A 69,788-nucleotide genomic window follows, 5' to 3' on the forward strand; every position below is an offset into this window, starting at 1 on the left:
TTTTTATGCAACAGCAGTGACCACCACCCCCTTTCAAATGCACAACACCCAGAATAGAAGACTTTACCCCCCCAAAAAAAGCTTTGGCATCATTTACTGTGTTACGAGCGCCCCCTAGTGTGCGGAAAGTATAGTCGTTTTTATTCTCATAATGAGAAATAACATTTGCTTTTCATCACGTCTTTTCTTGATTCATGCAAAAAAAAAAAAAAAAAGAAGAAGTTCTTGGAAGCATGAAACATGAAACACATCCAGACTTTCTGCACGCCAGACGTGGAAGGAGGATGCGGTCTGTGCAGAGACGAGCTGGGCTGCAGACGCGTCGAGTGTCTCAGCAAATCTTCTCAGCACAGACTTCTCAATCAGAAAACCGGCTGCCAGAATCGATAGGTCCATGGGACGCACACAACAGAGCATTGTAATTCCCAAATATTTAGCGTCTGCAACAGTCTGCTCACTCTGTGCTCCCCAAAAGTACCAACACTGTGCCGCATGCGCCATTGCCTCCACATGTCTGAAGGAAGACAGAGCAGCGTGTGAGACATGATGTAGGGATGGAGTTTGGAGATCGGAGTGTGTCCAACTCATGTCAAACGCAGGACTGATCCTTGTGCATCTCCACTGTGTTCATAAAGGCGTTCAACATCGTTTTAACAACTGATACCACGTCTTTCTCCTTCACACACCGCTCAGATGAGCAGTCTGCTGTCTCAAACTGAGCTCAGGTGTAGCTTTTTCATGATTTCCACACCGGAACTTTGAATCTGCTGCTGGATTTCAGGCGCAGGAGCATTCAGCTGTGCTGCTTTGTCGCCTCCTAGCGGCGACGGGAGGAAATCGCGCCCTGAAGGAAAAGCGGAGTCACGCTTCGCTCGGCCGACCACAGGTGGAGGTGTGAGAGGAGGCCGAGGGGGCAGTTTCAGTGCTGCCACCAACATGAATTCACACGCACGAACTGTTAAACACACCTGCTGTAGTTTCACGTGATCTACATTTTTAAACTCCTCTTCAAATGAAGCCCTTAGTGCCGCCTGTTTGAATCTCATTATGAAAAGAATAGTGTTTGTACAAATGTGTTCTGTGGCTTTTTACATAGAAATATCATTTTAAACTCGTTGAGGTGGTTGCACACATAATCATCTCACTGTGACCAATCTTTTCCCTCATACTCTTTCCTACCTGCGTTATGTAAAACAATTCAATGTTTTCATGATTCAAATGTACAGAACAGTTAAACACAAAATAGAGATAACAACAAGAGCCCCATTTACCCATCCCAACGAGGTGCATTTAAGGACTGGGTGAAAATTATTATGGGGAAGCAGGGTTCAGAAATCATGGAGGTTAGGTTTTTTTCCTGCATGCTGAGGGGAAAAAAGTCCCCTTTTTTGGGAGTGTGGGGGAGGGTCTTTAGTGATTGAATTTTCTCTCTCCAGAGAGCATGTCATTTGTCAGCAGCTCCCACCTTCACTTTCTTCTGCATGTTAACAGAGAGCAGAGCTACAGTGAAGTCAAATCTGTCAGTTTGTAGGCTCTGTGAAAATGGTTATTCCATGAACATACTAAGGCTTAAACTGGAATCACACCATCTTAAAGTCCTCTTCATTAATGGCTGAATGAATTGTACCAATTCCACATTATCAAAGTAGATATTGAGGGGATGGAGCCTCAGTTTTTCTCTGAGTTAAGGTGAGGGTCCAAAGAAAATATTCATAACACCACGGACGAGACTACTTTTCCACAAATGGACCAAAATATTCAGTCAATAATTTCAGAATTTATGACAGGAGCAAAGGAGGAGGATGGGCGATGTTGATATTATATAAGTCCATGTAGGGAGGAGCAGGGTGGATGGGTGCCTCCAAAAAAAAAAAAAAAAAAATCATCAGACTTGCCCACGAGAGATGGCTGTTTGCTTCCTGTTTCCTGCCGGCAGCCAACAATGCTCTTTTTTGCTTGCTAACCTAAACAGCAATTTTAACCAAAACCATTATGTTTCCCTAAACCTAACCAAGTTGTTCTTGTGCCTGGAGCTAACCAAACGTTAAACCATAGTGTTGCCACATCATTCAACTGATTCATTTTTCAAAAGTGATTTGTACAATTGAACAGTTGTGGAAGGTAGAAATGATGTGGTCCTGCTGATGTGTTGTCAGATCAGAAAACGCTTCTGAGCGTCGTATTAAATCATTTTTATACAGTCCCTTAATGTGTTTTTGCGATTTGCCACCCTGTCTCTGCACCTCCACCCTCTCAGAGTAAAAGTGCAGCGGTGCATCAAGGTGCTACTGAGTGAGTAACACTGAAGCTGGGCAAGGATCCTGAACAGAGGCGGTACGGATTTCTGATTTTAAGTTGGGTTTTTCTGCCACACATGGGGAAGAAAGCCTCCAACTGTGGTAAACCCACTTCCCTCACAAACATTTGAGCTCGCTACCCTCTCATCACTGCACAGTATGTACAAGGTGGCAAAAAAAAAGCCTGACTCCATCATAGTTTCGTGCTCTATATTCCTGAGTTACTATATAGTCAGACTGACTAAATCTATCTTTGCACAGTTATGCAACAGATTGCTAAAAACAAACTCAACTGTTCTAACCCAGATAACTGACAGTTATACAATGTGCAGACCGAGATCGCTCACACAGAGCAAACATATATTTTTCCATCTCCTGCCACACATCATAATAATCCCACTACTTAGCGGTGGTGGAGGCCACCATGCATCCTCTGTGGCCAGGAAGCACTCAGGGTTGTAATTTACACAGAAGATCAAGACAGGCCTCCTCCAGCTGTCCGTGTGACTGCAGTCAATCGAAAGGGTGATTATAGCAGCTTAATCCCAGATGATCTCTGCTTCTAAAAGCCACTGCAGCAAAGACAGGAAGGGCCGCAGCTTAGGGACAGTGGCTGGTTGTCATGACAGCTGGAAAATGAAGGAGTGGAAAGAGACGTACAGATGCATGAATGGTTTCTCAGACAGTCAATGAGCTTGACTCCTTTGCACTGATGCGCTCTCATTCATCGATTAAGTCACTGATCGTTCTGTAATCCCACGTATCCAACCTTTGACCCGCTGTGGAGCCACGTGTGAGGATGTGAGCAAACATTTTCCCGAACTTCGTCATGCGAGTCACGACTCGTCTGATTGTTTTCTTTTTGATCTCTGTCTCGTGGAATATTAAAAAGAATATCCCGCAGTGGTTTTATGGAGGGAGTGAAGGAATTATTTTCACGAGACACAGATTCATTTTTGTTTCCACTACTGGTCTTTAACCTGGGACGTCACAGCTATGCACATAGGAGATTAGAAGGTGGATTTCTTTGAATAATACTATGGAGAAGATAAATAATCCTCTCCACCAGCACCATCACTTTGCTTGCCATATTATCTTCTATATGTCTTTATCTCTGACTTCATTCCACTTCAGCACGCGGACGATGTCCTGTCCTTTTTTATGAACTGCACATCAGTGGTAGAAGATTTCAGTTTCCCCTCCAGTGGAAAGAGGTTCACACATTCTGAGCTCCTTTATTGTTTGTGTGAAAATCAGGCACTGGGGTTTGGCTTGTGCATTAACCTGGACCCCGACAATAACACTCAGCACTGGCCTGAAGCTGGTGCCAGGCTTTGGGAGGATGCCACTCTCTCTTTGTTTGAGCCAACAGGAGCTGGAAGGCTGCAAGACTGTTAGTTATGATGACATTGCCCCTGCAGATCAACCAATAATTGTAAATGTAGGCGAGAAAAAAAAAAGAAAAAAAAGAAAAAACACATTACTACTCAGTGTCTGAAAAAAAGGTCAGAGGTGAACTCTCACAGCCTCCATAGAGTCAGATTATACGATAGCCACAGAAGTACAGACACTTCATCCGGGCACTCTCTTAATCTGGACAAATGTAAGCTGGTGGGGCTTCGACACAAATCCCTCTTTTAAGAGATAAAGAGAGAACGATGCAGATTGCTTTTCCCATCCATTTTTACTCAAAGAGGCACCTCACATCAGCGGGAGTCATTATTTGTGACTGGGTGTTGCTGCTGACATGTTGGGACTGGCTTTGTTTTATTTTGGATTTAGACTCCACAAAGGAGCAATCAAGACTTTTTGATATTTTACAGGTGCTTTAAGTTCCTGTTTCCAGCGGTTTGATGTCTGACATCCTCGGGCCGGATGTTTCAAATCTTCACGAATCTCTATCGAAATAGCACTGCCTTGTTGTTTTGTTTCTAACTCAGAAGCAGCTTTTGCCCAAAGTAGATGTAGCAGGCAAACCCGAGCAAAAAGAGGAAGGATTTTCATCAGTTTGCAGCACTTGATTGCAGCTAGCAATGTTTGCCAGCCGTGGTGGAACTGGAGGAGGTAAAGGAGGGAAATACTCAGTGGAAGACCTCTATGGCATCAGTAAGAAGCCCAAGGCATCGTCCTCCTCAGGGAGTATCGTGGCCAAATCTGGAGCCCGGAGCAGCAAGACCCCGGACCAGAGGACCGAGTCAGAGGCCCTGGCTTCTCAGATCCTGGAGGCGGCGCACAGACTGGTGGAGCGACGCCGACTTGAGCTCTACCTTAGAGAATGTGGTCTCTCCCTGGCCGAGTGCGAGGCTGAGCGCTCCGCGATGACATACAGGTAAGAGGGCAGGAAGCGGAAAGAGGGGCAAAAGTACAGCATCATCATACTGTGAAACCATGATGCAATTTGATTTCCAAGAATAAAAAAATGTTAGTAATGACAGATGTATGGAAAATAGTGTCAAATTAAACCCTCTCTTCTATACAGTCATTGATCTCAAAATGCACATTAAAGACACCACAATGAGAACGACCGCACAGCAAATTATGGCAAATAACAAGTGAATATGCACATAAAGCTGCCATACCTGCAGAGAATAAGAAGTTAACTCCAGAAAGTCCGAAATATGTCAAAGCATCCTGTCGATGATCCATTTAAAAACCATGATTAGTATTTTTCTAATATATTACTAATGTGTTTGAAGAGGGCTGCAATTGAAGGCAGTGAGTGGAGACATCATTCATGGGTGGACAAAAAAAAGAAATATACTTGCTGTTTTTTTTTTTTTTTATTTCCCACCAGTGACCTAGAAAGAAAAATCGTGCGTTTGATGAGATTTCAAAGCACAGCAGTGCAGAATAAGTGTGGCCGGACTGCAAAAACATCTGTCTGTTCAGGAGCACTGATGATGATGCCAGATACAGTCACTTACACGGGACTGGTGCATCAACCATTGCCTTAAGTCTTCTCCCAAAGACAGCTTGACAGGGTCAGCATCAGCGGGGTGTAAGTTTTGGGGTTAATGATGCATGCTTTGACAGCAGAGGATGGGCAGTTGGTCGTTACAGTGCTCGTATCTCTCAGCTGAAAGTGCTCGCTATAGCTATTTTGGGACGAAAAGGTTGTTGTGAATCCATAACACATTTGTTCAAGTGTGACACCAGTTGTGAGCGCTGTATGTGTGCTGCTAATGCCTCTAATTTGAATTTTTGACATTAATTGCTCTTGTATTATTTCTTTTTTTTTATTCTAGTCTTATTTCTTATGTCATGTATTCATAATTAGTTATTCTCTAAGTCTCTATTGATCTGTACTTATTCAGTCTTTGTGCTGCTGTAACACCCGAATTTCCCCTCAGGGGGATCAATACAGGATTATCTTATCTTATACACCACATTGTTGCATATTTCATCATTGCAGATTTGTGTGCACTTAGGAATATCAGTGGCTGCTTGAACAATAGCCATATATAAACCAATTATTTTAGGAAATAGGGCTGCTGAGACACAATATGGCATTTTATTTGACAGGCTACATCCCAAACAGATGCACACAGGCATGAAGAGTCCTATAAAGTCACCTCTAGGTGGCAGTGTCAGCCTGGTGTGAGGACCAGGCAGCACAATGACTCAAAACCAGAAAAAGGATTTAAAAAATGCAGCTCTAATAGTATCATTTGTGTGGATAAATAAAAGAAAACACACCTCATGTACTCATGAGCGATCGGTAGCATTTTCTAGCAGCATGCGTTTGAGGACTGAAATCAATGAATGACATATCAGAGAGCATCTGAAGCGATTCCTGACAGCACCGCTTCCATCGCTGGTGCTTGTGAATTTCTTCTTACACCTCATGTCTGTAATGGCAGCAGTCTCCATACAGCCTCTGTGCATGGGATGTGTTAGTCTTGGTTAATTAGTGTCATGACGCATCAGATCTGAACTGCCTAATGACTGAAAGTGATCACTTATAATCAAGACAACAGCAAACGATCCAATTTGGTGTTCTCTCTAATTTGCTGCTTTTGCTGGAAACAACAATTTTCCACAAATCCACTGCTTTCCTGAGTGCTGACAAATTTGGGACACTGAGGGAAATACTTTTACAATACAATACTACAAACAGATAAAAAGGGCTAAGTGCCTCTTCACATAAAATAAAACTTAAGGATTGGACATATATTAACATATGAGAATTTGTCAAATGACTTCAGGTTCTTTGACATATTGAAGTAAAAGGAATTCTACTGAAAGCATTCAATAAACGTCCCGTGGCTGTCCTCTTTGTAACGAACCAAAACCACAAGCAAAGCAGCATGTCTGAGGGAATGCTTCAGCGTGGATAAATGCCCTCACTTTTGCTAAACTACATGCACATTTCACGTAGAGGCACAACACAAGGACTTCTGAGCATTCTTTATGTCTGCTGCAGTCCAAGAAAGAGAAAAGCTGCTGTTAGCATCCCTGCAGCTACCAGAAAAATGACAATGTGTCACTGTGGGAGATGAGTTTCTTCATTCTTCTTGCTGGACAAAACTAGCTATACTTTACATGTGTTACAATGTTAGTTTTACTGCGGCTGCAAATTGTTTTTAAATGAAAACTTAGCTGACTGAAATGAGGACAAAGTGATGAACCCTATAAATGGAACACGAACACGTTTCTGAAACACTGGACAAACTGAGCTCCTCAATATCATATCATAGTTATTCAACAGCCCTGGTGCATGTTCTTTTCAGATATATTCTTTTTTTTTGTGGTTAGATGTGATCAAGGGAGGGAGGCTCACCTAAAATCAATGAATGGACACATATATTTGCAGAATACCTCCCTCAAATAAGAGACTTACTGTGCTGCAGGCAACATTTTGAGAACGAGAAACATCATTATGCAAATAAGCTTGAGCATTGTGGAAGGAGACTCGGCAGTTTATAGAGGATCACAGAAGAAACGGGCTTTGCGCTGAGCTTTGGAGTCTTTCAAGGACATTCTCGTGGTACAATCTGTTGTATAATGCTTCTCGATAAGAAGGATGGTCCAAATCTATCCATAGATGGTCCACATAGCCTTCTTTTTGCAGAGAAGCGAATGGATGCATCTAAAGACGGGTTCATTGTTGTCAGTCGATGCAGAACTTCCATGTGGTGCTCTGCGTAAGTCCATTTAGTGTGATACAGTTGCTGAACTGTCAAGCAGGACGAATGCTGTTAAAGTGATGACGGCGATGGACGTGAAGGTGAAGGTTAAGCCTGTGATGAAGATTTAGCCAAAGCGATTACGTAGATTCATCTCCATTCACTTATGATATGAATTTGTCCAAAGTCTGGAAAACAAAATGAAGAGATTCTTGGGAAACTCGTGGCTGCAGATTCCTCATATTTGTGCTCATCGCTGTGCTTTAACAAGGCAGGAGATCATTAAACCTTCTCCTCCTCTCACATTTTCTCTCTGCCCATCCAGCTGGGAACTTCCCTGTGCTAACTTGTACTGAATAGGCCTAGTTCTTAAAAATTCCATCTCAAGTTACCTTCTGCTAGCAGCTGACTGCCATGCAATCTGTTCTGGGAGTGCAGATTGCTCTAAAGCAAGATTTCATTAGACACGACTCCTGGGAGCACGTTGACAGAAATGATGAATGTTTGCATGCGCGTCTGCATTTTTATCTGCACAAGACAAGTATTTTGCAGATCGTCCCGCTGTGCGGCATGAAACTTTCCGGATTGACAGCCTTCTCTAAGGACATGGCAGCATACCTCAGACTGTAAACACTGCCTTGAAGGAACCATTATCATTGCCTGGCCACCAAATGACACATCCGGTTCCTTTTAATATGATGTGATGCAGTGTGATATGATATGCCAGGCTGTGTTTTGTTATGATGTGATGTGATGTGACTTAGAAGTCGTGTAGCTCCTCTTTGTTGTGAGGTGATGGTGATGATCCAGTGTTGCAGTGCAATTTGGGTGATTGGCCATATAGATACCCAGTGAGAGGGAGACTGTTCTGAACATGGAAACATGGGTGTGGTAGAAAGGCAAAGAGGGATCCCTGCATATAGCAGAGGGAGGTGTGGAAAATGAGGAGCTCTGGCGATTTAATGCCGAAATTATAGTGCAGTGACATTATATTAATGTTATATATCAAATCTCTTGTGCATATATTTAAAAAAAAATCTGGTGTCTGGAGATTTTAGTTTTTTTTAATTTCAAAGCCCAGCGGAGTGTGCATAAGCTCCACTGACATAATGTGACGATGTGATGAGATGTTTGTACACCAGTGTGATGAAAAATGTAGAGATCACACCCGAGAGAGAGAGAGAGAGAGAGAGAGAGAGAGAGAGAGAGAGAGAGAGAGAGAGAGAGAGCATCTTGAAAACCCCCACATTGCTTGTGTGTCGTGAACATTTTTTGGAGCCTCTGGAGAAGAAGAAAAAAAAAAAGAAAAAGAAAAAAGGAAAGAAGAAGCAAAAGTCAGACTCTGACCTGACAAAAATGATGCGATGAGGGAGAGCCGAGCGGCGGCATCGAGCGTTTGGAAGCGTCCGCTGCAGCTGATTTTTGGGCCAGCATGCCGGCATTTTTTTCAAACCCGGGCACCGTGAGATTCTGTCGAACAACAGGAGAGCCGCACAGTTGCTGCTGCTGCCGGTATGTGATCGACTTCACACGCTGAGGGTAACAAAAAAAAAAAAAAAACCCGGCTCGGTGTTTGCTGTTGAATTTGTTTCTCTCCCCCCCTCCTCTCCCTCTCTCCCTCTTTCTCTTGCATCAATTTGATGCTGCGTGAGGCTGCTGGGCGATGATGCATCGGTGGGGTTTGACTGTGTGAATTCGCATCAAGTCTCGGACTGCTCGCCTCGGCAATGTAAATTCGAGCAATTCAAGCCGGTTTTTTGCTGACCCACCTTGCGACCAGAAAAGAAAGACAGAGAAAAAGAAAAATGCCTTCTTTCGACGCGAGGTGCGAGGATGCCTGTAGCTGTGATCGTGTCGTTGCTGCGGCACACTCCGGAGCTCCTCGGCTCAAGACAGACACAACTCACCTCAGCTGAAGAGGAGACGAGCTATCAGGTGTTTCACCCCCCAACATAAGCCGTGCGAGCCCGTGCATGTATGTGGGGGGATAGGCCGAGCTGCTGACGCTCTAGAGGGAGGCACTGAGGTTTCCCCCACGAACTGCCACATCCCCAAAATCCGTCTGAGGACTGCTGTGAGCTTACAAGCTTCCTGAGGATTTTTTGGAGAGCAGCCCTGATGCATCTTGTGAGTGTGAAAACTCAAAGAGCCTTTTGCCAGGTTTGCATCACCAGACAGGAGACAGAGCAGACGGTAACTCTGTGTGTGTCATGTTAGAGGCTGGACTCCTGCCTGCTCCCACCGACTCGCAGCCAAAATCTCTGACCTGCCCCGTCTGAGCCCTTTGTATGAGCAGCACTGCTCGGCCACAGCAGCACAACGGAGGAACCAGTGTCAAGCAGCACCAACAGTTTACAGACATTATTGCTCGTGTGACTTCCTAAAAGGGTCACCCCCAAACACACACACAGACACACACGCGCTCTCAAAATAAGAGACACCGGAAACCAGGGTCAGGATGCAGGTGTCTTTCGCCTGCACTGAGCACAACCTCAAGAGTCGCAGTGAGGACCGACTTTGTGGCCTTCGCACTGCTCCGCCTCCAGGAGGAAGCAGTGGAGGAGTAGGGGGAGGCGGTGGAGGAGGAGGAGGTGGTGGTGGTGGTGGTAGTGGAGGAGGAGGAGGTGGTGGAGGAGGAGGTAGTGGACAAGGGAGTAATGGCAACTACATCTCCCAAGGCTCAGTCAAGACCAGGGATGGGTCCGGGTCCCGTCAGGCCCCACAGGGCCATGCCCACATGAAGGAGGCCATCGGGCGCCACACCAGTATGAAGTACAGGTGAGTATGGAGATCAGGAGCTGGAGCTTCAACAGGGTGGAGGGGTGGTTTTCATTTCACTTTGATTCCTGCGGCCTTTTGACCTGCAGATTATCTCACAGGTACTAGATTATCATGACGAGCATCAGTGGCAAATCCTCCACAGGTGATGCGGCCGGCCCTCCTCTCATCACGAAGCTCTGGCGGCCAGGCTTTCTGTTCTTTCTATTTCTGTCCATCTGTTTGGCTGAGATGTGAGGTGAACTTCAGGTTAGCTTGAATTGTCACCAACATACATTCTGTAACGTACTGTTCAGGCTGCCTACATATTTATTAGCGAAGCAGCTCGGTGAGCGCACAGACAGCAGTGATTTTACTGACATTATAAAAAATGACATTTACTCTTTGAAAAAAACGCTTACGCTGACGGATGTAAAAATGCTTATATAATCCATACCCAACAGAAGTAATGTTATCAGAGCATGGCAGACAGTATGCATATAGGAGCATTTTGTGTTTAATGCAGATGTTACTCTGGCCTCTTGCTCTTCACCACAGAATAAATAAAAGCCTCCAATAACAGCTCACCTTAAATCACCCCGGGACACCCCAGCTTTTCTTGGAGGTTTTAAAAGCATTTCATTTTCATAATATAGCAGCGCAGCAGAGTGCCTTATGCACAGAAAAGCATTGCTGCACATACCAGGTCTGAGTCATAATGTAAGGGGGATGGGGGGCAAAACAGAGCGGATAAACAGTAAGAAAAGAGTGTCATTTGGAATTACTCTCTTTTACTTTCTGGCAGAGAGACAGAGTCAGTTCACCTTGATGGATTAGAGCTTCGGCTTGACAAGGACAGCTGTTCATGCACTCACGGAGGGATGCTCAGCAGTGGGAAATAATGCACTCTTACGTAAACACGCACATAAAAACACACACTCCATAATCTATAAGACTATAACCTCACACTGCCTGTTTGCTTCATTTAGACTGTAAAATGCAATGACTAGGAGGAGAGTTTTAATGACCTGTTTTCCTGGTAATCAGGCTGATTGAATCGCTGCCATTCTCTTCAGTCAATTTAGTTTTCATTTAATAGGATGCTTAAAAAGGGAACGAGGCTCGAGATGAAACCTGGATATCTCCACTACTCTTTTTTTTTTTCTTCCTTGAGAATTGCATACGTATTTCTGATTGGGTGGGATTATTCTGGTGTCTCTGCTGCCTCAGGAAAAGTGTCACTAATAGGGAGTGCATGAAGTCTATACAGCATATGGCCAGCCCCAGTTGCCAGGGGCAACACCCCAGGCAATGCCTTTAGTTTTTGTCTGTCTTCTTTCCTAATCAGCCGGTACTGCTGTCGCTTATCAGTCCTTTCAGCGACCGAGTCTGCTCAAAGCCCCGCCACCCGGCCACAGAGCGTGTTTATGGTACAGTGGTGGCACGTTCTCCATTTTGCACTGCTGTCACAATCAGACTGTCAGGAAGAAGCGGGAACGTCCTTAAGACGTGTCCGCACGCTGTACGACTGAGTCCGTGTGTCCGCGCAGAGAGTAAATGTCGGAGTTTTCTTGACATGACATTGATGGAGGCCGAATGAATCCCACAGGCGAGCAGAAGTGAACAGCAGAAAGTGAACTGGATCTCATCCTTATTTCATTTTCCAGATGGGGCCGAACGTTGGCGCGATGCGCCCTGTTCCACTGCATGTTTTCTGATCCCTCCTGCTATCTCATTAACCTGAGTCTTCATCACTCACCGGCAGGTTACAGACGATGGCACCTGCTGCCAGTTATTGCTCCCATGGGCCCCCGCTGTCGCCCCCTGCCCCAACTCTCTCTGTATCTCCTCCCTTTGATCGAAGTTTCGCAATTTCTGACTCGTTTTCTTTAAAATACCACAGTGAACGCCGTGCGCTGCGGCACTGAAAACCTGTGTGTGCGTGCATGTGTGTGCGCTCGTGGTCTGTAAGACAAGGAAAAAGCTGATGAAAATGTGACCAATGTGCAAAAACAACAGAAAAATGGCTCATCAGGGATGCTTTATATTTACCGTCTCTGGAGAAAACCTGATTAATCGTTAAATGAAGGGTTAATAAATCAATATTTAAACATTGGGTTTTAATCTTTGGTAAATAACATCAAAGAATTGGACTTATCATTATGTGATTACAATAACTGTGTAACTTTTGGACTAATTTGTTCAAGAAAACCAGAGGGTGACATTAGATAAACACAGTTTTAGATACGTTTTGCCCAAATGAGCAATTTGTAATGAAATAACTATCTTGGATATTTTGAAAATCTTTGAAATGTTTCGAAGACAGCAGTGATGCAGTCTTTTTTGGGACCTGTGGGGGGGTGAGTCTATAAGTAACACAAGCAAAGTAGTGTCACTCAGCAAACGGGCCGTTTCTATGGCAACCAGGCCCTCTCTTTTCACCAGCAGCAACCAGGTGAGCAGGTCAGGTGCATCTCCAGCACAGATTCATCTGCAGCTGCTGGACTTTTCTCACGGCTTTTTGTGATCTAATGGCCAGGGGACACATTGAGTCTGTTGCAGGCAGCTGGAAGCCTCGCACGTAAGAAGGGGAGCCATACTTAAAGCGTTGGACACCACGGCGCACAGCGTTACAGACAGTTTGGCTTGTAGCTTCCAAACCAGCTTCAATGACAGCAGCAGAGACAGGAAGGAGTTCAGGGATGATCACACATGAATGCCACTGTGCTGTTTCTAAATCCAACATGTTGGTTCTTTGCAGGGGATTTTGGCTCGTAATTTGTCAAATAGTTTAACATTTTGAGAAATGATTGGCTTTCTTGCAGATAGTGAAATGAGAAGACCAATAGCGCTCGCATGTCCGTGCACTAAATATGAAGCTATAGTCAGCGGCTGTCGATTAGCTTTGCATTGCACAAAGACTGGAAACGTGGGGGTGGGGGGAGGGGGTGTTTACACCATTAACATGCATCTTTGGTGATCCAATCAGAAGTTGACAGTGGGCAACTTAAACAGAACTGTCTGTGCTTGGACTGTTCAGTTTTCATCCAGATTAAACAAACAAGATATAATGTGCTAATTAGTGAGATTTAGAGGAGCTGGCAGGTGGATTTTGTTCTGTTGGACAGACCCAGGCTGGTTGTGTCCCCCTGCTTCCAGTCTTTATGCTAAGCTAATCCGGCTGCTGGCAGTAGCTTCATATTTAATGGATAGACATGAGAGTGGCATCAATCTTCTCATCTAACTTTGTTCTATACAAAAATAATCTTAACTCAAGGTCCACTTTCGAGCTTTTTCACATCTCATGGTCTTCATCAGCATGTGGACTTTCCTTTAGATGCTGTGATACTGTAGAAAGCTTGAGTTAACATTATTTTGTCAAACTACTATTCCCAAGGTAATATATGATCTCTCGCTAAACATTCAGGATTTGCTGCTTCTTGCTCATTAATGTCTTCCTGAACTTGGACGGCGTGAGACATTTTCACAGCAGAGACAAATAAACTAGAAAGTTAAACCAGACAACAAACAGAAATGTCCAGTCGAAGGTGATTATACCACAACGGAAGCTACTGCCATAACAATAATAACACCTGATATTCAGATGCATGGTTAGCTGGAGAGCAGGGCGTCCATGTGTTTGCATTTGGACCAGGGTCTGAAGTGTCCTGACATTCAGCTGTGCAGAGAGGTACTGCTCTCTATTAGAGGACACGTGAACAGTGAGTTTCGAAAGCTTGAACTCTCAGCAGCGGATGAAGTGATGATTAAGTCGTTGGTCCTGATGAACAACCCTGTCAGGTTTTACAGATATACTGTGGTCATTTATGGCTATGAGACAGAGATCCAGCCCTAGTCTTATTACTCTCACAGTATGCCCACTGTTACAGTTACCCCTTTACACCCGCTGAGGGCACAGTGACTTCACAGCCTCAGTTTGTTCATTTGATCCCAGACTATGTCCTGCGATCGATGTGTCTTTAGAGTTGCCTCATGCATAAAATTTTGAAAGAAAAAAAAAAAAAAAAAAGCTGTGGAAAAATGAGCAAGCAGGCTATTCCCACTTTGATAAAAACCCTATGGACATCACATGTATTTAACTTGTAATGAATCCCAAACAGTGATAAAATATGGACTTCACAGAGTGGAGTCATCATGAATAATAATTAAATGATAATTAAGTCATTTGGCCTCACAGTCTTAGCGTGATTAATACTCTCTGGAAACAAGCCGTTTGTGTAGCAGGGAGGAGAACAAGACGGCATCCTGCAACAACCTTGACCTTCAACTCTCCTCTCTCTGGATTTTTGAGCTTCCAGTTGGCTGAACAGATTAGTGACAGCGCTATGAGGTCCTGCTACAAGTTTTAGGCAAAGTCAGACTGAATCTTCACTTGCTTGACTTCAATGTGGCTCGTAATGAAAATATATCTAAGCTACGATCTGCTTTTGGCTGCAAAAATATCATTTATCACCCTCAAATATAGGCTTTAAGATCAGGTAGCTGAATATAAATCATAGACTTGTGTAATACTTTGTACAAGCTATAATTTATGCAGCTGCATGTTGGAGACCTTTAAGAGCTTTTAAAACCTGTGCACAGAAAAGCACAGAAAGCAGACAACTTAATCTTTTCCAAATGTGAAGCGACTGCTGGGTCAGTGTTGTTTAATGAGGCTCACGTCTGTCAATATTTGTGCGGGGATGGACACGATGGCACGAGGGCTTGATTGAACTGCGAGCACTGTAGTCAGTGCCAGAAAATCCTCGTCACGTTTTCTGAATAGGCCGTCCAGTCAAAGTCAAAGTCTGATGTTGTCTTCCGGCAGAGACAAAGTCATCACTGCATGTCATTATGTAAGAACAGCAGCACAGCCTAATGAAAAAACAGTCTCCACAGGTCCTGGAAAAATCTCAAAAGTATTCAATATATGGTCCAAATTAAAAAAAAATATACCTTTAAATTATAACAGCTCTTTGGATTCATAGTTACTTGTCCTGAGAGTGGAATTTTTCATTTATTTTGGCTGTTGGAATAAAATTTTTAACCAAGCAGGTCGCTTTAAAAAGCCTTAATTTTACCAATATTTAGCTGTCTGGAACACTGAAAGGTAATTTCAGTATTTCCACAAACTTATTGTGGCAAAGCAGCAAACTAGTCGAGATCTTTTAAATTACAGAGAAACCAGGCAAGCTCAAAACATCTCAGTGACATTTAATCATCTTAAATTCAGCTTGAGCTGTCAACGCCTATATTTATCAGGCAGCAGAGCGGGAAACTGACATCATTCCAAAATTCGGCTTCACCCCTGTCTCAGCACACATAAAACAAGACGGCAAGTAGCAGCACATTGCCGTGACCTTTTCTCACACTGAATTTCATTAATAATCTCCTTTTGAACACTCTGAGATGATCCAAAGTTCAGACCATGCTCTGTTTTGGCACTGTTTCACCTTCAAGTCGCATTTTACGCCAAGTTCACCTCCAAAACGTAAATAGTGGAGTGCTCCATATACATCCCGATGTCCAGCCATAAACAGACATTTCACACAAATATAACAAGGTTCACAGTTTTAATATCAGCTGGTGTAATCTCTCAGCTGTGCTACTTCATTACGTGCAATTGCAGTTAAGAGGACAGTCACGACCACTAATAAAGTGTTAGCAGCATTAAGGAGAGCGGTTGAGTTTGTGTGTGTGTGTGTGTGTGTGTGTGTGGGAGAGAGTCTGTCTTTGTGCTTTTTTTTCCATTTGCTCCACTCACAGCATGTGTATTTTATAATTAGGACAGACCTACTTTCCAAACTGTTTTAATATAACTGAATTAAAAACATCACATTGCATGAAAAGTCTGTTGTTTAGCCTAATTCTTTAATAATAGCTGAAGCAAGAAGTGGAACGCTGTCAGAGTTACGCCGTCCCTCCGAGTTAAAGAGTCGCCTCACACTAAATGCATGTTGTCACTTATGTTGGTATCAAGCAGTGCGGATAGTTTTATTTCTGCAGGTTGTGAGATATCCGTCTGCAGAACGTCTGCCTCAGTACGACGGAAATGAGGGGGATTTTATTTGTGCTCACACTTATTACTTTTCATTCAGCAGCAGAAACAATGCCCCTGATACTCTGGATGCTCCTCAGACGCTCCTTTTCAGTAAAACCACTTTCTATTGAAGAAATAGTCCCTTTGAAAACTGTGAACAGGTCTACGGAACATTCAGCGTAACAAGGACACTGATCATGGAAAAGAGACGCCTGCGTTGCCTCTATAAATGTATTTCCTCGATGCTGTGAGCGCCACATGTAAAAATCCGCTCACCTCCATTGGGCTTAGGGCGAGGCAGAAATCTCTGCATGAGTGAGAAAACATGTTCTTTGTAATTTGGGTGAACTGACCCTTTAAAACCCTGAAATGGTGTGTACAGCATTATTAAACGAGAACAGACAGTCCACCGTCTTCCCACAATATGTGCTCAGAATATGTGGGTATAAGCACACACGCACACACACACACATGCACTGACGTGAGTGTTATTAATATCTCGGTTAGCTTCCCCCTGGAGAAAAGCCTGCTCAGCATGTGTGTGGCATTTTATGACAACCACGGCAAAAAAAAACCTCCATCATTTGCACCTAACCATCTGTATATAGTGTCTTCTTCCCGTCTCAGGTGAAAACTAACTGTAAATGTCAGCACAGGTTAAAATGCTGACTACACCGTGACAGAGCACCTGTGCGCCTCCTCTCTCTCCTCCATTAATAATGTTTGGAACAGCCAAGCCAAGAATAATCACCTCGTTTGGAGTTCATGATTTATGTTTTTTTTTTTTTTTTTTTTTGGAGGGGGGGGGATAAGCAAGATACAGAAAACAGAGAAAACAGCCCTACTTACAATGGCTACAGAGAAGCATCTGTGTTTCTGTGGGCTCACGGGTGCATTCATGCATGACCGTATGTAGATCTGTGCCTGCGTTGGAGTGTAATTCCCATCAAGCGTGAATATGCACGTGAAAGCATCGACCGGCCCCACTGACGCTCGCACATTATAGATCTCGTCAGTTTTCAACATTCTGCGAATCCATGTCAAATGAAAATGTAGGCCGAGCGTCTGTAACATGCGTGTGTGTGTGAGAGAGAAAGAGTGGGAGAGACTGTCACGAAGGAGCGAGTGAGAGGAAGGACAGAGCATGTGTCTCTCCAGACTCACTGATAGTAATTTAGCAGACTGCAGCACTGCAGAGAGTGGTGGAGCTGAGAGCAGGGAGGGGGCGGCCAGTTGTCACACAGAGAAACAATGACATCCTCCATTGCCCAGAAACAAAAAAGAAATATTGTGTTTCATGTGGCAAAGCAATCATGAAATTCACCCGCAAAAGCATGCCGGTGTCTCGTTTGGTCCTGTTACGACGTGCTCATGCACGGTGTCAACCAAAACATGTTGGTCTGTCAGCTTCATGCACTTGTTTTCCATCTTTAAAGAGCACACTGAATATAAGCGCACCGAAACGGGAAGGGTGCATTTGTGTAACAGCTGCGGATGCTGCTGGGTGCTTGACATTCTCTTAATGCTGACTCATGTTTAGCTGCTGCATTTTCTTATTGGCGCCTCTGCTTTTCATCATGGTCTTTTTGAAAAGTTTGGAGAGAAGGTGCAGTCCTGTGTGTCTGAGGTGGTGAACACAGTCGGATTCAGGCTTAAGTGATCTAATGAATCCACATTCATTACGGGTGCGAGACAGCCTCAGGCTAAATAACAGGGTTTTCATACACAGCACTACAGATGTAAAACTGGAGGTGATATAATGAAAATACATGCAGTCTGCTGAATATTTAAAAAACTACAATATTTATCTTCAAATAGGTCCAGTTTGGGAATGCGCTAAAATGTAAAGCATGCAATTTATATGCCTTCAGTGTGCATGTACGCGAGTTATGCTGCATTGATGCTGAGACCTAATTTGCTATTTTTCAATGAATTTTAAGCCTTTGTTTTCATGATGAAACTGAGCAAGCACTGAATATTTCTGTGGTGCTGTTATTGGTTCAGTCTTGTTGTTAGACAAAAAATGTTCCTTTCCTCACTTTCCTTGACTGAAGTTGAGGCAAAAAGGCATCATTTGATGGATGCCACATAAATGCCAGTAAAGAAGAACTGAACAAATGAAAAAAATATTTATTTGAGAAAAAAAAAGAAGCTTTCTCTGAAGCGTGTTTTCTCCCATGTGCCTCATTTCTATTTACTCCCAGCGTTCAAAGTGACTGTCATGTCTGAGAACAGGCAGAGCTGTCATTGGTTGGCAAACGGTGAACCAGAGCCACATTACCATACAAGGAATCATCAACATCAAACCCCGCTTGCGCTTTTTCCATCCATATAGCATTCCTGACCTTCCACCTGTGTGCTATTTTGACAGGCTTTAAAGAAATGACACAAACAATATGCGTTTCACACCCACACGCAGCGCACACACGAACACTGACGCCCCCACAGAGCAAACGCTCACACAGTGGCACAGACACAAATGCTTACATATGCAGGAATCTAAAAATAGCTTAAGGTCAGGCATTAAAATAGACCGGGGAAAATAAAAGCAGGACTCGTTCGACTGAGTGTAACTGCTCTGACAGTCTGTCTTTCTGCATTTGGTTATTTGCGGCGGACGCAGGCAGGCAGACAAGCAGAGAGGAGAGAGGCGCCGGAGATAAAAGACGGCGAGCGGCGAGTTGCACTGCAGTTCTGCTGCCTCTCCAGCTGGCTCCCCGGCTAATTAGAATGGGGGAGAGCGCGCATGGAGGAGGAGAGCAAGCATGAAGCCCACACCATTTTCATCTGTACATGCTCCTGTGGTCAGAAATGCAGCTCTGCGCTTCTCCACACTCGCCCTTCAAAATTCAGCTGTCTGGATGATCAGATGAGGCATGTTGGGTAATGGACTCCTCTGTAGCTTATGGAACATTTTGGGCCGTTTACGGCGCAGAGCAAAGAAGCTTTTCCTGGACTCTATATCTGAGCTGAGCCCTGTTCCCTCCGGCTGTGTCACTGACCCAGTGTAATACACTGAACTGTTAACATATGAAGGATAAAAGGTCAATTGTTCAGAAATAATTAGACACAGGCAGTAATTTAACCACAGGCGAGAAGGGCTTTCACTCAGGAGCAGTAGAGGAGGAAGTATTCACGTCCAGGAACACAGTGGAAATAAGATGACATTTTATGTTTTTATGCCTCCGCTCCAGTGACAGCCATCACCGGAGGCAATATGTTTTTGGGTTGTCCGTCCGTCCACCTGTCCACCCGTCTCGTTCCCCTGAATGTAATATCTTAGAAATGCCTTGAGGGAATTTCTTCAAATTTGACACAAATGTTCACTCGGACTCAAGAATGAACTGTTTCAAATTTAGTGTCAAAGCTCAAGGAGACCTCACAAAACACTTTTTTTCAAGAATTCATATGTTAATTATGACAAATTTCATGAGGTGATGATGTTTTAAATTCAGAATACATATATATATATATATATCTCAATAAGGTCAGCTGCATGATGATGTCACACATGATGTTCTGCAAAAATCACTCAGGAGCAGAAGGGCAGACTGTGACCATATTTCACATTTGGTCAGATATTGAACTGGTGACACTAATCTTGGGCATCCACCTTCAAACTGTGCTGATTGTAGAGATTTTCTGTGCTGCCGGTTTTAAGATGTGTGTCAAGTGTCAGTGTTTTACAATCTGTAGCTTCTTTGCAGCAACATCCATGTTTGAGTCATTGTAGTCCACCATAATCTCATTGGTTCAGCGACCTCCATAGTGCCCCTAAACACACCCCAGACTTGGGTTGCTTTGACGTTCATGAAATTTTGTGTGATCATTGGTCTCATCATTATGAGTTTGCTGAACAGGAAGTCAGCCATTTTGGATTTTGCATGTCCATTTGAATTTTTGAAACGTGTTTGAGGACTTTAGGATGCTCAAAAACTTGTCATAATTGGGCTTGGGCGTGGCATGTCAGGACTGTAGCGCTGCCTAATGACTTTTAGCCTCCACGTGCATTTTTGATGTCCTGGATATACTTGAAAGCTCAGAAAAACGCACGCACATCACAACCTGTAATCATGCTTGACAGACTCCGTAGCGCCCCCTGAAGTGTGGAAGGTCTTAGACAAATTTGCTCCGATATTCATGAACTTTGGTCCTCATATTGCTCTTTCAGACATATTTCATGGTGGCTTTCATTAACTTAAGCAAGAACATCACAAGTGGTTAAATGAGTCTGTGCTTGAGTGTGGCGATGTGGCTTAACAGTGCCCTCTACAAAATTTCAACAAAGTAGCCCTCATGGCACATATTTTTGACATTTACATGCACTCTATTTGTATGAACTTCTACAGGATCCACCTCAAACTTGACTTTCATAATGCTAAATTACGAAGCTTTTGAGATTCCATGCAATGCCGCTATGACGAGACTGAAAATCTGCATGTTTTGCCATGAAACAGGAAGTTGTTGTAACTTGACTGTACATTGTCCAACATGCAGCAAACGTGACATGTATGTACAATGTGTGGTCTACACTTGATATACAGTAAGAGCCAGTGATGCGTCAAACATGGTCGCCGTGGCAGACACATGACGCCATGCCAAACAGGAATGCTTCATTCGAGCAGCATCAAACTTCATACAGTTATTGACGGACCTTTCACGTTCAGGAGTCATATTCACAGCATCACCTACTGGTAACAGGAAGCAGACCACATGTGTCAAACATCATTTGGTTCACATAAGATTTGCATTGTGTGGTCTACACTTTACATACTATTATTGTTAGTATTATGCTTGCAGCTTTAATTCTAGTTTGTGCTTGTATTTTTGGTTTTGCATTTGCAGAACAAACTTTACTTGAGTCAAAGCAGCACTGCTGCACTATTACTGTGACATACTTAAATACTAGTATATCAAAGCAATGCCAGCAAAATGTACTCTATGAAAAGTACTATGCAGATATACAGTACATTGTATTATGAGTTTATTGAATGTTTTAGCTGGTAAACATGGAGCCAGCTTTAACTACTTTACAAGCTATTGGCTATCTTTGCTTCTCACTCATGCACGTCAGTATACTGTAAGATGGGATCTCACACCTGTGATTGTGTGTGCACATGTATCCTAAATACACACATCATACCATCTCTTCCCATCGTCTATCTCTGATCTTCACAGACTGTTTTTCTTTCTTTCTTTTTTTCCACAGGAACCTGGGGAAGTCAGGCCTCCGTGTTTCCTGCCTCGGGTTAGGTGAGTCGGTTTGAAGGCGGGAAAATATTCATCTTTGTTTCAAACCTTCAAACAAAACAAACGTCTCTCTCCTCTCGCTCAGGCACCTGGGTGACATTTGGATCACAGATCTCTGATGAGGTGAGAATTCTGTTGTCTCTCTCCGTGTGAGGAGTCGACTGCAGAGCGTGTTCACTCATATTGCTTTTGTGGAAAACACTCTGTACTGTGAGCACAAATCTCAGTGTTTTCAATTATAGACATGTTTCAAAATCCCACAGACCTGGTACCTGGAAACTATGGTCACATGGTGAGATATTAGATATTATGTCTACTGTATTATCCTCCCTGCATAGTGCCCTTCACGGACGACCTCTGCGTAATTGGAATTTATCCACTGTCTGCCCCTCTCAGTCTCAATTTTTGTGTTCCCCCAGATGGCTGAGAACCTGATGGCCATAGCTTATGAGAACGGAGTGAACCTGTTTGACACGGCGGAGGTGTATGCCTCTGGAAGGTCAGACCTCACTTTTTCATCCGAGCATCGGCTGAAACTTTTGCTTCTGTTTTACTTCTTGTAGAAAGGTTTTTAATCATCAGTGAATAACTGCGTAGTCAGACTTCATGAAACGTTTCTGCACAGTTCCTGTATGATTTAATATTGTTGTGCAGTGATCTGAAGTCAGCACCAAGCCATAACAATAAACGATGTGTTTCTCCATAGAGCGGAAATCACTCTAGGAAACATCATCAAGAAGAAAGGATGGAGGTGATATGACTCATTTTTCTGAACTGACTCACATGCATGTAAAAAGCTTTCTGACTCTTGTTAGGGTCATGAATTTATTTTTTCAAAGCTTAATAATCCCTAATACTCCCATGCTGTTCTGAAATGCACTGCATTGCTACGTGGTTTTATTACTGTTGGAACAGACGCACCATTAAATTATCTCAAGGGAAATTCATGCTTTTTAGACAAATGAGGAGCTTTAGCTTCAGAAAGACTATAAAAGGCTAAAAATGCGACAATAAACTCCCAGATCACAAAACATGCGGGAAATCCTTGAGATATTTTTCAACCGGAGAAAGATATTTGGAAAAATAAAAGTCAAAAGGAAGAAAGAAATACAATATTGGTCCAAATAGATTTTTCAATGTACCGAAGATTCAGGCACAGAGAAGGGAAACTGCTTGCTTAGATACTGTAAAAACTATTAGAGGTAGATATGATTAGATTTTCCCATAATTAACTGTGCTCTGAACCCTCCTGTGTCCTTGCCAGGCGTTCAAGTTTTGTCATCACAACAAAAATCTACTGGGGAGGCCAGTAAGTATAACGTTAAATGGCTGTATTCTCATTTTCAATCAACATCCTTGCTTTCATTTTTCGTTTCAACAGAACATCAAAACTATGTCTTTTCATCACTCCACAGAGCAGAGACAGAGCGGGGGCTCTCCAGAAAGCACATTATTGAAGGTAGAGTGTAATCTGTTTTTTTCTTTTTCAATGAAGTACCTGGAATTCATTTCTAAAGTATCACAACCAAATACACGAAGGTTCAGGGTGAGGTCCAGGTCATGAAACTCAGTACATGGAATCCTACAGTTCAAATATGGTAAGAAAATTAAAGGAAAAGGGTCAATTTTTAGAGCTGTGTTGTTACTAAATCCTTATTTATTTGCTGAACATAGAACATACTGCACATTGAAATTCAAAAATCTGTTTTATTGGAGTGTGGGGTTCTTTGTTCGTGTAAAAATGTTTCCCAGAGTGCATCAGTTCAACCCCGACAACAGACACGGAGTTGTGATGAATCATTTGATGACCCTTTAATCTCTGAGTGTGAGCACTGTTTGTCTCGCTCGGTTAAAGCCGCTCCACGTCGCATGTCACAGTAAATACATCAGCGTGCCTTCAAATCAAAGAAGAAGTGACTGTGAAGGAAAACGTTTGTAGTGGTTGTGGAGATATGTTAGCAGGAGATGATGTGCGTGATTGTACCGAAGGTGAAGAATGGAAATGCAGAGTGAAATCTGATTTCTGTCTTGAGTCTGGGACAAAGGAGGACAAAAGTACAGGGGGTTAGACGAGGGGCGTAGGGACAAAGCTTCGGCTCTGACAGCATCTCAGGTTCGTTGTTTTTCCAGCCACTTAACCAGCTCCCCCTCCCGAGAATGATCTTAAAAAAGCTGAGAGACTTCTGGCCTTGTATACGGTCATCTTCTTTGTGCTGTAAGTAGTATGGCCTTGAGGTGACCATTCACCACGGAGCTGAATGGGCTGTCTTAGCATCATTGTCATGAGGCTTTTGATTTGAGGCCATTGCGTAATGAGTGAGCTACATGCAAAGACAGTGCTCATATTTTCACTTCATGTGTGACGTTAACCTCTACATCGAATTATTAACATATCCAAGGTTGGAAAGTTGGAACACTGTCCCAAAAAAATTGAGAATTGGCATAAAATAATAGATTTTTACCCTCCAGCAACATACTGTGTTGAGAATAATCACTGCTTTCTTGGGACAAGTTATTGTCAAAATGCTGCATGGACGCTCTTTTCGGTAATTTCTACCACGCTGACTTCTTTTTAGCCATACTAGTGGTGTGGCTCTATGGACGGCAGTGTCAGTCTGCCGGTCTTTGTTCCAAACTGAAATATTTCAGATGGATTCCCATGAAGTTTTGTACAAGCATTCATGGTGCCGCCATAAGCCTGACATCACAGCTGCAGGACGGATCATCATGAAACTTGGTACAGAGATTCACGTCCCCCTCAGGATGAACTGCTATCACTTTGTTGACCCTTCAACTTCTCATCTAGTGCCGTCATCAGGTCGAGTTTTCAATTTGTCCCATGTTTTGGTTTATACCTGGAAAATGAACAACATTCCCATCAGCTTTAACTCACTGTGTGACTGCTAACTAGCAAATGTTAGCATGTTAACACACTAAAACGTATGGTGAACATAGTAAACATTACACCTGGTAAGCATCAGCATGTTAGAATTGTCTTTGAGAGCACGTTAGCATGCCGACATTAGCATTTAGTTCAAAGCACAGCTGTGCCTCAGTGCAGAGTCTACGTACAAGCCCATGATGAAATAATGATGACGATTAATCATTGACCACTGTTTTACAGGTTTAAGAGGATCCTTATTGAGACTGCAGCTAGATTATGTGGACATCGTCTTTGCCAACAGAAATGATGTCAACAGTCCGATGGAAGGTCAGTTACTGATGTTTGGATCTCATGTTTGCTGCAGATATCATGTGGTAGTCATTACAGTAGTTTTATGTCTGCACGAAAAAGCTGTAAAAAAAAAAAAAAAAAGTTCCCTAAAGTGATAAATGTAATTGAAATATGATGTTATTCCCGTGATTTGCAGAGATTGTACGGGCCATGACGTTTGTAATAAACCAGGGTATGGCCATGTACTGGGGAACCTCACGCTGGAGTGCCATGGAAATCATGGTGAATGCTGGTCTCCCATTCACACAGGGTCACTCTGCTAATGTACTGCTGTCAATTTATGGCACAAATGCTGAGTGGTAACCATGGCCTTTTGTTTCCGTCTGTTCGGCACCAGGAGGCGTACTCGGTGGCACGCCAGTTCAACCTGATCCCACCTGTGTGTGAGCAGGCAGAGTATCACTATTTCCAGAGGGATAAAGTGGAGGTGCAGCTTCCTGAGCTCTACCACAAGATCGGTCAGTTGTCCTCAGTCTCGCAGCTCTACACATCCTTATTTTTCCAGTTTAATGTTTTGCTTCATTCCAATGCCTATCCTTAATCCACTCTTTCAGGTGTTGGAGCCATGACCTGGTCTCCACTTGCCTGTGGATTAATCACAGGGAAGTACAGCGATGGTGTACCAGAGTGCTCCAGAGCAGCAATGAAGGTCAGTTTGATTTGACCGGCCCTCCTCTGGGATTTCTCTCCCTGAAAATCAGCCTCAGTGTAATTCTTTCTCCAATCAGTGGGGCATTGCGGTGTGAAATCAGTGCTGTACCAATGCTTTTCTCCATTTTGCTCCTGGTGAAGGGGTACCAGTGGCTCAAGGAGCGAGTGAACAGCGAAGAGGGCCGCAGGCAGCTCGCTAAAATCAAGGAGCTCCATCTACTGGCGGACAGACTGGGCTGCACCGCTGCACAGTTAGCCATAGGTACAACCCAGGCAAAAAAACAGGATTGTACAGTGCAGACACACACAGTCATAAAACTATTGATTCAATATGTTTGTTCACTTATTTCAAAAAAGCACTTGTAGTACTTGGTACTTGGTCAGCTGATATTATTATCTTTTTTTTTTTGGATACATGTTTAAGTTGGCCATGTGATATATACAAAAAACACACAAAAAAATCCTACTTTACCCACTTTTCCGTGGTTATCTCTCACTGGTTTTCTCTGTTTTTTTCCAGCCTGGTGTCTGCGCAGTGAGGGAGTCAGCTCAGTACTTCTGGGTGTTTCTACTACAGACCAGCTGCTTGAGAACCTGGGTGCCCTCCGGGTAGATTTCTTCTCCCTTTTTTCCTCCTGCATCAATAATTTTGCCCGACATATTGAGCCATGGTTGTTCCAACCAATAGATATGCTACTTTGTGTGTAATACGCAGTGTCAAAAGTGACAGATCACATTTGAAACTGATTGCCGTTCTTCCTCCCTTCTTGCAGATTTTGTCTCAAATGACCCCTCAAACCATTACTGAGATTGATGCCCTGCTGGGAAATAAACCACACTCAAAGAAAGAGTTGCGCGCTTGAAGATGCAAATCTGAGTGACAGATGATGTTTCAAGAAGACGAGGAAGACAATGACATTGGGAAACATCGCTTTTTGCTCTGCTGTATACTCAACAACTTGCATGTCCTCAGCAACATTATGCTTCCAGTATGTGCGCATATCCATTTTGCGCAGTACATTGTATCATGTATGAAAAAAAAGAAGATCTCTCAATTGTGAAAAAAAAAACAAAAACCAACAGGTCATATATTGCTCACTGCAGATTGTTCACAGACTAGTTATTTCTACAGAGGGGGAGACTAAAGCGGATTGGAGCGACCGGCCTCTGCCAACCACAGAGACCAAGAGAGCTCGAAAGATATTCAACTGCTGTCAAAGCAGATTTGACTCTTAATCAAAAAGTGAAAAAAAAAAAAAAAACCCACCTCTGTGCTAAAATGCAACTTTACTGCGTGAACGGTGCTTTCATTGGACATCTGAATCCCCTCCCCTTGCAGCTGCCTGTTATTCTGTATGATGTTTAATACCCAGCAGCCAGAGAGCCAAAGGTTAGTACTCATGTGTCTAGCCTAACATTTCCCATAGTGTGCATGTGACTGGTCTGCCACGCTCACTGCTTTACAGGGTTGGGAACAATGGATTACTTGTAGTAAGTTAAAGTGACCTGACTGTTAAGAAAAAAAAAAAAAAACTAACCCAGTCTGGTACAACTTTAAAAACACAGCAGACGACAGTTTTGCACATGCTGAAATAATGATTGACATTAGCACAAATTGCTCGATCCAACGTTCAAATGAATGGATCATACTGTAATTGATACATTGGCTTTTAGATGGAAGTGCAGTTGCAGTTTAAAGTTATCAATCAGGAATGAGTAGTGGGTGAGATTTTGAAAGTAACTTTCCCAACCCTGCTGCTTTCTCAGCAGTCTTTTTGCCTCCTCTGTTTGTAAACTGTGCGCATGTCCCTTTAAGAGAGAACAGCCCGAACAGGGTGTATATGTGGCATGGCTTTTATGGCTTATGTAGATTTGCAGTGCCCTTGTAAGCCATTTTTTTTACTCTAAATGGTCTGGCAGTTTGATCCAGGATCTGTGCTGGTGGGCACTCTTGCTTTAAAGACTCTGCAGTCTGAAGACACGGCCGTGTGTCCGTCTGACATATAATTTCGTATTGTCCTAAACTGTATCAAAAGATGTTGACGTCACCTTCAACGATGCCATTCTTGTGAAGAGCATCACTGTCCCTAAATCAGAGGTTTTGAGGCAGTTGGACTGTATGGAAAGGGCACTGAGCATCTGACACAAAGATTTGGACACACTGTGGTGAACTAGTAGTTTTCAAATGACAGGACATAAATGATAAGTCTGAGTTTATCAAATGTGATATTACTCTTGCCACAGGTCACTTGGGGTAAGATTTAGCAAATGTAACTTTTTTTTTGTGGAAGCCTAAAAATATAGCTTCTCTGCTCATTTCTCTGGGAGTTCTCTCTCTCTCTCTCTCTGTACCGTTTGTTCCCTCCACTCTTGCACACATGCACAACTCATTTTATACTGTGCATTTTCACGTCCGCTCCCTTTAGTTTTGTATTGATTTCATCGTTTTGTAATGTGAAGAGGGGATTTGTTCCTTTTGTGATTTCCTCATGAAAACAGCACTAATCTCTAGAGCGCGGGGGGGGGACTGTTTTGATACATGAAGTTGTTTTAGTTGGCACAAGGTTACATTAGTACTGTAAATAGGCTTAGCTGTTTGGCAGTGAGATAACGACATAAAAGGTTAAATATGTGAATTACGAAAGAATTCCTGCAGGAGCAGCTGAGACGTTGCTCCCCTCTGTGACTCTGTGATGATGTACAGTTCGACTGAGTGTAGCTTCCAGTGTACATAGATACTTCAGTCAAACCTTGAAAGTGTAACTTTGCCTGCATAACTTACATTTTACTGTCTTGCAACAAAGAGAACCCAAAAGAGAGAAAACACTGCTCACACTGAATGTATCATGTCTGTTGCTCGATCTAACCTAAAGGGACCAAGCGCATCACACGTTGTGAAGGTAGCGTCTTTTTGTGTTTGAAGCTGTTAATGTAAAAACCTGCAGAGCTGCCGAGCAAACGTTTACAGTGGGATTCAGAGAAAAGGTTGTCCCATGCACGCACCACTCTAAGTCCAAATGTGCTCATAGAATCAGGTGTCGCGTAGGTAAATCATACAGTAGCTGTTATGCTGAACGTTATCTAACCATCCATGCTAATATTTGGAATAAACCATTTGCGTATATGTTCAGGGATACTGATACATGAGCTGCATATAAACAGACTGACTCTAACTGGGTTACTACCCATAACGCAGTGATTTGCAGGATTGTAATCTCTGCATCCTTTCAAACAAACCATGCGCTCCAAAGATGGTCTGCAGCTTCCTCACTGAATGACATATTGTTGATGGACACACTCACTTAGCTGCACAAAAGTGCAATAACAAGCATCTCCTTGAACTACAGCTTCTTCTCATTGTTGTGGAACAATCCCTGAAAAGAACGGCCGACAAACAAAGACATGAGGAGAAAACACGCACCCCATCATGGATACTTCCAAAGCTATCAAACAGTGACTCTGCCCTGAACCCCGAACACGTTTAGCCTTTGTGGTGTGTGGACAACAGGTACTGAGCACTGAGCACGGCAACACTATGATTCAGTCTACACGCACGCAGCATATTTGAACTGAAAGACAGGTTTTAAATGGTCCAGCTGGATTCGGCGCATCAAAAGCTCTGTTATCCACGTGGCTCTTCCACCCATGCAGACTTAGATCAAGCTGTCATTCTTGAGTGCTGAGTGAAATTTTTTGAGCAGATTTGACGTGAAATTTTCTTGTATATCGTTAATGGTGACATCTGTGACAAACAGCTTTGTTTTGCAGGCTCACTCATCATATGTGTAACAGAGGCCCAGATCTACTAAAAATCTGTGTTGGCATTAGGCAATTTAAGGTTTGAAAAAAGGCATTTTTTGCATGTCCAAGTACAAAGCATACCAAGGTGCCAGATATGTGCTTTAGCATGTTACAGTAGGATATATTTTGAGGTTTGGTAAGTCATGAATTGATCTACTAAATAAGTAGGGGATCATACATAACAGTCAAGATAGATGAAAAACACCTTTATAACAACGTTAACTAAATATAGCTCCAAATAACTCCAAAGGTAAGAGCGTCTGAGCCATGCGATATTGTCGCTGCTCACAAAACCTCAGAGCACAAACTAAGAGGGCTCCTGTCATGCTCCCAAATGTCTGGCAGCTCTTCACCTGTGGGCCCCTGGGTCATTCAAATGGATGGTACAAGAGCCATGTGACAGCCGTGTCTCCAGCACTGTCTGTGCCGCTGAACGAGCGGAGCCTGCTGGGACGACACACTCGCTTACCACGAAATGAAAAACATCTGTGACGCCAACACTGCTAGCCTCTCTGTTACTGGACTCCCAAATGTCATCCGAGTGATAGATGAGACATATGTGTGTGTATTACAGCAAACCACCCTCTGTTAAAGCTTATCATATGCGCTGCAAAACGTTGGATGTGTCACCGCCAACGCTGTCGCAGAAAAACAGGTTTCACCACATGACTCATCCGTCCTGTGAAGAAGCCGGTTGAACAAGGTGATGAAAAACAGAAACCGAGGAAGTCGCCGGTCAGCAGATGAGCACATTTGAGATTTACGAGCCCCCACATCTAATAAAGTACACTTAATATCTTGCCTAGTTGTTGCTTTTGTACCAGTTCAGTGATTATATTCATGATCAGGCAAAGCACTGAAGTCCCAAGTAGCCTGTAGCTGCTGCTGTTTACCCAAGGGCACGGATGTCAACTGAAATCCCCTTCTAATGGTCATAATTCAGAGGAGCACGGCAATCCCTGGCAGGATGGGTTGAGTGCTTGCACCATTTACTACATTTGCATCTGTGTCGTGACATATAAAGTCAGTCAGTAAAGCTGTGATCTAAAGAATATCAACTCAGCAACTATTTCAGTTCATTTAGCGTTTCTTCACTCCTTCATTTTAAGTGTACTCGTGGATTTGTGGGCTGTTTTTAAAGGTTTACATCATCAGGAGGAGTCACATGCAAGTCTGAAGAAGGGAAACAGACAAGCATATTGTTGATTTGACAGTAAGATCATTTTGAATACATTAGCCTTATTCTTAGAGCTTCTACTGAAGATGCAGCATAATTGTAGTGGCCTTACTAAGTGTGTCGTTACCAGCATTTGTGCACAACTTTTTACATTATTACATTTTCATTTGTCCGGATACTCAGACAGCATATAAATCATGATAACAGCTTCTTTTCTTTTGTTAATTGCACTTTATCAAAAAACTACCACCCCCTTAACAGTCGACATGTCATAACGTCATTTGAAAAACCTGAAAAATACAGAATATGTGCATTCCATCCTCTCCGAACATGCTCCTCCCTGTCCTCAATTCATCCCTGTCTGCACATCTGCTGAATCACACTCATCTCCCCACAGGTCGCTTAACAACAGCAGCCTTTCATAACATTTCAACATGCCCTAAGCCCCCTTTAGCTGCTGAGGGAATGAAATGCTCCCTTCAGCCGATAAAGTGTTTCTTTATAGCTGCTTTTAGAACCACACCCATGCCCTGTTCTGCTGTCCCTTACCCCTCTCTGACAGATGATTATTGTTTCACTTTTCTTTTTAATTGTTTATCCCAACAGTGAGATGTTTCGAGCAATAATTAGTGTAATGGCAGTATAATTAGAAGAAAAAGAGCAAAACTGAACCAAACAGCAGTCGGGTGATCACAGCTTACTTTTATTTTCTACTAAAATACATGTTTCATGCAGGTTTTGTCACTTTGCACAACAGTCAACAAAAACACAATGAAACTGGTGCAGAGCCACCTGGAGGCTTTTCGCCTCACAACATTAGGCAAAAAAAGGATGTTGAAGTCGCTCAGTACAAGGTTTTGTGTGCGCAAATTTCTAGTGGCTTTATAAATGGCGAGTCTTCATCTTCTGTTACATGCTGTTACATGCTGTCACTTGATACCCAACAGTCAGCCAATCACATCTGGTCCCAATGCTGCACTTAATTAATAATCCCCGGGGGAGAAGAAAAGGCTTCTTTGAAAATCATACGTGTGCTGGAGAGGGGAACGTAAAGAAAGTGGCCAGCGAGATATTGCTTTTGGACATGAGTGTAATAAAAATCAGTGTGCAGTACAAAGTAGCCCAAATACTCTTGACAGCATATCTCTGGTAATCCATCGACTTGATTCAAAAACTCATACAGTTCGGCTGGTCTCTTCATTGATTAGCTGGGTGTGAGCAGTAAAAAGTGAATGTTTATCTTTTCCATCCAGTTTTGTGACCTACAGACAAGGCTGCGCGCTGACAGGCTGTCACACAGCTGAAGTTCAAACCGTGGAGTCGAAGGCATACGTGAATCAGAGAATACTAAACGTAAAGGAGAGACTGAGCATGGAGGAAACTCTACGCTCTACTTTACAAGGCCTGCTATGATCTTCATATGAAAATAAAAAGAGGTAGGCAAATTCTCTCCGCTGCTCAGGAAACACTGAGTTTAATAAGATGCAGAAATGAGTATGAAGCACTTGTCAAACATGCTACACACAAAGCCTGTTTTAAAGATGACAGTCCAGCACAGCATGCTTGAAATCAGCCACCCGGCCTCTTAAAAATCGCTTCCTTCCTTCCACAGCTGCTTGCATATTGATACTATCAAGACTTGAATTACTTTTTTATGTAAACAAGGAGACAACAAAACACACGACTCATGCATGCATTATCATCTCCAGAACGTAGAACAACAGTAAACACGGACAAATGTTACTGCACAGCATATTTAGTGGCTTTTGCTCGGACGTCTAGGTTGCAGGAGAATGTTAGAGAGCTTTGTTAATACAGAAATCAAGCAACCGCAATTCAACGCATCTTCTTCTCTTTCTTGCTGCCCGTCTGCATGACATCATTAAGGGTAAACGACATGAACGCAATCTGCTCAAGTTCACTCTCCTTGCCGCACTCCATCAAGCACGAAAACTGATCCTTGTCTCCGTTGTAAGCCAGGTCTGAATAGCCGCTGGGTCCCCTGTGGATGATCCTGGGCTTGTCCCATCCTGATGAGTGCAGGGGGGACCGGTTCAGATACACGCCCATGTCCCTTCTGCTCGACTTGTTAGTTGGGTGGATGAAGAGGAGCCAGGTTTGGGTGTCTGGAGACAAGAGCGATGTGCCACAGGCTTTGCTTTCGGCGTCGTCGTTCGGGACAAATTCGGGAGCGGGGAAGCCGATGACGCTACCTTGGCAGCCTGACGGCGGTTCAATGAGCTCTGGAGCAATGTGGGGTTTGTCAAAATACACGCCGCTGTTTTCACTCAGGGCCTCGCACCTGTGGCCTCCAGCGTTACGAGCATTGCAGTAGAGGTGACTCCTGCCCTCATGATCTATAATCTCGGCCATTTCGCACTCACATGACTTTTTTCGAAGCATTTTGCCAATATGCCACGTCTGGCCAAAGTCTGCACTATATATTGACAGTGCACGGGGGTAGACTGTGAAAGGAATGGGGAAGGAACAGCATCTGTAAGGGACATAGTAGGCGTAAGCTGGGATGATCAATCTGCCGTTCTCCAGCTGAACGCCGTGGCCTGGACCCACAGCGAATGTGGCCCACTTATGGATGGATTCGCCAATCACGCTTTCTGTTAAGTCTTTCGCTTGACTCCAGGTTTGCCCGTCATCGCTGCTGCTGACGCAGCAAAGACGGGCCTTGTTCTTACCTGTGACAATCTGCCTGATCTCTGTGGTGATTCCCCAGATGCAGATGAAAAACAAAAACAGTGTTTTGCTGTTTTTTTCATACACAGGGCAAGGATTCATAGTGCGGTGGTCTGGTAGACATGCTGTCGACAGCTCCTGACTGGACGACCACTGGAGAAACATGACAAAAGACAGTGATTAAAAGGATGAGCATGGCTGAAGTTGACACTGATTAGTGTTGAAGCAAAGGTTCATCTGCTGGTTATTGTGTGTGAATAGTAACCTGAACAGATCCATCAGGCTTCAGGGTTCCTCTTCTCATCACAAGACTTTTGGCATCTTGGTCAGCAGGCGAGGATCTTTTCTCTGCAAAGGCAAGGAAGGTGCGACTGTGTCTCAGATAGATGAGAGCAGGAATTCTGTAGGTTATCCCATTTAACTCCTTTTCAAACAAAGTTGTTTTGATCGGCTCCTCATCGCTGCCACTCTTTGATGGTGTGTTTCCCATGGTGGATCACAGTTCCTGTGAAGAGAAATTGATATGACAAGTCGTAGCTTGTTTTGTAGTCTTGCTACAACAATCTCTAAAGCACAGACTCACAGGAAGAGTTCACACTCCAGCAGCTCCTCATAGACACATATGATTGCATTGCTACAAATAGCATCGAGCGTATACTGTGCACGCAGAGCGAAACCCTTACCTTCACCAGCGACTCTTCTCATTTGTCACCCTTGATCTCAGCGTGAACGGCATTATACCGTATAATTTCACGCCACACCATGAACCTCTGATGTTCACGACACTGATGCTACGGGTTGATCAGAAAAGAAGATGCCACTGAAGCGAGAGACGCCAACGCACTCACTTCCCTGTTCGCTTAGACACGGTGTGACTAAAGTACAAGTCGGATTTAACTACCTGTGTCAGCAAGAGCTCCGGTGATTCAGCTTGGTCAAGAATTTCTCATTTTATTGTGGTTGCATAACAACTACAGGGCAGACAGGGCAGGAGTAAACACTAACATAGAGCTACTCCGGTTTGCAGCATCACGCATGCGCAAAGTGGACAATTCAAATTAGAAGCTCGCTAGCTAAACAATATAAACGTACACGGGTCGAAGATAAATTCGTCTTGACGAGTACTTGATATGTTGTGTCACATACAGAAAACCGCTGCATCTTCCTGACATCAAACATGTCATGCCTTCAAATACCGCAGCTTGGGTGGGCGGGCTACTCTCTTATCAGTGAATTCGATCTTTGACTAGCCAGCCTCACCGGTTTCTTCCGCCTTCGCCTGTAAACACAGCGTCCGTGTTTACGTCTTACAGCCCCCTGCCGGACGGGAGGGGTAGCGCTCGTCTTATATGCTGTTGCTAGGACACGGCACTACAGTGAGGCTCAATATCAAATACACTGCAGCAAGTAGTTGTGCCAGTTCCGTTGGTGAAAAGCGGAATCGACAAACAGAACTTGTTTCGTGATAAATGCTTTACTGAGGCAAACCAGATGACCGCAGCGTCCAATAAACTTGATGATGGAAAGAGTTATCCCACCAAATGTTTCCCAGCCCGGACATTACTCCATCGAAAAAGAGAAGGTGCGTTAAGTTTAATTAGTCCATTAAGAAAACGTTTGCCTCGCATGTTAAGGCACTAATAGCCTGTGGTTATTTGATTAATCACTACTTCATGTATGCACTGGTACACATTCAGTCTCACTGAGGGACTTGGATGAGATCAGCCTGAGATGAGCGATGAAGGATCTCTGCAGACTTGCAGATTGACAGAATATTTTTCTGCAGTTGTTTTGATATTCAGATAATTGTCTGAGACATCCATCAGGCAACAATGCCAAATAATTCTTTGGTGCCAGCTTCCCAAATGTGATGGTTTGCAGCCTCTTCTCTGTTTTACATCACTGTACATTGAAAGGTGTAATTTGAGCGTCAGCTTTGGCAGTGGGGAATTATGAAATAATTGTTGGAGCCCAAAAAGACTTTTCACTTTTGTAAATCTACTAACAACTTCATCACTCATCAGTATCAGTGGATGTTATTTTATTCAGTGCTGTCTTTCCTCGTAGGTGGTGGTCACTGGCTTGTGGCTTACGGAAAGGCAGAGGAGCAGAGATACAGGACTGTGCGTCGAAGAATAAAAGAGACTCATAGAGAATGTGAGAAGGACAGGGGGACGGATAGACCTCGTGGTAACACACTGGATGGACCTTTCCTGGTAAGACACTGAGGTCTTCGTATGTGAGGCGCGCTCATTTGACCACAGAGGCCCCAAACTATTTCAGTTCTCACTTTTCTTTTGTAGCTCCAGTTACACTGTGTTGATGAGCCGTCTGAGCTCTGCTCTGTTGACGTCAGCGAGCAGAACCTGGACTCTGTAAGAACCACTTCTCCCATTTTTTTTTGCCAAAATAATTTGGTAGTTTGTGGGTAAAATGATGAAAGGCTTTCTTTACTGTGCACAGGTCAAACCAGAGGACCTCAAGGCGTTTGACGGTGTAGTTTACATCGACGCGTCTGTTAACTCCCTCTCTTTAGGTGAGCGCTCTTACTTTTCCTGCACATTCACCTTCATTAAGTTTTAGGGCCTGTTACAAAACATGATGAGGAAATATCTTATTTTTCTGCAGGATCCTTCAGCAGTTTCGTGTCTTTAAGAGAACTCAACCTGTCGCTAAACAGGCTGTGCAACATGACGTTTCATGCTGCTGACTTCCCTTATCTCGAGGTAAGACGACATTACATTTAGATAGAGTGTCATTACTATTTTTAATGCTGTTTATTTGAATTATCAACATGTCACAGGGGTAATATACAACTTGACATGAGTTCTTTAGTCCTGACAAGCACTTGAAAGCCTTTCACTTCCATCCGTGCTCTTATCTTCTTCTGGTTCATTTCTCAGCTTGTCTCTGAGCAGCAGCTAATCTAGAGAAGTGTTTAACATCGGTAATATCTCACATTACAAATCTCATTCTTGCACTCTTCATTTGTCTCGACTCTGTTTAAATCCTCACAGGTTTTGGATTTGTCCTACAACAGTTTGTCAGCTGATGATCTTGTGTCCATCGGCCACATTCCACGTCTAAAGGTCCTTCGTCTGACTGGAAATCAGCTTCATCACCTTCCTCCTAATCTGGCTTCTTCCGACCATGACACCACTCAACTGTTAGTTTCACCTGTGATCAGACAGCTTGCCGTGCCAGCAGATGATCAGCGTTGAAGCGCATACATCGAAATCAATCGCTGTAGTCTTTTGTCTGCCTGCTTTCACGTCAGTGCATGAAAAATCCACTTCTCCTCAAACTGTATTTGCTCATAACTGATTAAATTAGCAGGCCTGGTCTTGCTTTCCTATCCAGACTTCACACACAGGTCAGCATGCTTTGTGTTATGGCTGGTGAGACAGTGGCAGAAAGCCTGCTTTCCACATGAAAGTTACTCCAACAAATGTTGATATGAGTCAAGGAGAAGCTGGCAGAATGCGAAACAGAACTCATCACAGGTTTTCCACAGTAAAATGCAAATTCATCCTCGAACCAAAGGTTGACGCTGCCTCCTATTACTGCAGAAAGTATCTTTGATTGGTGTCCTTAAAAAGGAAGCGCACGTAATGTGTCTCCCTCAAAGTATTAACAGGCCTTTATAGTTCCACGAGTAAGAAGGGATAGGAAATGTATTCAAAGATCTTTAACCAATAATGATGCAGTTATTTTAGTTTCATGGGTCTTTCAAAACTCTGTCTGTCCGTCATCATTTGGTTTGTTAACTCATCATGTATCAATCAGCATTCAGTACGTTGGTGTGACTTCATAACATAACCAATGATGGAAGAAGCATTCAGATCCTTTACTTTTTCCAACAAAGTATCATCACCACACTGAAAATACAAGTACTACAAGTCCTGCATTTAAATCCATACATAAGTAAATGTATGCGAGTATTATCAGCAAAATGTACTTAAAGTACATATAATACTTGGCTAAATATACTCAGTTACATTCCACAGCTGAGCGTAACTTGTGCAAACAGTTCATTCCAGAGAAAACTCAAGATGCTTTTAAAACAGTTTTTAAAGTGGCCAAGAGGGGGCGCACAAATGCTCCAAATTCACACTCCTGGTTTCTGCTGAGCTGTAGTGACTTTCAGTACACCTGCTCCACAGCCAGGTACAAAAGTCCAGCAGACGATGGTGCGCACGCATACTGTATTATGGTATTTCACTGTAACTGTAAGGATTTAACTGCATTATGAAATACATGCAGTATTTATCAACGTGGACTCATGCTGATGACTTGTACTGTTCTTTTCTTTTTGTCCAGGCCGCCTGAAGAAGAGCACACGCGCTTTAAAGCTCTTGAGGTTCTGGTGCTCGACGATAACAGACTGTCCTCTGAAGTCTTCAACAGTCTTGCAAACCTCAAGAGGTCATGATGTGGTCTGAAGTTTGCTATATTAAAGCATTGCTTGAGACAGACTTGCAATGCATTCAGCATCACTTATTAAGCATTTCTAATTGTCATTTACAGGCTAAAGTGCTTAAACCTGCAGGGGAACCGCATTTCTCAAATACCATATCTGCAACTGGCGGATGGCTCAAAACCTTTGCAGACTTCTACTGCTGAACATGTCAAGAGACTCTCACAGGTAGTTCATTCTGCTGTTGGTGTTTGGGTTCGTCGCTGTGTCTTTATAGCTCTTAAATCTGCATTAAACTTCAGTTGCGTGAGGTCTTCCCCAAGGAACGCTGGGAGGAGTACTGCAGAGGATCCAGTTTTCCACTACCTCAGCTTCAGTTCCTCAATTTAGCTGACAACAAGGTGCGTTCAGTAATCTGTGCAAATAAATCAACCACGGCCCCTTCTGAAAAAACGAGCTGACAGGTCTCATCTACGTTTCCTCAACAGATCGCAGAAGAAGAAGCTCTGATGGCCGTCGCTCTTTTCCCAAAGCTTCGCGAGATTGATATTCACTCCAACCCTCTGACCACGCAGAGAAGTGGTAACCCGTCTCCTCTCCTCTCCTCTGAGGCTGGCAGTGACAGTTTCTTCAGGTTTATTTTAGGTTTCTTGCTTGATGAGAGCTGCCTGAGGAAGGCTGATATGATTAATGACAATCTTGGGAAAATACTCATCCTCAGCACGTCAGACCTCCCCTGCAGAGACGCTGGTAGCGAAGACCATCTCTTTTTATGTCATCTCTGACTTTCTGCAATAAACCCGGGGCAATCAGTTCAAGTATTTAACTCCATTAGTTTTCCACATGAATGGTGCATTACCCAAGTCAGCAGAAAAAGTATCACGGTGCAACGTAATGCCTCACATTTCATCCAGTTTGTTTTGTATTCAGAAAAAGCACTGAATGTATTGATAAGCCGAAGCACTGATGGCGCAGACTGCATGTTGTCTGCGTATAAACCTGATTTGAAGTCATAACCTGTTTCAATACTTTTGGTGGCTATGGCACATGCCTGAGATTCCAAGGCTAAAACAATAACGGTGAGGCTGGCGGGTAGAGCGAGTAACACAAAAGGGTTCAGACAAGATACCATAGACACGGCACCATTATATAATGGTTTGACCCATTTTGCTAAAATCACCTTCATGTCTCTGTTTGAACGCAGGAGACCCTCCCTTACTGACCTATTACCTCCAAGAGAGACTGGGCATAACGATAAGGCGTAAGAAGACGCTGGATGTTGGGAAGCTCCCGCTGAAGGTGTCCATTGATCCAAAGTGGAAGGTTGGATGTGTTCTGCATCTGCATGGGCCTCCAGATTTCACTATTTGAAAGTTAAACAGTTACTTCAATGGTTTTTTTGGGGGGGGTTGACATTTTTGTATTGCAGGTGGAAGAACGAATCCCAAAGGTGTCAAAGAAGCCACTGGTGATGGATGCACCTTGTCCTGCTCAGCTTGAGAGACGTGAGCTGAACACAGAGCACTTCTTTCTTACTCAGGTAGGAACGTGTGATTTTATTATTCCTGCTCTCATCGGGAAATATCAGTTCTATAACCTTTGGGTTTCTAAATGCTTTTCCAATTTTCAAAGTCGTTACTGCCCGCCGGTGGTGGAGGAAGTATTCAGGTCCTCTACTTCAGTGAAAGTACTAATAGGTAATAAGTGAAAGTCCTGCATTCAAAGTGTTCCTGAAGTGAAAGTATGTAACAGTCCGAACATCATCATCATTAAAGTGACAAAATGCTCATGTTTGAAAAGCTTGAATGATAACATTTTTCTCATCTCTTCATTAAAAATGACTTAAATGATTTTCAGAATAGCTGTCAATCAATTTTCTGTCATTGGTTCATCGATGAAGCGTCTCAGCTGCCCTCACATTTACACCATACGTTTTAAGCTTTGTTTGCAAAAATGTATTGAACTAAAGCTGTCAGATAAATGTGGTGGAGTAAAAAGCACAGTATTTCCCAGTGGCATGAAAATGTGCTTAGTCACATCCTCCACAGGTGCCTGTGCAGTTTCTTTGTCTCAGCGTTTCAAATGGTTTTCTCTCTTTGCTGAATGCTGTTTCATGTTCAGGCCACTGACGCTCCTGAGTACCAGTTTGATCCTCAAGCTGATGAGACAGAAACTAGAGAGAAGGAGGAGACAAACAGGGACGACACCAGGTTGATGGACGTCACACTGAATCCTGATGTGGTGCAGCCCATCGGTGAGGACTGCCGTTTCACCTGCAGCTGTTTATTTTTGAACATTTTCCTTAAGCCCTGACAAACTTTGGCTATACAATCAGCCCAAAGTGAACAGGAATAAAATATTGTTTCTCTTCCTTTCAACAGGAATTCAAACAGCTGTTCGGATGCTGGAGCACACACTGAGGAATCTTAATGTTTACAGAGACTCGAAACCAAAACTTGATTGCATCCAGACACCATACAGAGGAAGAGAAAAAAAGGTTTTGCGAGCACAGAATTCATCTTTATTCACACTCAATATGGCTGTCAAATAATAATAATAAATCTCGCAAGAACTATGAAGAACAAAATGTCCTTTTCTGTGCACAGATTAAAGAACTTCCACCTTTGAAACCAATGAAGCGGCCGGCTGAAAGGGTGGAGGAGATGATCAAAGAAATCAAAGGGAGTACAACAATAAGACAAGTCCCGTTAAGTATGCGCCTTTCTGATCCCATGAGCGTACATGAGCTCACCTTTCTTCATGTAATACTCTGCTTTCTGTGCAGGCAGCGCCCTATGCGGCACAGGCGTTAACAAGCAAGAGGCTCTATCGCTGCTGAGGGATATGAAGACGAAGTACAAGATGGTCCATAAGAAAACAATGGAGCAAGCAGCCAGCATTGAGTACCATAGAAACACTGACCGAAGCAGAGCTGAAGCTCCAGCTGTGCAGATGCTCTAATGCATGTTTACGAGTGTTTGATTAAGCTCTGGTTTTCGTCTTGCCTTGAATGACACCTCATTAATGTTGATGTGCACCCAGTGTGAGTGGAACTGATGAGGAAACACATTTTGTTTTGAAGTTCACCAACAGGAATCCTGTAGCCTGTAACAGTCAATATGTTGGAGGTTTGCATTTCTCCCTGCATGGGGGGGGGGCGACAGAGTTCATTACAATGAATGTCTGTGGATGTGACTGGGGGCCATGTGCTGAAATGACTGCCTCTCTGTCTGATTAATATGGTGACAAGGATACAGTGATGGCTTTGAGCAGCTGCACCACCTCTGCCATGTCCAGAATGAATCCAGCATGCGTGCACCGTTTGCCAGCAGACAATAAAAAGCTGGCTGGAGAGGCAACTGTTTATGTCCATTTGTGTCTTTTTGGTGCCTGAAGTAAGTCTCTCACACATAAAAGTCCTGCATTGTTAGCATCAAAATACACAGAGTACAAAAAGTAAAAGAACTCGTAATGCAGAATTTTTGATTCCATAATAATATATATTATTATGGAATATAATTATGTATATATATTCATTAATAAGAACATCACTTTAATGTTACAGCTGATGAGGGTTGTTTTTCATCATATAGACTGCAGGGTAACTTGTGAATTTCACCAAAGGCTCAATAAAGATTTATCATTTTATCTGTTTATATTATATTTTGTGTTACTGATCTGAATCTACAAGGTACCTAGTGATTAAAGGTAAATGTAACAATAAATGTAGTGGAGTGGAAGTAAAAAAAAAAAATACATAGAAAATATATAATAATATACAAAATCTGTCAAGTACAAGTAGCCAAATTGTACTTCAGTACAGTACTCGGGCTGGTCTGTGTTGGACAGGAATCAGAGTATTTTGGAGCAGTAGGTGTTGGTAACTCTGAGCAGACCTCTGCAGTTCAGCGTGATTTACAGTCACAGACACGTCTGATTACTGCGAGTCCATACGTCACATGTGACATTCCTGCGAGCTTACAGGGGATGCTTTTTCGTTTCTGGTCACGTTCTGTTTTTCTTGTTCATCCTCTTTTTGATTTCCTTTTGTCCTTCATATGATTTCAATTATTTTTCCTCGGCGCAGCTCCAGCAGACGTGGAATGCACTTTGAGCCCAGGTGGAATAAATCAATAGGTGCTCTGGAGATATTTCATTGGATTTGACATTATTGCATTCATGTGTGGATGTTTCCTGCTTCTGTATGTATTGAATGGTAAATATATACAAGATGTATTGCAGACAGATAATCCAGCCAGAAGATACTTTATGGTTACGTTATCTAGTGCTTTATCATCCTATGACACGTTTCACATTTTCACTGCTTTTAAATTTCATTCATTGCAATTAATTTATTATCCAAATATTTTTGATTTATGATATTTATTTCAAAACTGCTGCAAAGCCTTCTCAACATATAATCTATTATTATATGAAATTCCCGCCATTGTCATTCAAAACCAATCATGAAATTTTTTTTTTTTTACGATAACAAAAAAAAAAAAATTTAACAGCTGGCCATGCTTTCAATAACACAACACAATCAAATATCAGAGATTTAAAGTTACAGCACCGTAAGTGGTTTACATATACGACCATTGATGTTGCTCTGATGAATTATTTCAAACAATCAGTGGTTTCGTGATCTGTGCGATCAGGCAGACACCTGGGCTTCAGTCTGAGGGTCCTGTTGGCCTCTTTTCATCTCTAGTGGTATATTTGACGGTAATGAGGCGACTGTGCCAAATGGCAGAGATTTGACACACTGCAAATACTATTTTCCAGTTCGTCGGAGCAGAGCTCGTCCGTCCTGCAAAGATAGAGTTTAGAAAGATACAGCTGCTAAAAACCTCCGATGCTCAGCGTGATTGAATTACAGAGAAATTGTGATAAATCTCTGCAGAATTTCCCACAATGCTTTTCCTGCTCTCTCCAGGCTGCAGCGCAACCCAAGCAGAGGCCCTCCGAAGATTTGCAGTTGCGTTCAGTAACATGGTGGAGTTTGTTCTTCAGCCAGCGGGTCCTGGCATGGGCCTCTTCTGCCTGACCAGAATGTTGTTATGAAGTAATTTTGAAGTGATAATGCTTCGTACCTCAAACAGGCTCGGGTTGCATAAGTGCTGTGTTTTCATGAACATAGTATTGCGCAAAAGGACATTAGTTTCCACAGTTTTGGGCAGTGATCAGTTACATTCGCTGGCATTCACTGACCTCATCATTCACAAGACTTATCAGAAGCTATTTTTTCCCCACATGTGCATGCACTTTCCTTTGTTTGTGTTTGCGGCTGCGTTGAACCTTTTGAAGCCCTCCTCTGACCTCTCCGAAGCTTTTTTCCCCCTTCTTTTTTCATGTAAGCAAATCAATTTTGAGTACTATCAGAGAAGTAAAATGTAATCATGGGAGAGACAAACGACCAGAAGAAAGGTCAATGTTGAAGCGGCAGAGGTCAGAACATCCTGACTTTTATGGTTTTAGCTCCAAAAACACGGTATCCTGCACTTCCCCTCTTAAGACTTTAATACAACTGTTTTCATAGTTAGTGGTACTCTTCATGGCAACTAAACTGAACCTTAAGTTAATTTCTAACTGCTCATCAGTAACTTTTCAAACATCAATGCACACACTTTGCTATCTGGCCTGTTAATACTGGTGATTTACACTTACTGACCTGGTGGAGGCACGCATGCTAAAGAAGTGAAAATGACCTCCTAATGCGACAAATCCCTTCAAGGCTAAAGATAATTGCACAATCCACATATGTCTGTAATTTATTCCCTGCAAAGACGATGCCAAAAGTTTCACTCTAATTAGTTTTACTTCAGGTTGTCGAGTGAAGCCGGTGGACGTCAGTGTCTCTTTTGTATTTTCATTGGACTCTTCTTCACATTAACGTCCACACAGAGTAAACAAACAGACAAAAAGGGATCAGTTGAGCTTTTCCTCTGAAGCCTCTTTTGTTCTTAGCATGAAAAACTGATGAGGTGGGTTATTAACTGAAAACACATTTTCATCCATGCTCTCGGTGATATAACAGAATCTGGCAGGAGGGCGAGACACTCTGTCCAAATGCAAAAATAACAAAAGACATAGTGGAGAAAGGCATGATGGTGTGCGCCTTAGGCAGCACAGACCTTTGTTTATATTTCTGTACATGATTTATTTGTTTGTTTGCTTGTTTTTCTCCATTTCGCCACAGTGCATTTTCACATCTGGAGCAGTCTTCGCTGCAATCAAGCCTGAGAAATGTTTGGGTAAGGTTTGTTTGACTCTCAAATTGAGGGCCAACAGTTAAGCTTTGAGAATAACCCTGTGGAGACTCAGACACCAGATTTGGCTCAGGAAGAATAGGCCTGAATACCTCATCAACACTCCTCATTACTCAAGTGCCAAATGAGTTCACTGCAGACTGGACCTATTCATTATTTCTTTTGATGGACAATTGAACTGTAACACACTTATCATGTAATCCCGGAAAGGCTTCGGATACTCTGGCTGACATCTGAAAAGAGGCCATTATTAATTACAGATCATAACTGTAAAGTTGTTGCTGGTCGTCTTTATTCTGTGAAACAAAAGGTCTCGCTGCGGTCTGTCTTTAATAGTTTACAGCCATTACAAGCACGTGTTTAAAATGTTGACCTTTAAACCGAGCCGCTCAGGATAAGGGGATGAAGACCAAAGTGTTCATGACATGTAGCCCGGTATTGTCCGTGTTTTCTTGGCCAGACTCCAAACATCAGCTAAAATGATCAGGGCCAACTTAATTAATGAGAGGGTAAGGGTGTAAAAAACAGAGCCCTTGATAGATTTCGGAAGTATTTTGATGAAGTATAAACTCAGGGGCTCTGCTGAGCACCTTAATCAGCTATGAAAGCAAACACATCTATCAGACTTAATTAACTTAACACAATTTGGCTCCCTTTGAATCAAAAGGCTGCCTGATTGATTTGCAATGCTTCAGTTCCTCACAAACACTGTATGCATCGGCGAGGAACCGCTCGCTCGCAGCACACGAGGAAATGTTTTATTTAATCTTTCGAAACGAGTTCGACTCAGCTGCTTTCCTTTGCAAGTCAGCGCGATTACTGCAGAGCTGCAAAAAGTAAATCCCGACCTTTCAGAGTTTTCTGTAACGTGCATGTGTTGATGTTCTCCGACTGGCTCGCAGAAGGAAGCGACGAATAAAACAACAGCACGAGATCTGTTAATATCACAACAATGGCTCAGGAGTGCCCCCAATCCTGCCCCGAGTCGTGACCCCGAGTCTCACATTTTCTTCACTTCTCACTGAATCTGGGTTACATGGGCAGCAGGGTGGAGTACACATACACAGAGAGCTGACCGGCCACATGATTTATACCTACTGACTGCCCCCAGCTGTTACAATTGCCAGAGCCAAGACTAAGCATGCATAGCTGAATTGGCCCGTGAGACGAATCCACAAACATCCACAAAATGAGGACTGATAGGATTTCCATCAAAAATGACAGACAAAGAGATCGAAACGAGCAGCTCCAGATTCGGCAAGTGTGCTGTAAATAAAACTCGCTCCAAACCTGCACAACATTCAGCAGTTAACGACCTGCATGGGAAAACGGCGACGTGAAAATGTTAATTACTAATTTAAGTTGGCAGCAATAAAGTAGAACACCCCTTTCTCACCCCTTTGACTGGAATGGCCTCTGTAGAGACTGTTGTAAACTGCCAGGTCCAACAGTTTACACAAAAATGTGACGGCCTTTTTCAGAGAGTAATGAAGGCCCACAAGGGAAGTGCATCTGTTTCAAAATATTGTTTCATGCCTTCAGTGAGAGACAGACATAGCTGTCTGGCGCAAAGTGTGAAAGAAACACAATGAGTCATTATTGTGGACGGGGAGGGGGACAGAGAGAGCACGTCGGGAGTTCACAGAGAAGGGAAGCAATATTATTCTGAAGCGCCCACTCAGTCTACCAAATCTGCAGTTGCACACTGACTGAGTCATGGGAACCGCAGTGATAATTTGACACCTGTTGATCAAAGAGGCCTGCGGACAGACTGCACACAGTGCTGCGGAGCTGACATGGGTTCCAGAGAGCTTGTTATTTCCATCGCATTTGCTTTAGCGGTGTTATTCCAAACTTTGGATTTGTTTTTTGTGGCACTTGTCTAATTGTTAAGCGTGATGTGCTTCCTTTACTCTGCGGCTTGGGAAATACAGATGCCCTTCAGTTTCTTGGCCTACATTTAAATCGAACAGCACACCCATTGAGAAAAGGGTTTCATTTTGCAACGAGCGGGCCAGGAAAAAAATGGAGACAGATATAGCCATGCCAGAATATTTAGAATTAGCGCCTCGCGATTGTATGCCTCCGCCAAGCAGTCAAGTTGTAGGTTTACATCCACGTACATGCCAAGTATCAGACCAAATTTTTTTTTATCATAATTAGTATAAGAATTCTTGAGTTTTGGCCAAAAACGTGTCTGGTATGGTCACAGTGACCTTTCACCTTTAGCTACCAAATTCTAATCAGTTCATCCTTGAGCCCAAGTGAACATTTTTGCCAAATTTGAAGAAATTCCCTCAAGGCATGTTGACGAAATCAACAACCAGAAAACATGAAGCCTCCAGCCGCGGCTGTCGCCAGCGTGGAGACGTAACCAGTGATTCTCACGAGACTGCTGGTGCTGGGAAAATACTGTATGTGTGTGCACGTTTGGGATCGAGGTGAACTTCTGCTTTTGATTTTCAGGCCTCTGATAACATTTCATCTCCAGCGGGAAAACAGTTTATCCGGCCTTCCGGAGTTCTATTTAATGGAAGCCTTCAGGCGGAGACGGTGCTCGGGCCGCTCCGCTGTGGCCGGCATGCAGGCCACAAATGAATCAGCAAATCGCTTTTGAACGCCTTCAAAAACAACTGGGAGCTCTGAGCCGCATCTTCAGCCTGAGACATATCCCACTGTCTCGCTGTGTTTGACTCTTGACGTTTCTATTAAATGTGGCCTGTGCACCATTTAAGCATCGAAGTTACGGCTTAAAACAATTCAGAAAAGTGTTAACTGGTGCAAAAACAGCACATGCATTCAGCTGCATCAACTACGGCCACTTTGGAATAAAAGTATTTGTGGTATGTGGAGTTGTAAAATGTCGTTAGGCTACGATAACAAACCAAATCGTGGCTGCATAAAAGTAGCTACAGCAGGTCTATAGTTTGACATGAGGAGGAATCGGGAAAGGCTGTTTTCACACTTACAAACACACAGTTGTGACACAGCTGCGTTTTCACTGGATGCCTCCTGCGTCTGCATGTAAAACCCATTCAGTCACACGTATGTACACAGAAACCATGCAAGAACCAGTACGCTTCAAATAAGGTGACAAAACCACTATCTGTATTTACAATAAATATGTTGATGATCACAAAACATCCTGAAAAAAGCCTTTACATTCTGAACAGAACGTGGCCCATTTGCCCAGCATATTCGAAAACACAAATTATTTTCATTAAAGCGAAGGGTTTGTTTGAGAAATACCTCAGCCACAAAGTCCTCAGTCATCCAATAGATGCACATATGAACATGAGAGAGTCAACGTAGCTTAAACGGCCAAATTCAGAGCTGGATGCTGAGCTTTTTCACATTTACCGTCCGCCTAAATGTTTGAATTATAACCATGACAGATATTAAAACACTGCTACAGCTCGCGTTTCGTGACCTAATAATTTACAATATGTGATGATTAAAACACGATGGACAACAATGTATGAATCAACAAACAATATTATAAATGAGAAATCCCACTCGTATTACAGGACTGATGCAGGACATCCAAGTGCAACATGTATGAATAAAGTACTGTACTGAATATAAAGAGTGTCGAGGGAGGACCAACTACTAGGGTGAACACAGGTCTTCTGTCTGCTTAGGATTTAGGAAAGTCACCATCTCCCGAATGCCGTCTTCACAAATTGTGGTCTGAGGAGCTTTACTCAGGTTTTCTCCCTCCTCTTTGAATTTTCTCCACGTTTCTGAAAAACACGCTTAAATTAACACAAAACCAACACGGACGTCGTCAAATGAGCCGGGATGATTTCACGAAAAGGTGGGACGAAACAAACCTTCGTCGAGTGTTGTGAGTAACGTGTAATTCTCTGGGTGATCCATTATGTCTTTTCTCTGAACGTCGCCAATTTCCATTAATTGTAAAACACCTGTGTGCAAAGAGAAAGAAGTCCGATGAGAGTCACAAACTGGTGCCGTCATACTGTGTATTTGTCTTATGAGTAGTAGTTTTGGAAAATACGCTTATTCGTTTTCTTGCGGACGCGTTCATGTGTCGTTCTTCAGAGATACACTGACCCTTTGAGCTTTCTTCTTTCTTCTACGTCCCATAAATATGGAGCTACTGCCAGCTGCTGGTTAGCTTAGCTTAGCTTAGCATAAAGACTGGAAACAGGGGGAAACAGCTAGCCTGGTTCTGTACAAAGGTAACAAAATCATCCGGCTATGCTCCTCTAAAGCTCACTAATCAACAGGCTGGATCTTATTTTTTTGTATAACTGTAAAGGTTCTGGGGTTAGGTGCTCGACTATCTCTTGGTTAGCTCTTTATGCTAAAGCTAACTGGCTGCAGGCTATAGTTTCATGTCTGACGGACAAACATCAGAGGGGTTTCTCATCAAACTCTCCGCCAGAAAGCGATTAAGCGTATTTAACAAAACGCTGAACAACTCCTTTCACATAAATCCTACCAGTAGTTCCAGTACCTTCTACAGCTTTCCATACTTGCACTTCAACCTCAGCAGTACTTTGTCTCTCAACAGCAATGATCCTTACTGTGTGGGGCGGGTCAACTTTCAAAGACGACTCTACTTTATACACCAAGAGGCTATTTTTAAATCCAAGGTAACAGTGAGTCTGGTTACTTTCAGCTTTACTCTCTGGAGAGAAGAAAAGACAGACGGAGATTGTGCAGATGACGCTTACAGCCAATCGATATCATGTCAGTATAAACAGGTCATCATGCTGTGAGCCATGTTTGACTACCTGGACAAGTCTTACAGCACTTTCCCACTGATTTCAGAGGATGCTGGCACGGGTACTGGCTAGGGCACGTGATGCGTTTACAGTCCTGGAGGCCATCAGTACAAGTGCACAGGATGCATTCCAGGACCTTCCCCAAAACTGGGTGCCACATGTCTCCATGAGAGTACGTCTTGCCATTGTATAAACACGCTGAGAGAAATGGAAAACATGTGAGCGTTGTGCTACATATGGAAACAATCGGAAACGTTGCAGGGAACAAATCAAATACCTATACAGGATCTTTTTCTTTTGACATCGTCTCACCTCTTTGGTGTTTCCTCTGCAACAAAATCTTCACGGTGGTCTCTGAAGCCCCTTTGAGGTTAAGTTTACTGAGGCTCAGGCCTCTGGGAGAAGTCCTGACCCTGGGTGGAGTGGCACGGTCGGACCGCGCCCTGCTCTGCTCTCCGGAACACTGGTCCACTGAATGCCTCTTTTGTGAGCACAGACATAAAAAACACAGTTATCTTCCATCTCTTCAGCTATTGGCTTTACTTGCTTTTCCTCTGAGTGATTGCTGAAGGAGCATCATCATGAATCACTGCCCACATCTCAGCCTTCTTCAGGACTTAAACCAGAACGAGACTGCAGTGGAGTCTTATTATAAGGCCAAGTGGTCCGTGCACCTTCAGGGAAGATCTGAAACCTCTGAAACAGCAAAATTGGTGCTTCAGAAATAATCTGAATAATATGATGATGCCAAGTTGAGCAAATTATCGTTGCAATCCCTAAGAGAAAATTGATTTGTTTGCTGGACTGCACGGGGAGGTCAAAGGTCAGCATCAGCAGCTCCCCTGAAGCTTGTAGTGATCTCACTGTCACGTTCAAGGACACACAAGGACAGCTGCAGACCTAATGACACAACCTCGCTGTCTTCTACTGTATTTAAGGTGAGTTTGATATGAAAGAGCATTTTTTAGGATGTATTAATGTTGTGATCATTCGGCAAGAACATACAACGCCTCTGTTCAGCTGCTGGCTTCCATCCTCAGTTGATGAGGACCCACTGGCGCCATTATCTAAAGACCAAAGAGACACAGACCAAAACCAAGTGTGAGGACAATGCAGTTAACACACATGGCAGTCATTTACATCAGGGCTGGGTTGCAATTCATGATACGATCATATTGTGACTTTCTTATTAATCAGCCATATGCTTCGGCTTCATCTACAATTTAATTCCTAAAAAAAAATATTTCTGCGGGCGGGAAACAGTTAAGTCATTTTCTCAGTTTGGTGGAGTTTGTCTACCTTTACACACCAAACAGCAGGTATCTGGAACTGAGACTGGCGAGGAGCAGGTGATTGGTTGACATGTTTTCAGAGCGCAGAAGATGTTTCCATTCTGAGAAAACAGAGGGAGGGAAAATTTCTTACTCTTTAAATTTCCAAGTATGCGCTCCAGAGGGGAAGGCTTAAGTACTCCGAGGTTCCTGCAGGCTTCTTTGGACCTGCTTACATATTTATATCACTCGAAATTACCAAGACAAAGTCCAGACAACATAATCACAGCATCTTCTGAGATCTAATGGTTTTGAAAAATACAAGCAAAAACTGAGACATTACGGCGAGACAGAATGAGACAAAACTGCAGTAAATCGTGTCTTCTGTGATATAAAGCAAAGCTGAACAGACACCGCAGTGAAAATGGAGCAAGTCATTACCGACAAAGAGACACGTGCAAAAATACAGGGGATAAATGTGATTTTTACGGCTCTGAAACGAGGACTCATCCTCATTATATTGTTATGTGATGTCTCCTTGGAAACATCTGTTCACAAACTCCACTTAACAACTCATAAAATTAACGTCGCACATCATGTGGCCCTTTTTAAGAACAACTCCAAGGTGATTTCAACTTTGGCTTCGCTGCCGCTTTCCACTCTGATATCTGCCCTTTTGTTTTTAGAAATCTAAGCTTTCGTCACTTCTCTTGTGCCGATGACAGCCGAGCTGAGCCAACACGCAAACCAAAGCAAGATGCTTTCCCCGGCAGCTTCAGGATTAGCTGAATCATTAAAATCAGCATTAGCAGCTATAAGTTAATGGGCAGAAACGCACACATACATACACATAATGAATTTTTGATGCGTGAAATATAAGACGTGTTATCAAATAAGCCACTGCTGGAAGCTGTGGGAATGCTGCACAAGCAGCCTTTATGTGGCACTAGTGTGGAGCCTCCGGCAATATTTTTAATAAAGTAATATAAACAAAATCAGTAAATTCAATGGCACTTACAGAGCATGTGCATATAACACACTGGTTGCTTTGCTTGGATGGGAAGAGGTCGTGCTTGTTGAAGGTCTCCCCTGGCTGATAAATACTTCCGTTGTACCTGCAGGATTTCACGGACGCTCTCAGCCCTGCAGGGATCCTGGGCTCATCTGAGGAGGGCACACATCACACAGGACAGAGGTCACAAGGAGCACGGAGGGCGGACAAGGAGGACTCAGAGCTGGTGAGGCGTTTAGGGGACGGCCTACCTGTGCATCTTGGACAGCACTGCTGGGGATCAGTTACTGGGTTCTCACACGGCACAGCGGGACACTTGATTGTGCTGCACTTCACATGGCCTGTCTGAGGGAGAGCATACACCTTTAAAGCACTCTGCCAGCAGCTCAGAGCTCTTTAGACGGTGGAGGAATTTGAGTGCATTATTCCTTTAGATGTTTGTGATGAGGTTTATAAATATGGAAAAGCACCTCTGTGCAGACACAGCGCATGCAGAACATGAGTCCGAATGGCTCCAGATAAGGATGCCAGCTGTCCCCTGGGTTGTAAGTCTTGTCTTTGAAAGTGCATACCACCCCGGACCCTGGATGTCAAACATGAGGAGGATGAGCCCCAGCATTGAGAAAGGCATATGGCGCAGATGAACCGAACAGCAAAAACAAAGGATTTTCCATGTCAGCTAATACAAAACATTTGTCAAAGCCATTTCGCCAAAGCTACAATCCGCTCCAAGTAATGCAAACTAGAGGAAAGCACGAAAAACTGCACGGATCCCACCACAGCCCATAATGAACATTAAAACAAAACACAACTCATGATTTCACTTCTGGCGGCTTCTGTGGCAGAATGAGGGGAAGGAGATTCACCACAGAGCAGAAGAGTTCTGTTTGGAGTGATAGATGTGGTCACTCTGACAGTGATCGGTCAGTTTTGGTAAAAAAAAAAACTTTGCTGACTTGAGTCACAGCTTCATGCTTTTCCTTATCTTCAGCCCCGCACGTCTGATCAGGACAGAATAAGCATCAGAAGGGTCCGTTCTTACCTTTCCGGGGTTTCAGCTCCGCATCTGCAAACCAAATGATGAAACACAACAAAAACGTGGACTTCATTTTTTACATGTGCGTGGCTGAGTCTTCACCGCGTATTAAATACTGTATGTGTGTCTGCGAGACACAAACTGCAGGACAGCGTGAAAAAAAAAAAAAAAAAAAAAAAAAAAAAAGCAATCAAGCTCTTTCATGGTTGATCTTTGGCGCCTCCTTCAGGAGACAAGAGGTAGCGCCAGCTTTGGGGCAGGGATGACAGTGGAGTGACCCCAAACCATAAACTAGATCAGATGTGCAGAAAGTAACAAACGATGTGTTAAGGCTGCGAATTCACTCAATAAAAATACTCGTTTTCAAAACATTTTAGTTGAGAAAAAATACAAAATGTGAACCTTTTTCCTCTGAGAAACTGAGCCATCCTTTGTCAAGGCATTATTGACACATTGTACATATATATCATCAATTTTATTCAGTACCTTATTTTTGTCTATTTTGCTCTTTTTCTATGTCCCCTTTTTATTCTTCTCTCCCTGCGTGGGATCAATAAAGTTTTATCTTATCTTGAAAGAAGAAATGGCTCCTCTCACGGTCTGTGATACTGTTTTTATTATCACCAATTCATTATGGTGCATTCTAATGTTCTGCTGTTTCAGTTGAAATTATACTAGTTTGATCTATAACAATGCAAATTTATGAGCTAGACATGAGAGATGTCAGATAACGTAAAAGTACAATATTTCCCTCTGAAATGTATTGAAGTAAAAGTAAAGGGTAGCTCGAAATGAAAGATTTCAAGTACCATTTGAGTAAATTTACTTTCTTGCTTTCCACCAGCACCAAATATATGTACACGACTGCCCCTAACATAACATTTTGTCTGTCGGCCTCTGAGTGGTTAATATCCTGAACTTCATGTAAGCAGATAACCAGTGAGTGCACTTGTGATCAACTCATTATGTGATCTTCTGTTACATTCAGTGATGGAGAAATCATCATTGCATCAAGAGATTTTGTCAAGTATCTTGCACCCTGTAGTAAAACCAGCCTAAACCCATCTTAAAAACAGCTAAAATGCAAATTAGGCTATGCAGAAATGAGAGCAACAAACAGACACTTCTCCATTTATTAACACGCATGAGGGGAGAAAACTGTGCAATCATATTAAAGTAGACATCAACATACTTGAAGATATGATAAAAAGAAGAGATGTGACCAAATTCCCCAAACCGAGTCTGGTACATCTGCTCCCTCCTATGACACCTATTCAAAGCCATCACTTGGCTCAATAATTAAGCATTTAGTTTGGAGTAACAGTTTAATTCATAGTGCAGATGAATTGGAACAAAATCCACAAAACAGTCGTCTCTAAAATGGGATTCCTCTCCAAGTGGAGGAAATGGCATGCTTCCAACATTACAAACTTCTGAAACAGATTGAGACTTAAAAACAAAAAAAACCATCAACGTCAACAAACCTAAAGCTGCTCAATAGACGGCAATTTCTGTTTCCCTTTAAAAAACTGCACTGGATGTTTGGATCACTGTCAGCGGGACTTTTCAGCACGTGCTTGACTTAAAACCTTGCTTTAAAAACGTCATCCGGACCTGGCTAGAGCTGCAAATTGTAAATATTTGAAAGATAAAAATCTCACTTTGAACTTTAAATGCGCATTTGCATCAAAAATGTCAATTCATGCCAACAAAAATGTCCTTTAAAAATCATGTAAGAAGACATTGAGTGCTTTTAATTGGCTGAACACCCACTGGAAACATGTTTCTCATACTGTAGATCATCACGTGTGCGAGAGGCTCGATGGCTGACTGACTGTCACGGGCAAATGTTCAACACGTATTAGACTTCCTGATGTCAGCACGGTCTAGAGGATGGCACACAGACTAGATTCAACTCCTGTCACACAAGTTATACTTTTAAATGTCTGAAGTACAGAATATTGCATTGTAAGATGAATTAGACTGCACGCACACACACACACACTAATGCGCCCCCACACACACACACGCACGCACACGCACACACAACAGAAAGCAAAAACAGCGGAGACTCAAGAGCTGCTGCTGTGTGCCCCCGTGTCGTCCTCCTGCTTCTGCCGTTTCTTCGCTCTGATTTCATTCATGGCTTCCTCTATGGAGCGAGTGTCCCTCTTGTTGGCCACCGGCACTGGGAGGGAAGACATAAAGCGGGGGAAGCAGAACTGTGGTGTGAGTTACTGTACATGAGAAGAAGCAGTACCGTTTCTGTGAGAGCGCGACAGCTTTCCTTACCACAGCCGTAGGCCCTGTTGGCCTCTAGCGTGTGTGCTGCGTCTTTTGCAGCCGAGGTGCCGATCAGGTGACTGTATTTGTCTCGGTAGTTGGAGTTGGGACACGCCTCTGATTTCTTTGTCTGACTGGATTCTGTTTCTTCCAATGCTGCCTGTTCCTGCAGTGAAGAGGAGAGAAAAAGTCGAGACCGTGATGGAAAACCAAGGAAAAATCCGTCCCTTGTGGAGTACAGTTAGATAACACCACGCTGCAACAACTTAAAACCTACACTCAGATATAGCACAGTGTTTCTCCCTGTAAGTGTTGAGCGTCCAGATACGATTGCAGCTCTACAGAAAACCACTTCTGACAGGACAATGAGTTGGGGCTCCTGTTTTAATCCTAGTAACTCACTTGCTGTGTGTGAAACACTTTGCCAGATATTCACTTATTCATCCACGCAGCTGGCACGAACGAGAAGTAAAAACATAGCGACAGATGGCTCTAGTTATTCATGTGGTTATTGAAGGGTTTCTTTTTACGGAAAGGTTAAGTCAGGGTGCTGATTCAGACATGGGTGCAGGCCTGGAGGGTCTTCTGTGACAAAAACACGGAGCACCCAGTCTTACTTTTAGTCTGCGCCGTTGCTCTGCCAGCTGGGGATCCCACTCCTCTCCTTTGCGATAGGCTTCCAGCTCCTCATCTGACGGTGCAAACTCCTGCCACAGCACAAGGTGGAAATAAGTCACACTTCCCCACATGATGTTAACATCTAATGATGACAATGATAATACTACTGTCTAACACTGGATCAAAAACAAAGCATTCAGACCTTCTTGAAAAGCATGACGTAACGGCTCTCCTCATCCTCCCCAAAAGAAAAAGAAGTCAGACCAGCCACCTCTGCAACATCATGTCTATGAGACAGGAGGAAATGAAGTACACATAGTTGTGAGCATATGACAAAACATGTCATGTTTCTTGCCTCAGAGGGCTCACTGTAGGTTAAGTGAAGTAATGACGACTTACAATATACTCCTTTCAATCTTCCCCATAGGGTTGTATTTCCGCTTCTGCTGTGAGCTGTCTTGAATGAAATCCGACACCTCTTTCTCCATCTGAGCAAGATACAGGGAGTCTGAGTAATGTTGCATGTGATCAAACACCAGCAGTGGTGAGATACACTCAGTGGCCACTTTATTAGGCACACCTGTACAATCTAATAAGAAGCTCTTACCTTTTTCCTGAATGCTGCCTTCTTTCTTTTCTCATCTTCCTCCATCTTCTTGAGTCTTGCTGCTTGCTCTAACAGGGACAGAAGATAAAGTTTTTTATGGAGTTTGTTCATTTCTGACAGTATCTGAAGTTTCCGTTGTAAACGCGGATCGTGCGGTCTTACAGCCACAGCCTGTATTCATTTGTATTCTCAAAGACTTGAGTCACAAAAACGCTAATGAAGAGACACACTTCCTGTGATCCCCAAACCACATTTCCAGATCCTTCAGGACTGACATCATTTGTTGCCATGTGTCTACATGCAAACAGTCTCTGATGTTTTATTAGTAGGCCTACTCATAACTGTTAATGGCACAGTCACTTTTTTTCACCACCATCTTGTGGCTATATGTCTTCACAAGTGTTGTTTATTTGTGGCAATATTCCACTCAGCACTGCCACAGTGTGCAGGAGTACAATTTTCATGATGTACAAACAGGAAATATTGTGATGTACTCCATGTTTGTTTTATGGGAGCCACATGGCCCCGATAAGTCATTGCAGTTTTCATTGGTTAGATGTTAATGGAGAACAGAGTAGCTGCTGTGTGTAAGAAGTCTCAAAGGAGGCATTTGTGTTTATCACTACAAATGAAGTAAGCTAGGAATTATGTACACATTTTACTTAAGGTATTCACTTTTATCCACTGTAACTCACTAAAATGCCCATAGCCTGAGCTAACAGCAAAGCTAACGGTGTCTGACAGACATTGACCTCTAAAAGCAGAGCTCTACGAATGGTCTTTAGTGACCTCTTTTCCATGATAAAGGGGTCCTCAGCAGATCAAACAGTGTAGAGGGCTTTTAGCGGGTTGGTATAACAGCAACAATTCAATCACTCATACAAAATGTTGTACCAAAGACTTGGCCAGTAGATATCGCCATTTTGACTGTATCACATGCTTCGAAACAGTGAGCCGTTTTCAACAGAATTGCTTCAGGACGATTCAGTGATTCAGAAAGCTTCGTTCCCTCCATCACTAGTCCAGACTCTGACCTCTGGTCTGCGGCAGTCTGCGGGACATGCGGGGCTGCGTCTTCTGCTGAGGCGGTGCTAAACCCCGGGCCAGCGACGCTTACTTGAAAGCTCGACTGACCAATGGGAGTACCACAGATGCTCTCTTCGCATATCTAAGCCCCTTGTCATATCCAGTTCAGCAGTTTCAAACCAAGGAAGAGTGTCTTGTTATATAGGCAATACGTTATGTACCTCGAGCCTTTCGTCGGCTTTCTTGGTCGCCGACTGTTGGAGGCTTTTCCATCGAGTTTAAGATTGAGCCTAGGAGGTCCGCCATCTTGGAATGAAAGGGCAGACGGTCCAGACTGTTGTTGTTGGCTACAGCTGTGCGTATTGCGCATGCGCAGATTAACTGGAGTTCTTCTTCCCTGTGTGAAAAACCGATATGAAAATCTCTACCGCCGCCCTCCGCATCGGCAAGTTATATTACTACGCCCTACTGTATATTTTACTTAATGACGTTACACAATAGGAAAGGAGAAGGTGCATGTCTATTCCTCGTCATTGTATGAATCCAAAACCTCAAAGTGTGTGATGATTTTTGAGTTATATTTCTAGTTTGATTGCACGGTTTGAGACAGAAAGCTTGCAGAGTGGTGAAAACTATGTAACACTAACAGCCACTGTACTGCAAATGATAAACTAAGTATTTCATAGATTCAATACACACTGTTTTTTAACATGTACTATCATCATCATCGTCATCAAACCTAGATTTAAGTGCAATGTACAGTATGTACTGTATATAGACACGTATACGTGCATATCCTGCACATAACCACCTCCCACATGTATATTCCCACTCCCATTCTGAAACATGTGTTAGATTGTCGGGTCTTAGATAGAGACAATAGCTTTCTGCATTAATGCAGCTCCACTATGTGATTCAAATTGATAAGATGGGTGTACTTTCAGTGTCACACTGAACCTTAATCAACATTCTGTAGGTTATTCACTGGCAAGAAAGCAATTTAAAGTCTCCATTTCTTTGTCATCGATTAAATTTTGAGTGTGCAGCCATGGGAGTTGAGGTGGGAGATCGCAGCTTGAATAAATCTTTACTCTTCTTCAGGAAAAGTACCCTTAAATTTGGCAAGCTGCCTACTGCCCTGTGCTTTATTCTGATGCTGAGAACAGTAATGCTGCCAGGCTCCTTGTGCTCAGTTGTTGTCCGGTTTGTACAGACCAATGGTGACAAAAAGGTGGATGATTTGTCCCTTTAAGGTGGTACGTGTGAGAGAGAATAAACAAGCAAACAAGCATCTTTCCAAAAGCACTAGGGGGCATGCTATACAAGTACATGTCTGTGTATCCATGCCCTGTGTTGTTATTGTTTTGTTAACAATCCTCCAGTGCGTCACCGGAGCAGCTTGTTTTGTGCAGTTTGATTGTAGTTTCACAGCATCAGCAATAACACATGAACTACTGCCATATTCAGATGTGGGCAGAGCAGTGGTGGAACAGAGGGAAGGCCATTAAAAACACAGCAGGACAGACAGAATTGTACTGCTTACTGTGTCTAAAACAAACAGATTAGTTAGTACTTCATCTGTAACTGTAATTTTTTGAAGGGCTTGTTGTTTTGAGGGAGTCCTTTTCGCTCTCTGTTTACTCCTCTGTCCAGACATAGGGGTGTATGTAAGTACAATACCAAACAACTATCCCTTTTTCATCTACTTTTCTGTGTTGATGAATAGTGCAGATAGTTTACAGTATCTCTAAACCACAGAGCAAGTTGTATAATAAAGTATTATTTTGCACACTGAGCACAAAAAAATTGAGTATGACTCTCCCTAAAAGCAGGTAAAAGCAACGTCAAATCCTCAAGAAGCCGTTGACTAAGCTGAGTAAGCTGATAGTTCTGACCTTCAGCCCTCAGACTGCCATCATTCAGCGATACTTTGTTATTGTGATTTGGACAGAGCACGACGGACTCCTCCCCCGTGGTTGAAATGCTGTATAAATGCAGCATCAGCCTGTCCACAACAGTGTCTGAAAGCTTATTGGTACCCAGACATGAAGGGACTGAGCCTGGTTCTCCTTGGGCTTCTCCTGATGCTTGCAGTCGGGGAGGGTAAGCAGCTGATACACACATTTTCTTACTGTGTGAGATCAAATCCAGCGAGTCATGATATGGCAAATGCTCAAACTACGCTGTACTCATACTGTACACACGGTTTGTGTGGCTCTATGCAGGAGGAAACCAAATGATGAAGTCACAACTTGACAAGTTTTCTTTGAAATATTAAAGGATTTATTGTGATTGCAGTTTATGAACAAGTAAAGTCATTATCCACCAGGAACATGAGGACATATTTCTGATTCTTTTATGATGATCCACAGGCAATGATCCAGAAATGCAGTACTGGACATGTGGGTATAGAGGACTCTGCAGACGGTTCTGCTATGCTCAGGAGTACATCGTTGGTCATCACGGTTGCCCTCGAAGATACAGGTAGGCCTGCAAGGATCAGAAAGTAGAACTGTGCAGAACTCTGTAATATTTGTACTTTTATATGGCTTTCAAGTATCTCTTACTGTAAGTTGTACTGTGCTCATTTTCAGATGCTGTGCTACGCGGTCTTAGCACCTGTCATCCGCTGATGCCTGGAAGATGCCACAGCATGAGCACTGATATCTTCAGTACAGACAGCAGGGATCCTGGTAACTGACACAGCTATCTCCTGGATAAACCACTTTGACTACCTTACGCTCAATCGACCCCTCTTGGACTTCTAACATGCTGTGGGATCTGACAATGACTGCTTTTGAAGTGGACTGTATATGAGCAGCTATTAGGTGTGCAGCTGCAGTTCTGTTGCCCATAGACCTGCTGTTTGTGCCTTTGTGTGACCGACCATGTATCTCACATTTAATCATACTTCATTATCAATCCCTTGTGAGCCGTTGGTTTTTCCTCTGAAATGCTGTGCTGCCAATAAATGCATCAACATAAATTAACTCATGTTTGGTTTGACGCTGTTCTGTTATGATCATCACCACCATCAGCTTTAATTTCACTGCCCTGAATGTAATGCAAAGCAACACTTTCACTTTACAACTTTCCATCATGAACACGTCCGTGTGCAGCCCATCACCCACTTGGCGTGACCTTAGGGAAATAACAGCATGGAAAGCAGTCCGCGCTGAGTCTGGCATGCTTTCGCTCGGCGCTGGACAGACAGGAGACAATGCTGGTCAAGTGACTGACCCAAATAGCTGTGATGGAATAGAGCTTTTGTGAATGAAGTGTTATGTCCTCTGTGTTTATGTTATTTCACCGTCCTGTCTCTCTGTCTGTCTGTCTGGACCAGACAGACGGACAACGTCACAATCCAGCAGTCACGATTGCAAAGCAAATTCATTGTCACATTGAGCGCCTGTCTCCGATTATGGCATATGTCGCTGCTGGTGAACTTTAGTTTTGTGGGGGGTTTTTTTGGAATCAACACGACTGTCAGCTGAAAAACAAATGCACTCACCTCAGTTTGAGGCAACAAAAAAGCCTGTCATAATAAATCCTACAATACTGACATCCAGGAACCAGCTAACTGTATGATTCAAACATTTTATCATCCATCTGGTTACTAAGTGAACAGAGTTAACTGAGCCAGGATCTGAAGATGGTTGGTGACTGGCCCGGGCCAGTAGGCGTTAAAGGCATGGATGCTATTTGTAAACAGGAGCCACTGTATTGTGCCCTGCATTGTCATCTGGGTTGAATCTTTGTGCTATTCAGACAGCGCAGCATGACCAAACTACAAAGGGGTAAACCCCCACGAACCTGTTTACACGAGGCCGTCTGTCTTCACAAAGCTGACAGCTTAAAACAGAAAGTTATTACAGCACGGATGTGTTTTTGAAGTGGAACAGGGGAGGCCCGTATCACTGTAGAGAAATTAGAGTTTGAAGATGCTGCAGGTGCTTTTATGAGTTGAAAACAATATTAATCATGTAGAAATATCATACAGCTGACAGGAAACTATGATCTTTAGCACTGCAGTGCAACTAAGAGCCCAGAGTCCTGGTTCAGGGAGCAGTTGATCAAGTCTGAGCAATTTATCAAAATAAAATGGAAACTTTAATGAGAAATTATTAAATAAGGAAGAAATCACAGAACCTGACTTTGACGATGCAAATTTCAATGGTGTCTTTAGTGTTACGGAAGTGTGAATCTGCTTTTGGCAAACTGAAAGTTCGTCTTGTAATACTGCAGGTGGTTCATTGATGTCAGCAGTCATTAAACACATCAGGTAAAAGTATGGGGGCTGATTCGAGATGATCTGTTGCTAGTCTCCATTATAAATGTTTAGTACATGGTAGAAATTTACCATTTGAGCATTCACCCATATTAACCTATTATATACAAATGTTTTCTTTTTTTTTTCCAAGTGTATCCTCTGCTTTGGTGTCATGGATTCAGGTATAAGGCAAATGTTGTCCTTTTTTATTATTAGCCGTAAACAAAATACAATGGCCTCCACCTCCACCATCTGGCACTCTGGTAAATTTACAGCCTGACAAAACAACCTTTTACAACTGCTACTTCCTCAGCTGTGTGATTCCAGAGCAATTCAGATAACATTTTCTGACAGGACCTTGTTCATTGGCTCCATTCATCATTCCCGCGGTGTTAACCCATTTTCCAGACCCTACAGCTGAGAGGCATCTGCCACCACTATGATCCACCAGAGCCAAGGTCCTGTCAAGGTGATGAGCAACACCTGGACTTCATTTGAAGCAGGTAGTGCTCGACAGTAAGACTAGAGCTGAACTTTGGTGTAATCAAACTGCAGAATCGTTTTCCTCATGCTCTTAGGGTCCATTAAGTGCCATTATCCAGGCTCTAAGTAGAATGATAAGCCTTTTACTTTCACAGCCATAAAGGCCTGATTGGTGGAGTGCTGCAGAGACAGTTGGCCTTTTGTCTCTCCTGCAGAGGGTCCCTGAAGCTCTGTTAAAAGTGGACCTTTTAGTCTCACATCAAATTTCTCTACACCCTTCCTCAAGTCTGTTTCTTACTGTCACTGTTTGGCCTTATTTCAGTCAGACTTCATGGTTTGGTTTTTGCCTCTTGATCATATCCTGAAGTGAATTAGCAGAGAGACAGTCAGCTTAAAGATGGAGGATGCCTTGAAGGAAAGCGCAAAGTTCACAGCAAAGGATTTGAATTCAATATACAACACCCAACACCCATCACAAAGTGGTGAACCTCTCTCCACCCTCACTTGTGAACGACTGAGTCTTTCCAGGATGCCCCTTTCATACCCAATCATGATACTCACCTGTTACCAATCAACCTGTTTACCTGTGGAATGTTCCAAACAGGTATTTTTGGAACATTCCACAGGTAAACAGCTGAGGTCAAACATTAAATGTATTGTCTTTGTACTGTTTTCAGTTGAATATGTGTCAGAAAAGGATGAGCAAATTTGGGGCTGTAAATGAGTAAAAATCATCTGTAGACACTCTTGGCTAAATAATAATTCATTTTAAATTGAGTATTTCTAACAACAACATGTAGAAAAGTATAAAAAATGCCGATGAACTAATACTTACTGACGTAACACCTGTATAATATGCACAGGTTTTACTTTTATCTCACTGCTTCCTTCAATGCAGGCTACTAACCTCTTAACCGATGCTGTGATGATCACCCGTGGGAGGACCACAACCATTGCTCCCTATTTTTACTTATCAGAGCAGCTTTTGAAGACAGGACCATTGTGAGGCAGCAAAATGCGAAAAAGCCGACATGACTACTAAGATGGCAGCTTGTGAGTTTCTGTGGAAGCAAATACTGAACGACCAAATCTGGAACCACTTTTAATCAATTAAAATGTTAAACACAGAGAAACATTCAGATATATCTTGTTGTTCAGAGGCATGAAAAGTAAAAGCTTCCCTGACATGGGGGGGTATTCCAACAGTTTTTCCAGAAAACTGATTCAAGGAAAGCTAAACATAAAAAACACCAACTTGAACTGCAAAACTGTACTAAACTGAATTAATTCCCTCGAGTCATATCAGTGCAAATTCAACATGAAGAAGTGAATTTCAGTGCCGGTAAAAACCGTACACCCCTTGAGTTTATGCACTTGCTGTGCGATGAAGTTTTAGTTATTCACTACAGGTGCATCATTTCATTACTGACACTGCTCGAATCGTATAACTGGATTGTAGGTACGGCGTTTAAACATCAGGTCATGTTGAAAATGGCTCTGCTGTCAAATAAGTCTGAGATTTTTTAGGTTTAACTGTAGAAACTGTGAGCATCATGTTGAATGTGAAGTTTAGGGTCTGTGGCATCCACAGGGCTGTTGAACGCAGTAGGATTACTACATTATCTGCAAAATACGATAGGTTGTGCTTTCACAGTAAGTTATCTTGGCAGATTTTCTTTTTGTGTTCTTTGCAACCTGAAAGCTTTCACATTCAAAACCGCAATCAGATTTTCTTCAGTTTAAATTGTAGGATGGATTGAAGTCCAATAAGGTCAAGGTATCGATTATTGCTGAATAAAATGGCACAAATATAATTCTGAAGAGCAAATATTGCACAAAACTTATCGTACACAACTATATTATGAATATGAGATCTGAGCATCATAGATTTTAAGGACTAACTAATGTTTCTCACCGGAATTAAACCCTGTCCAAACAAGGGGCATTCAATCTCTGACAGCCTATTTTTTGTGCAACTTAATTCTGTAAAAATGAAGATATCACCTACTTCGCACTACTTTGTCCAAAACCTCAAGGGGAGTACAAATGGTTTCTAGAGCACCGTATATGACAACATGCAATTTCACACCTCCAGCAGAGAGGATGCCTGGACCTACACGTCAGGCCGACTGGGTTAAAATCGGTAAGATGCCGCTGCTGAGACAATAAGGTGCTTTCTTTAACATGAACGGCAGAGCACAAATTAGCATTAAACAATTTGTTTCTCAAATAAAATGTTCAAATGTGACCTGCAAGAAGGAAAAACTTTGTTAATAATGCACAAAGCAAAATGCCCAGAAAATTACAGCAGATCTAAGCCTGAGAATGCGATTGTCTTAGCTTAGGAGGAAGGTGTGATTCGGTGCCCTGCGCCTGATGGGCCGACGGAGGCTGAGGCCAATTCACTTTCAGTTCAAAATGTCACCTGAAGCTTCATCTTACAGGTTAGTCAGTGTTCCACAACTTGTTATAAAAAAGTTTGATGGAAAATGTATTCAAATCTTTTCGACTTTGAAGAATTTCAAAATGTCTATAACGTATCAAATAAAGTGAAATGAGAGTGCATTGACAACAACACTCCTTTCAAACTGTTTATAAAAAAATAGAGCCAATCTAACAATCCATGTGCCTGCCAGGACAGAACAAAGCAAACACAGCCCAACTTTGCAATGAACATATTCATTTGCTGTTACAGAGTTGGATTAGCGATCCGATTTTGGACAAAAACTCTGACCTGTGACTCACAACTTGGCAGCGAACATTTGAAAACAAGACCAAAAAAAAAAAAAAAAAAAGCAGTTGTGAACTTAATAGACAACAGTAAAACAAAATTTGCCAACATATTTACATTGATCATTTACTAAAACAAAAATATATATCGTCCATCGTGTCCTACCTTAATTGAACCAGTCACAAAAAAAAAGGAAGATTTTCTGTCCCAGCCACAGAATGAAAGGATGTCGATGAGCGGCGCTCAGTGCACACCAATAAAGATACAATCACAAAGACTGACTACCTGCAACTCATAACCGTCCTCATCAGGCCAAAGACTAAGCTGACGATGGAATATTTTGTCAAATTCGAGAGCAAAAGACCCATAAAACGTTTTGGCAGCGCTTCAATACAAACAGCATGTTAGTATGTAGATTTGGTAAAAAGTCATAGAGATATTTCAGTGCTTTTAGAAACAATCCATTTTCTACAAATGTAAATTTTTGTTTAGCTTTACAGTGTAACTCAGGAGCTAGAAAATCATCACAGGTGATGCTGCTGCTGTTTGAATTAATGCCTGTCCACTGCTGATCATCACACCACAGAAGACTATGCGTGTGTCAGATTTACACAGCAGTGAAAACGCTGTAGCCACTCTCTAATAACAGGCCTCTGCTTTCAATTTTACACCCAATTATACTCTCAGTCAGCCCCTCATGGAGGACATTGTAAACATATAAGGTAGGGCTATGGCTTAACTGTCATCAGAAAAAAAAAATAGATCACTGCATGCTACAGATATACCTTGCAAAATAGTCTCTGTTCTGAATTGAGTCGAGCCAACACCTGGGTGCCATCACAGCTCAAATGTGCCCCCTACCATTAGGATGGAGCATCAAAAAGGCTTAAAGAACCCATGAAGTGATTTTGTTGCTTCTTGAACAGTTGAAACGTTCAAGTAAATAATGCGTGCCTGAAGGTTTGCATTCAAAACAGGCCCAGCCCTCATTTTTCCATTTAACATTTCAACTGACGTCAGGTTGGAGGCACCATACTAACTCCTCTTTCCAGTGGTCTGCAAAAGCCAATTCATGTCTCCACGTTATAATGATTGAATCTAATATTTGATGACTGCATCCTCGTTCACCAGGGAACTGACTGTTACTAAAAAAAAAGAGACGACGCCTTGAAAATGTCTTGCCGTTCACCATTTCTCTGGATCTTTCTTACTTTTGCTGTTTTGACTGCACCTCTGTCAAAACGTTTCATTGTCTTCATCACTTGGACAAGCCACCTTTCACTTCATAGGCTCTTAGGTTTGTGCAATTTAGGAGCTTTTTTTTCCCCCCATATCGTCCATTTCAAAATGTGGACTTGTACATTTTCACAGCTCTGGAACAAATTAAAGTTCAATTCAGCTCTTAGGCCTATTTTGCAAAATAATGAGGAAACAAACCATATATCAGGGTTGGGAGATGGGACGAGTGCATCAGCTATTAGTGACAAACAAGCTATGGCTGATGGGATTTGTTTGGCTGTCATGAATTCACCACAATACGTGATTTATTTGCCTGCCGCAACAAGATTCAAAGCTTCAAACGTGATGCAGATACTGACCCGCTCAGAACAATTTCTATGCCATCAGTCGCAACGGAGCTGGAAACATGGCTTCATTCGGCGATAGCTTACACAGCATAAAACACATTACCTGCACTCCAGTGTGGCTTTTCAGGAGACATCATGTCAGTATGATCTGATAATGGCTTTGTAATCCAGTGGTATACTGCAGCTGTGCAGATGCAACACACGGATGGTCACACGGAGCTAATGTGGTGAATACACGACGATTTGCCAGTGAACGTGGTGACGGTGACCAATTTTTGTCTGCCCTATTGCCCAACCCTAATATGTATAATGTGTGTATGGTGATGTGGTGGCACGGAACAAAGCTTTGAAAGTAGAGATATATGGCCAAAGATATTCAAACACATGTTATGGCCATGCATCAAACTGAGGCATCATTAGCACGAGGATAGTCCACGGAAATGATCAAATGAGCACCTCTTCCACAGTCCCACCAAACTGTGATGTTTGGAGTCCTATCTGAGTTCACTTTAACAATTTGTACTCCCACGGGGTTCTGATAGGTGCCTCTTCTCCACAGATCTCGCCTTTACAGAGTGAATTCCACTTTTGGTCCCATTCTCCTTTCTGAATTTCCTCTTCAGTGTTGCTGAGCAGCTGGAGTAACCATTGAGGAGTCACAGGAGTCCTCGCAGTCTGGAGCAGCGGGCTGGCCTGCGTGTCTGGTGGTGGTTTAGGCTACTCACATTCAAAGATCTTCAAGGCAGGAGCGGTCATTTGTGAAACAAGTAGATTGGCCTCTGAAAACCTGTTGTGATGAAAACAAACGTTCAACATGTCATCAAGCTACAGAGGTGAACAACATATAATGCATGAATTTGTGCTGAAAAAATAAGTGAATTACCTCTTATTGAACACTTGGGGGTCCCAAGGTACTCAAAACTGGTGAAGCCCACCTCTGTTGTAAGGTATGATGGAAACTGGTCAGGTCTGAGGCGGATGTTGTGATAATTCTTGCTGATATTATCCTGTCAAGAGAGAGAGAAACAATATTTCTTAAAAAGTTTAAAAATCTTTAAGTGCATCTGGCATATCTCAGGCTGCAGAAGTCACGGCTTGCACCACAGCAGCCCCGTCCTCTCAGGTTCTTACCGTCAGCTTCTTCCTCCTCACGTAGGACTCCCAGGGCTGTGGCTCCAGGATGAACATGCCCCCAGGACGGAGATGTCTGTAGACTCTCTTGAAGAGCCGCTTCAGGCCGCTGTCTCCCCAGTTCAGGTGAACCCATTTGGTAACGCTCAGGCACATGACCACGTCGTACTCTGGCCGCTGAGTCAAAAGAAGATTATCGTTCTCCAGTACATAATTGGCCTAAAAGGAGAGAAGAGGGCTGGTGAGAAAGTGCAGCCTTGACAGGGCATCTTAACCATGACAGGTGAGTGCAGTGATGTGTAGGTCGACCCACTCATGCACAAATGATTACCTGCATATCAGGCAAGTTTCAGGTCATAATGAGAAACCCCTGATGAGCAGTAAAAGGTGGGGGGGGGGGATTCTTTTTAGGTGCTGAACAGAGGATGCATTATAAAAAGTGTCATAACACTGAGATGCTACACGCAGGATTATAAAATGCATCTTATGATCACACATTAAAACAAATACTAAAAAAAATGTGTGATCCTGACTGCTGGCTCATATAGAGATTAAACAAGAGATCTTCCAGTACATGCTGGAGGGAGGGTTGTGCAACACACACAAACACAGGAGCTATTGAGGAGGAGGTATATCCACCAAGCTCCACTGCTGCTCCGTGAAACCAGTTGACGTGCAGATAGTTTAAAATAAATATGATCGCTTGTGTGGAGAGAAGTCCCACGAGGGATCTGCGGTAATAATAATTGATTTAGCACTTCAAGTCATCTATCAAGCAAAAATGCCACGCTAAAGCTGGCTCCCACTTCTCAAATGCGGACATATGGAGCTTTTCTCTGCTTTGCACCGTTGTAAATGAAAACACTGTTGTTCAGACAAAATAAGCAAACTGAATACATCATCTTAATATGTCATCTTTGGAAACCTGCGATGGGAGACATTACAAGCAACTGACTGTAAAGAATGGAGAGGGCAAAGGGTCACAGTGCCCCGGCTTACAGTACACACATACTCCTGATTATAATATCACTGCCAGGTATAGGAGTCAGAGCCAAGTATGGAGTGATATACATGACTGCTGCTGAGTGAGGCAAAAAAGGGCTGCACGATCAAATTTCATTTTTTTTAATTACGATTTTGGCTTCCAACGATTATGAAAACAAGATAATAGAGACAAAACGATCATTGTGCTGCCTTCCATTTCGCAATTCTCTTGTTTTGTCTTGAGTTTATAAATCAAGTGCACCCCTTTCCTTTACAGCGATGCACTTTCACCCCTCCCAGAAAGCCCAAACTCACTCTCAGGCTGAGGCATGTTCAGTTCACGGCAGTCATATAAAACCATCGTTTCTGAAAACCCGCTCAAGCCAGCCGGTACCAGTGCTTCGAGCAGCCAGAGAGGATGCAAGAGTGGCATTTCAGCAATCCTTTCTCACATTTTACACACCAAAACAAACAAACAACATTTCAATACACATTATATATTAAATAGGTCTAATTATTATTATTATTATTAAGACGTGCATTTCTTATCTGATTTTCACTCAAATTATATCTAAAGTTCAAGGAAATCCACTATTAGAAATACAAGCTTTTTAAAAGTTCAATAAATGTAATGTTTCCAAAGTCAATGACCGATCTTGTTAAATAATCGTGACCTCAATAATCTTGATTATGATTTTTGCCATAATCAAGCAGCTCTGAGGAAAAGTAGGACAGAAGAGAAAGAGCTGAAGACACACATAGAGACAGTGTGATTTGATCTGTTTCACCCTTTAAACAGAAGACAAGTGAGAAAGTTTAGATGATCAGAAAGGACCTTCACAGCAGATATTCGTGAGATGTATTATCAGGAGAAGCACAGGTGGGGTTTGGATTCACACATTCAAGAAAGGTTAGAGAGGATCAAGATTTTCATCCTTGTCACTGAAACTTGTTAAAATAATCATTTGGGAGCTTATGAGACTTTAACAGTAAGGAGTACAAAAACAACCTGCTAAATCTCATATGCTCTCCTACAAATATCCACCTCTACCTTTATGCCAGGGTGGGTTTGTCCAACAAACAATACGCAGCCTGACCTTCCTCTCTCAAATCCACCTTGTATTGTGTGGGGAGGAATTGTGGTGAGGGGGCTCAGATGCTCGTCTTAAGGCTTTTCACTCATTTACAGGATAAGCTCTGTGCTGCGCTGCCATTATCTCTAATGCTCATAGCAGGGAGGAGGCAGTTATTGATTTCATTCAGAAACACTACGGTTTCTGCATCTAACCGATTCATGTAGCTGCCTACGCAAAGCCTGTAAGGCACAAGGCCAGTGGAGCGAAGACACTTTGACAGAAATGACAAGAATAAAACCCTTAACGAGGAACGTTCATAATAGAAAAGCTGTGGTAATATTTGTCAAATTCTCAACCAAGGGTGGCATATGATAGGCTGATGCCATTAGAAATGCTGCCAGAGACAAGGACGGGCCGCTTCCTCTTTGCTGCTTCCATATTTCAGTTCCCTGCTTCAATGGAAAGCCTCTGATCAGAAACACACACAACGAGGACGGGCAAACTAATGGGAATTTCCTCCATTCTCACAGTCTGAGCAAGTGAAGATGAACTCAAGATAACTGAAGTGGCTCAGAAAATGAAACTGGTGCAGGTGTTTCCTCGTTAGAGGGCCAAATCCATAAAAGATTCTGGCCAAATGCGATTGCTTTAGATTTTTTATAACAGAGGAGAAACTTGGGCCCTTCTGAATGAGAGACAAAAGCAGCTTTTTGTTAAAGCTGTACTATGCAGGATTGTCCTATAAAAGAACGTACAGACTCATACAATCATGACCAACTAGCAGGGTGTGGTGGTGTATTTATCTGCCCTCTGTCTGCGTTCTTGTATTTTCTCATTTTACTGTGTACAGGATGATTCTGGGCTGCAGATGAAGTCAGAACTCGGGTTGCAACAGTATTATATGTTCATGGTACAAACACTGTCTCAGAAAATATCACAGTTTCACGGTATCATGGTATAGCAGAGCATGATGACTGTCCATTTTCATATACTGCTGCAACTCTAGTCGGGTATGGACCAGCAGCATGTATCTGAGAGGGAAAAAAAACCCCTGAAAATATAGTGAGGCAAGACACCACGCAGACAAAGCACCTCCCAGAATGAGAATTTGGGTTTGGCTTTCACCTGCAGAGTTGGTCTGTTTCTGTCAGACAGGTGCGGGCGGTTAGCTTAAGTAGCTTGCTAAAACATCACCTTTTCTATGACAACAAA

At 42.9% G+C, this 69,788-nt stretch overlaps 6 protein-coding genes across 9 annotated transcripts in view; 2 read left to right on the forward strand and 4 right to left on the reverse strand.

Moving 5' to 3' along the window:
- Positions 1 to 4,213: 4,213 nt before the first annotated feature.
- On the forward strand, positions 4,214 to 28,191 carry LOC143332434 (voltage-gated potassium channel subunit beta-2). Of its 2 annotated transcripts, none has more exons than XM_076749855.1 (14): positions 4,214 to 4,626; positions 21,430 to 21,473; positions 21,556 to 21,593; positions 21,890 to 21,969; positions 22,177 to 22,221; positions 22,735 to 22,779; positions 22,886 to 22,929; positions 24,595 to 24,681; positions 24,842 to 24,927; positions 25,043 to 25,163; positions 25,260 to 25,354; positions 25,498 to 25,618; positions 25,877 to 25,965; positions 26,130 to 28,191. In XM_076749855.1, exons 1-14 carry the CDS (start codon positions 4,331 to 4,333, stop codon positions 26,217 to 26,219), a joined length of 1,281 nt encoding a protein of 426 aa, XP_076605970.1. In that variant the 5' UTR covers positions 4,214 to 4,330; the 3' UTR covers positions 26,220 to 28,191. The 2 variants fall into 2 exon arrangements, with proteins under 2 accessions (XP_076605970.1, XP_076605969.1); XM_076749854.1 differs by lacking the exon at positions 4,214 to 4,626 and adding an exon at positions 8,620 to 10,201.
- A 2,825-nt stretch (positions 28,192 to 31,016) lies between these two features.
- Positions 31,017 to 34,253, reverse strand: LOC143332435 (sialidase-3-like). Its single transcript, XM_076749856.1, has 3 exons — positions 33,709 to 34,253; positions 33,291 to 33,530; positions 31,017 to 33,178 (listed from the first exon to the last, which is right to left on the reverse strand). Exons 2-3 carry the CDS (start codon positions 33,513 to 33,515, stop codon positions 32,171 to 32,173), a joined length of 1,233 nt encoding a protein of 410 aa, XP_076605971.1. The 5' UTR covers positions 33,516 to 33,530; positions 33,709 to 34,253; the 3' UTR covers positions 31,017 to 32,170.
- A 228-nt stretch (positions 34,254 to 34,481) lies between these two features.
- Positions 34,482 to 40,788, forward strand: xrra1 (X-ray radiation resistance associated 1). Of its 2 annotated transcripts, none has more exons than XM_076750798.1 (16): positions 34,482 to 34,607; positions 35,093 to 35,241; positions 35,329 to 35,400; positions 35,489 to 35,561; positions 35,654 to 35,751; positions 36,043 to 36,191; positions 37,346 to 37,450; positions 37,553 to 37,670; positions 37,745 to 37,843; positions 37,931 to 38,024; positions 38,647 to 38,765; positions 38,872 to 38,982; positions 39,564 to 39,696; positions 39,824 to 39,939; positions 40,049 to 40,154; positions 40,228 to 40,788. In XM_076750798.1, exons 1-16 carry the CDS (start codon positions 34,517 to 34,519, stop codon positions 40,401 to 40,403), a joined length of 1,809 nt encoding a protein of 602 aa, XP_076606913.1. In that variant the 5' UTR covers positions 34,482 to 34,516; the 3' UTR covers positions 40,404 to 40,788. The 2 variants fall into 2 exon arrangements, with proteins under 2 accessions (XP_076606913.1, XP_076606914.1); XM_076750799.1 differs by having other exon boundaries at positions 37,766 to 37,843.
- Positions 40,789 to 46,798: 6,010 nt separating this feature from the next.
- chrdl2 (chordin-like 2) lies at positions 46,799 to 51,923 on the reverse strand. 2 transcript variants are annotated; one of them, XM_076750634.1, is made up of 11 exons: positions 51,788 to 51,923; positions 51,216 to 51,328; positions 50,997 to 51,090; positions 50,752 to 50,897; positions 49,762 to 49,855; positions 49,468 to 49,529; positions 48,775 to 48,943; positions 48,472 to 48,660; positions 48,192 to 48,365; positions 47,545 to 47,637; positions 46,799 to 47,454 (listed from the first exon to the last, which is right to left on the reverse strand). In XM_076750634.1, the coding sequence occupies exons 1-11, from the start codon at positions 51,852 to 51,854 to the stop codon at positions 47,321 to 47,323; spliced, it is 1,335 nt and encodes a 444-aa protein (XP_076606749.1). In that variant the 5' UTR covers positions 51,855 to 51,923; the 3' UTR covers positions 46,799 to 47,320. The 2 variants fall into 2 exon arrangements, with proteins under 2 accessions (XP_076606749.1, XP_076606747.1); XM_076750632.1 differs by having other exon boundaries at positions 47,179 to 47,454; positions 48,177 to 48,365.
- Positions 51,924 to 52,900: 977 nt separating this feature from the next.
- On the reverse strand, positions 52,901 to 56,669 carry spag7 (sperm associated antigen 7). Its single transcript, XM_076751429.1, has 7 exons — positions 56,537 to 56,669; positions 55,290 to 55,357; positions 55,082 to 55,170; positions 54,885 to 54,969; positions 54,682 to 54,771; positions 54,074 to 54,230; positions 52,901 to 53,969 (listed from the first exon to the last, which is right to left on the reverse strand). The coding sequence occupies exons 1-7, from the start codon at positions 56,619 to 56,621 to the stop codon at positions 53,854 to 53,856; spliced, it is 690 nt and encodes a 229-aa protein (XP_076607544.1). The 5' UTR covers positions 56,622 to 56,669; the 3' UTR covers positions 52,901 to 53,853.
- Positions 56,670 to 62,158: 5,489 nt separating this feature from the next.
- Positions 62,159 to 69,788, reverse strand: part of mepcea (methylphosphate capping enzyme a) — an 11,314-nt gene continuing 3,684 nt past the window's right edge. Inside the window, exons 3-5 of the mRNA XM_076750922.1 lie at positions 66,517 to 66,735; positions 66,269 to 66,392; positions 62,159 to 66,172 (exon numbers count right to left, since the gene is read on the reverse strand). Of these exons, the coding sequence (XP_076607037.1) occupies positions 66,138 to 66,172; positions 66,269 to 66,392; positions 66,517 to 66,735 (378 nt within the window). The 3' untranslated portion in view covers positions 62,159 to 66,137. The remainder of the gene's footprint in view (positions 66,173 to 66,268; positions 66,393 to 66,516; positions 66,736 to 69,788) is intronic.

This window comes from Chaetodon auriga, chromosome 15 (genome assembly GCF_051107435.1).
Source record: "Chaetodon auriga isolate fChaAug3 chromosome 15, fChaAug3.hap1, whole genome shotgun sequence".
Classification (NCBI taxonomy): Eukaryota; Metazoa; Chordata; class Actinopteri; order Chaetodontiformes; family Chaetodontidae; genus Chaetodon; species Chaetodon auriga.

Excerpts from the sequence above, each read along its gene's own strand:
- LOC143332434 (XM_076749854.1), top strand. The coding sequence starts at position 9,882 with ATGCAGGTGTCTTTCGCCTGCACTGAGCACAACCTCAAGAGTCGCAGT. Across the intron at positions 21,594-21,889 it reads GATCACAGATCTCTGATGAG|ATGGCTGAGAACCTGATGGC; the intron begins GTGAGAATTCTG and ends GTGTTCCCCCAG. Across the intron at positions 22,222-22,734 it reads ATCAAGAAGAAAGGATGGAG|GCGTTCAAGTTTTGTCATCA; the intron begins GTGATATGACTC and ends TGTCCTTGCCAG.
- LOC143332435 (XM_076749856.1), bottom strand. The coding sequence starts at position 33,515 with ATGGGAAACACACCATCAAAGAGTGGCAGCGATGAGGAGCCGATCAAA. Across the intron at positions 33,179-33,290 it reads AGCCTGATGGATCTGTTCAG|TGGTCGTCCAGTCAGGAGCT; the intron begins GTTACTATTCAC and ends ATGTTTCTCCAG.
- xrra1 (XM_076750798.1), top strand. The coding sequence starts at position 34,517 with ATGACCGCAGCGTCCAATAAACTTGATGATGGAAAGAGTTATCCCACC. Across the intron at positions 35,401-35,488 it reads GCGAGCAGAACCTGGACTCT|GTCAAACCAGAGGACCTCAA; the intron begins GTAAGAACCACT and ends TACTGTGCACAG. Across the intron at positions 40,155-40,227 it reads AATAAGACAAGTCCCGTTAA|GCAGCGCCCTATGCGGCACA; the intron begins GTATGCGCCTTT and ends CTTTCTGTGCAG.
- chrdl2 (XM_076750632.1), bottom strand. The coding sequence starts at position 51,854 with ATGAAGTCCACGTTTTTGTTGTGTTTCATCATTTGGTTTGCAGATGCG. Across the intron at positions 49,856-50,751 it reads GTGTTATATGCACATGCTCT|AATGGAAACATCTTCTGCGC; the intron begins GTAAGTGCCATT and ends CTGTTTTCTCAG. Across the intron at positions 49,530-49,761 it reads CTGCTGTTTGGTGTGTAAAG|ATAATGGCGCCAGTGGGTCC; the intron begins GTAGACAAACTC and ends TTTGGTCTTTAG.
- spag7 (XM_076751429.1), bottom strand. The coding sequence starts at position 56,621 with ATGGCGGACCTCCTAGGCTCAATCTTAAACTCGATGGAAAAGCCTCCA. Across the intron at positions 54,970-55,081 it reads AAGATTGAAAGGAGTATATT|ACATGATGTTGCAGAGGTGG; the intron begins GTAAGTCGTCAT and ends CCTGTCTCATAG. Across the intron at positions 54,772-54,884 it reads ACGTCATGCTTTTCAAGAAG|GAGTTTGCACCGTCAGATGA; the intron begins GTCTGAATGCTT and ends GTGCTGTGGCAG.